Below are 72,089 nucleotides of genomic sequence, written 5' to 3' on the forward strand. Positions count from 1 at the left end.
TGTGTGTATCTGTGTGTATCTGTGTCTCTGTGTGTATCTGTGTCTCTGTGTGTGTCTCTGTGTCTCTCTGTGTGTGTCTCTGTGTCTCTCTGTGTGTGTCTCTGTGTCTCTCTGTGTGTGTATCTGTGTCTCTCTGTGTGTGTCTCTGTGTCTCTTGTGTGTGTCTCTGTGTCTCTGTGTGTGTATCTGTGTCTCTCTGTGTGTGTCTCTGTGTCTCTGTGTGTGTATCTGTGTCTCTCTGTGTGTGTCTCTGTGTCTCTGTGTGTGTCTCTGTGTCTCTCTGTGTGTGTCTCGGTGTCTCTCTGTGTGTGTCTCTGTGTCTCTCTGTGTGTATCTGTGTCTCTCTGCGTGTGTCTCTGTGTCTCTCTGTGTGTGTATCTGTGTCTCTCTGTGTGTGTCTCTGTGTCTCTGTGTGTGTATCTGTGTCTCTCTGCGTGTGTCTCTGTGTCTCTCTGTGTGTGTGTCTGTGTCTCTGTGTGTGTATGTGTCTCTCTGTGTGTGTATCTGTGTCTCTCTCTGTGTGTCTGTAGGAGGGTCCTCATCCGTTCCTGCCCTGGTCCTCCGTTTTCTTCGTGCTGAGTGAGGACATCACATGCAGGGTTCCTCTAACTACCCCCAACTACCACTAACTACCACACTAACTACCACACTAACTACCACTAACTACCACTAACTACCACACTAACTACCACTAACTACCACTAACTACCACTAACTACCACACTAACTACCACACTAACTACCACACTAACTACCACTAACTACCACACTAACTACCACACTAACTACCACACTAACTACCACACTAACTACACACACTAACTACCACACTAACTACCACACTAACTACCACTAACTACCACACTAACTACCACACTAACTACCACACTAACTACCACACTAACTACCACTAACTACCACTAACTACCACACTAACTACCACTAACTACCACACTAACTACCACTAACTACCACACTAACTACCACACTAACTACCACTAACTACACTAACTACCACACTAACTACCACACTAACTACCACACTAACTACCACACTAACTACCACACTAACTACCACTAACTACCACACTAACTACCACACTAACTACCACACTAACTACCACTAACTACCACACTAACTACCACACTAACTACCACTAACTACCACTAACTACCACACTAACTACCATCACTAACTACCACTAACTACCACACTAACTACCACACTAACTACCACTAACTACCACTAACTACCACACTAACTACCACTAACTACCACACTAACTACCACACTAACTACCACTAACTACCACACTAACTACCACTAACTACCACTAACTACCAACACTAACTACCACACTAACTACCACTAACTACCACACTAACTACCACACTAACTACCACACTAACTACCACACTAACTACCACTAACTTACCACACTAACTACCACTAACTACCACTAACTACCACACTAACTACCACACTAACTACCACACTAACTACCACACTAACTACCACACTAACTACCACTAACTACCACACTAACTACCACTAACTACCACACTAACTACCACTAACTACCACTAACTACCACACTAACTACCACTAACTACCACACTAACTACCACACTAACTACCACTCACTACCACACTAACTACCACACTAACTACCACACTAACTACCACACTAACTACCACACTAACTACCACACTAACTACCACACTAACTAGCACACTAACTACCACACTAACTACCACACTAACTACCACTAACTAACTACACACTAACTACCACACTAACTACCACTAACTACCCCCAACTACCACACTAACTACCACACTAACTACCACACCAACTACCACACTAACTACCACACTAACTACCACACTAACTACCACACTAACTACCACTAACTACCACTAACTACCACTAACTACCACACTAACCTACCACTAACTACCACACTAACTACCACACTAACTACCACACTAACTACCACACTAACTACCACTAACTACCACTAACTACCACTAACCTACCACACTAACTACCACTAACTACCACACCAACTACCACACTAACTACCACACTAACTACCACACTAACTACCACACTAACTACCACTAACTACCACTAACTACCACTAACTACCACACTAACTACCACTAACTACCACACTAACTACCACACTAACTACCACACTAACTACCACACTAACTACCACACTAACTACCACTAACTACCACTAACTACCCACACTAACTACCACACTAACTACCACACTAACTACCACACTAACTACCACTAACTACCACACTAACTACCACACTAACTACCACACTAACTACACACTAACTACCACTAACTACCACTAACTACCACTAACTACCACACTAACTACCACTAACTACCACACTAACTACCACACTAACTACCACACTAACTACCACACTAACTACCACTAACTACCACACTAACTACCACACTAACTACCACACTAACTACCACACTAACTACCACTAACTACCACACTAACTACCACACTAACTACCACACCAACTACCACACTAACTACCACACTAACTACCACACTAACTACCACACTAACTACCACTAACTACCACTAACTACCACTAACTACCACACTAACTACCACTAACTACCACACTAACTACCACACTAACTACCACACTAACTACCACACTAACTACCACACTAACTACCACTAACTACCACTAACTACCACACTAACTACCACACTAACTACCACACTAACTACCACACTAACTACCACTAACTACCACACTAACTACCACACTAACTACCACACTAACTACCACACTAACTACCACTAACTACCACACTAACTACCACACTAACTACCACTAACTACCACACTAACTACCACTAACTACCACACTAACTACCACTAACTACCACTAACTACCACACTAACTACCACTAACTACCACTAACTACCACACTAACTACCACTAACTACCACTAACTACCACACTAACTACACTAACTACCACTAACTACCACACTAACTACCACTAACTACCACTAACTACCACACTAACTACCACACTAACTACCACTCTAACTACCACACTAACTACCACACTAACTACCACTAACTACCACACTAACTACCACACTAACTACCACACTAACTACCACACTAACTACCACTAACTACCACACTAACTACCACACTAACTACCACACTAACTACCACTAACTACCACTAACTACCACACTAACTACCACCTAACTACCACTAACTACCACACTAACTACCACTAACTACCACTAACTACCACACTAACTACCACACTAACTACCACACTAACTACACACTAACTACCACTAACTACACACTAACTACCACACTAACTACCACACTAACTACCACTAACTACCACTAACTACCACACTAACTACCACTAACTACCACACTAACTACCACACTAACTACCACTAACTACCACACTAACTACCACACTAACTACCACACTAACTACCACTAACTACCACACTAACTACCACTAACTACCACACTAACTACCACTAACTACCACACTAACTACCACTAACTACCACACTAACTACCACTAACTACCACACTAACTACCACACTAACTACCACTAACTACCACACTAACTACCACACTAACTACCACACTAACTACCACTAACTACCACACTAACTACCACACTAACTACCACTAACTACCACACTAACTACCACTAACTACCACACTAACTACCACTAACTACCACTAACTACCACACTAACTACCACACTAACTACCACTAACTACCACACTAACTACCACTAACTACCACTAACTACCACACTAACTACCACACTAACTACCACACTAACTACCACTAACTACCACTAACTACCACACTAACTACCACACTAACTACCACACTAACTACCACACTAACTACCACTAACTACCACTAACTACCACACTAACTACCACACTAACTACCACACTAACTACCACACTAACTACCACTAACTACCACACTAACTACCACACTAACTACCACACTAACTACCACTAACTACCCACTAACTACCACACTAACTACCACTAACTACCACTAACTACCACACTAACTACCACACTAACTACCACACTAACTACACACTAACTACCACTGACTACCACTAACTACCACTAACTACCCCTAACTACCACACTAACTACCACACTAACTACCACACTAACTACCACACTCACTACCACACTAACTACCACTAACTACCACACTAACTACCACACTAACTACCACTAACTACCACTAACTACCACACTAACTACCACACTAACTACCACACTAACTACCACACTAACTACCACTAACTACCACTAACTACCACACTAACTACCACTAACTACCACACTAACTACCACACTAACTACCACTAACTACCACACTAACTACCACACTAACTACCACACTAACTACCACTAACTACCACACTAACTACACTAACTACCACTAACTACCACACTAACTACCACACTAACTACCACTAACTACCACACTAACTACCACTAACTACCACACTAACTACCACTAACTACCACACTAACTACCACACTAACTACCACACTAACTACCACACTAACTACCACACTAACTACCACACTAACTACCACACTAACTACACACTAACTACCACACTAACTACCACACTAACTACCACTAACTACCACACTAACTACCACTAACTACCACACTAACTACCACACTAACTACCACACTAACTACCACACTAACTACCACACTAACTACCACACTAACTACCACACTAACTACCACACTAACTACCACACTAACTACCACAACTAACTACCACACTAACTACCACACTAACTACCACTAACTACCACACTAACTACCACACTAACTACACAACTACCACTAACTACCACTAACTACCACACTAACTACCACACTAACTACCACACTAACTACCACACTAACTACCACTACTCCACACTACTACACTACTACACTAACTACCACACTAACTACCACTAACTACCACACTAACTACCACACTAACTACCCACTAACTACCACACTAACTACCACTAACTACCACACTAACTACCACACTAACTACCACTAACTACCACACTAACTACCACACTAACTACCACTAACTACCACTACACTAACTACCACACTAACTACCACACTAACTACCACACTAACTACCACACTAACTACCACTAACTACCACACTAACTACCACACTAACTACCACTAACTACCACACTAACTACCACACTAACTACCACACTAACTACCACTAACTACCACTAACTACCCACTAACTACCACTAACTACCCACTAACTACCACTAACTACCACACTAACTACCACACTAACTACCACACTAACTACCACTAACTACCCACTAACTACCACTAACTACCACACTAACTACCACACTAACTACCACAACTACCACTAACTACCACACTAACTACCACTAACTACCACTAACTACCACTAACTACCACACTAACTACCACACTAACTACCACCTAACTACCACACTAACTACCACACTAACTACCACACTAACTACCACTAACTACCACACTAACTACCACTAACTACCACACTAACTACCACACTAACTACCACACTAACTACCACACTAACTACCACTAACTACCACACTAACTACCACTAACTACCACTAACTACCACACTAACTACCACACTAACTACCACACTAACTACCACTAACTACCACACTAACTACCACACTAACTACCACTAACTACCACACTAACTACCACACTAACTACCACACTAACTACCACTAACTACCACACTAACTACCACACTAACTACCACACTAACTACCACACTAACTACCACTAACTACCACACTAACTACCACTAACTACCACTAACTACCACACTAACTACCACACTAACTACCACACTAACTACCACTAACTACCCACTAACTACCACACTAACTACCACACTAACTACCACACTAACTACCACTAACTACCACTAACTACCACACTAACTACCACACTAACTACCACACTAACTACCACACTAACTACCACTAACTACCACACTAACTACCACTAACTACCACTAACTACCACACTAACTACCACTAACTACCACACTAACTACCACTAACTACCACTAACTACCACACTAACTACCACACTAACTACCACACTAACTACCACTAACTACCACTAACTACCACACTAACTACCACACTAACTACCACACTAACTACCACACTAACTACCACACTAACTACCACTAACTACCACACTAACTACCACACTAACTACCACACTAACTACCACACTAACTACCACACTAACTACCACACTAACTACCACACTAACTACCACTAACTACCCACTAACTACCACACTAACTACCACACTAACTACCACACTAACTACCACACTAACTACCACACTAACTACCACTAACTACCACTAACTACCACACTAACTACCACACTAACTACCACACTAACTACCACACTAACTACCACACTAACTACCACTAACTACCACTAACTACCACACTAACTACCACACTAACTACCACACTAACTACCACACTAACTACCACACTAACTACCACACTAACTACCACACTAACTACCACACTAACTACCACACTAACTACCACACTAACTACCACACTAACTACCACACTAACTACCACTAACTACCACACTAACTACCACTAACTACCACACTAACTACCACTAACTACCACACTAACTACCACACTAACTACCACACTAACTACCACACTAACTACCACACTAACTACCACTAACTACCACTAACTACCACACTAACTACCACTAACTACCACACTAACTACCACACTAACTACCACACTAACTACCACTAACTACCACTAACTACCACACTAACTACCACTAACTACCACACTAACTACCACACTAACTACCACACTAACTACCACTAACTACCACTAACTACCACACTAACTACCACTAACTACCACTAACTACCACACTAACTACCACACTAACTACCACACTAACTACCACTAACTACCACTAACTACCACACTAACTACCACTAACTACCACTAACTACCACACTAACTACCACACTAACTACCACTAACTACCACTAACTACCACTAACTACCACACTAACTACCACACTAACTACCACACTAACTACCACTAACTACCACTAACTACCACACTAACTACCACTAACTACCACACTAACTACCACACTAACTACCACACTAACTACCACACTAACTACCACACTAACTACCACTAACTACCACTAACTACCACACTAACTACCACTAACTACCACTAACTACCACACTAACTACCACACTAACTACCACACTAACTACCACTAACTACCACACTAACTACCACACTAACTACCACACTAACTACCACTAACTACCACTAACTACCACACTAACTACCACTAACTACCACACTAACTACCACTAACTACCACTAACTACCACACTAACTACCACTAACTACCACACTAACTACCACACTAACTACCACACTAACTACCACTAACTACCACTAACTACCACACTAACTACCACACTAACTACCACTAACTACCACTAACTACCACACTAACTACCACTAACTACCACACTAACTACCACTAACTACCACTAACTACCACACTAACTACCACACTAACTACCACTAACTACCACTAACTACCACACTAACTACCACACTAACTACCACTAACTACCACTAACTACCACACTAACTACCACACTAACTACCACTAACTACCACTAACTACCACTAACTACCACACTAACTACCACACTAACTACCACACTAACTACCACACTAACTACCACTAACTACCACACTAACTACCACACTAACTACCACTAACTACCACTAACTACCACACTAACTACCACTAACTACCACTAACTACCACTAACTACCACACTAACTACCACACTAACTACCACACTAACTACCACTAACTACCACACTAACTACCACTAACTACCACTAACTACCACACTAACTACCACTAACTACCACTAACTACCACACTAACTACCACACTAACTACCACACTAACTACACACTAACTACCACTAACTACCACACTAACTACCACACTAACTACCACTAACTACCACTAACTACCACACTAACTACCACACTAACTACCACACTAACTAACACTAACTACCACTAACTACCACACTAACTACCACACTAACTACCACACTAACTACCACACTAACTACCACACTAACTACCACACTAACTACCACACTAACTACCACACTAACTACCACACTAACTACCACACTAACTACCACACTAACTACCACTAACTACCACTAACTACCACACTAACTACCACTAACTACCACTAACTACCACACTAACTACCACACTAACTACCACACTAACTACCACTAACTACCACACTAACTACCACACTAACTACCACACTAACTACCACTAACTACCACACTAACTACCACACTAACTACCACACTAACTACCACTAACTACCACACTAACTACCACACTAACTACCACACTAACTACCACACTAACTACCACTAACTACCACTAACTACCACACTAACTACCCCTAACTACCACACTAACTACCACTAACTACCACTAACTACCACACTAACTACCACTAACTACCACACTAACTACCACTAACTACCACTAACTACCACACTAACTACCACACTAACTACCACTAACTACCACTAACTACCACTAACTACCACTAACTACCACACTAACTACCACTAACTACCACACTAACTACCACACTAACTACCACTAACTACCACTAACTACCACACTAACTACCACACTAACTACCACTAACTACCACACTAACTACCACACTAACTACCACACTAACTACCACACTAACTACCACACTAACTACCACACTAACTACCACACTAACTACCACTAACTACCACACTAACTACCACTAACTACCACACTAACTACCACTAACTACCACTAACTACCACACTAACTACCACACTAACTACCACACTAACTACCACACTAACTACCACACTAACTACCACACTAACTACCACTAACTACCACACTAACTACCACTAACTACCACACTAACTACCACTAACTACCACTAACTACCACACTAACTACCACTAACTACCACACTAACTACCACTAACTACCACTAACTACCACACTAACTACCACACTAACTACCACTAACTACCACACTAACTACCACACTAACTACCACACTAACTACCACACTAACTACCACACTAACTACCACACTAACTACCACACTAACTACCACTAACTACCACACTAACTACCACTAACTACCACACTAACTACCACACTAACTACCACTAACTACCACACTAACTACCACACTAACTACCACACTAACTACCACTAACTACCACTAACTACCACACTAACTACCACTAACTACCACACTAACTACCACACTAACTACCACACTAACTACCACACTAACTACCACACTAACTACCACTAACTACCACACTAACTACCACACTAACTACCACACTAACTACCACACTAACTACCACTAACTACCACTAACTACCACTAACTACCACACTAACTACCACACTAACTACCACACTAACTACCACACTAACTACCACTAACTACCACACTAACTACCACACTAACTACCACACTAACTACCACTAACTACCACACTAACTACCACACTAACTACCACACTAACTACCACACTAACTACCACACTAACTACCACACTAACTACCACACTAACTACCACACTAACTACCCCCAACTACCACACTAACTACCACACTAACTACCACTAACTACCACACTAACTACCACTAACTACCACACTAACTACCACTAACTACCACACTAACTACCACACTAACTACCACACTAACTACCACACTAACTACCACACTAACTACCACACTAACTACCACTAACTACCACACTAACTACCACACTAACTACCACACTAACTACCACTAACTACCACACTAACTACCACACTAACTACCACACTAACTACCCCCAACTACCACACTAACTACCACACTAACTACCACACTAACTACCACACTAACTACCACACTAACTACCACACTAACTACCACTAACTACCACACTAACTACCACACTAACTACCACTAACTACCACACTAACTACCACACTAACTACCCCCAACTACCACACTAACTACCACACTAACTACCACACTAACTACCACACTAACTACCACACTAACTACCACACTAACTACCACTAACTACCACACTAACTACCACACTAACTACCACTAACTACCACACTAACTACCACACTAACTACCACACTAACTACCCCCAACTACCACAATAACTACCACTAACTAGTACCACTAACTACCACCTGTTAATGTTCGACCTGGTGACGGTGGTGATGATGGTGGTGGTGATGATGGTGGTGATGGTAGTGGTTGATGGTGATGATGGTGGTGGTGGTGGTGATGGTGGTGGTGATGATGGTGGTGATGGTGGTGGTGATGGTGGTGATGGTGGTGGTGATGGTGGTGGTGATGATGGTGGTGATGATGGTGATGGTGGTGGGGATGGTGATGATGGTGGTGATGATGGTGATGGTGGTGGGGATGGTGATGGTGGTGGTGATGGTGATGGTGGTGATGGTGGTGATGGTGGTGGTGATGGTGGTGGTGGTGGGGATGGTGATGGTGGTGGTGATGGTGGTGGTGATGGTGGTGATGGTGGTGATGGTGGTGGTGATGGTGGTGGTGATGGTGATAGTGGTGATGGTGATAGTGGTGATGGTGGTGATGATGGTGGTGGTGATGGTGATGATGGTGGTGGTGGTGGTGATGGTGGTGATGATGGTGATGATGATGGTGGTGGTGATGGTGATAGTGGTGATGGTGATAGTGGTGATGGTGGTGATGATGGTGGTGGTGATGGTGATGATGGTGGTGGTGGTGGTGATGGTGGTGATGATGGTGATGATGGTGATGGTGGTGGTGGTGATGGTGGTGATGGTGATGATGATGGTGGTGGTGATGGTGATGATGGTGGTGGTGGTGGTGATGGTGGTGATGATGGTGATGATGATGGTGGTGGTAGTGATGGTGGTGATGGTGGTGATGGTGGTGGTGATGGTGGTGGTGATGGTGATGGTGGTGATGGTGGTGATGCTGATGATGATGGTGGTGATGGTGGTGGTGATGGTGGTGATGCTGATGGTGATGATGATGGTGGTGATGGTGGTGATGCTGATGGTGATGATGATGGTGGTGATGGTGATGTTGATGGTGATGATGATGATGATGGTGATGATGATGGTGATGCTGATGGTGATGATGATGGTGGTGATGGTGGTGATGCTGATGGTGATGATGATGGTGGTGATGGTGGTGATGGTGATGGTGGTGATGGTGATGATGATGATGATGGTGGTGGTGGTGGTGATGGTGATGATGGTGGTGGTGGTGGTGATGATGATGATGGTGATGATGATGGTGGTGGTGGTGGTAATGATGGTAATTATGGTGATGGTGGTGATGGTGATGATGATGGTGGTGGTGATGGTGATGATGGTGGTGGTGGTGATGGTGGTGATGATGGTGATGATGGTGATGATGATGGTGATGATGATGGTGGTGGTAATGATGGTGATGATGGTGGTGATGGTGATGATGGTGGTGATGCTGATGGTGATGATGATGGTGGTGATGATGGTGGTGGTGATGGTGGTGATGGTGGTGATGATGGTGGTGATGGTGATGGTGGTGGTGGTGGTGATGGTGGTGGTGATGGTGGTGGTGGTGGTGATGATGGTGGTGATGATGGTGATGGTGGTGGGGATGGTGATGGTGGTGGTGATGGTGGTGATGGTGGCGGTGATGGTGGTGGTGATGGTGATGGTGGTGGTGGTGATGGTGGTGATGGTGGTGATGATGGTGGTGATGGTGATGGTGGTGATGATGATGGTGTTGATGGTGATGATGGTGGTGGTGATGGTGGTGATGGTGGTGATGGTGGTGATGATGGTGGTGATGGTGATGGTGGTGATGGTGATGGTGGTGATGATGGTGGTGATGGTGATGGTGGTGATGATGGTGGTGATGATGATGATGGTGATGGTGGTGATGGTGATGGTGATGATGGTGGTGGTGTAGTTTACGTTGTAGAGGCGACACTGAAACTTGTTGGACTGGGACCGCTGGACTACTTCTCGTCTGGATGGAACGTGTGGGTACCACATCACCATCACCACCATCACCACCATCACCACCATCACCACCATCACCTACATCACCTACATCACCTTCACCACCATCACCTACATCACCTACATCACCATCACCACCATCACCACCATCACCACCATCACTACCACCACCATCACCCACATCACCAACATCACCACCATCAACACCATCACCACCATCACCCACATCACCATCACCACCAACATCACCATCACCAACATCACCATCACCACCACCACCAACATCACCATCACCACCACCACCATCACCACCATCATCAACATCATCATGACAAACATCACCATCAACATCACCAACATCACCATTACCATCATCAACATCACCAACGTCACCATTACCATCATCAACATCAACATTACCATCAACATCACCATCACCATCATCACCATCAACATCACCATCCTCTTCACCATCAACATCACCAACATCACCATCACCACCATCACCAACATCACCATCACAAACATCACCATCAACATCACCAACATCATCACCATCACTACCATCATAACTACCATCATCACTACCACCATCACCACCATTACCACCATCACAACCACCATCATCACCATCACCACCACCATCATCATTACCACCACTACCATCACCACTACCATCATGACCACCATCAACACCACCACTAACACCACTACCATCACCACCATCAACATCACCACCATCATCAACACCACCACCAACACCACTACCATCACCAACACCACTACCATCACCACTATCAACATCACCACCAACACCATCACCATCACCACCCCAGATTCGACCTGGTGACGGTGGTGATGATGGTGGTGATGGTGATGATGGTGGTGATGGTAGTGGTTGATGGTGATGATGGTAGTGGTGGTGATGATGATGGTGGTGGTGATAGTGATGGTGGTGGTGGTGGTGGTGATGATGGTGGTGGTGGTGATGATGGTGGTGATGGTGATGATGGTGGTGATGGTAGTGGTTGATGGTGGTGATGGTGGTGATGGTGATGTTGTTGATGGTGGTGATGGTGGTGATGGTGGTGATGATGGTGATGATGATGGTGGTGATGGTGGTGATGATGATGGTGATGTTGTTGATGTTGATAGTGATGGTGATCTTGTTGATGGTGGTGATGGTGGTGATGTTGATGGTGGTGATGGTGGTGGTGATGATGGTGATGATGATGGTGGTGATGGTGGTGATGATGTTGTTGATGGTGGTGATGGTGGTGATGTTGATGGTGGTGATGGTAATGTTGATGATGTCACCCCAGGTTTGACTTGGTGGCGGTGGTGATGGCTGTTGCCGGCCTGCTGGTGGTGTCCGTGAGTGTCGATTCCAACATCAACATCAACAACATCAACATCGTCGTGCTTAGACCTCCCAGATTCCTACGGTACTCAACATCAACAACATCAACAACATCAACATCATCATCAACAACATCAACAACATTAACAACATCATCAACATCAACAACATCAACATCGTCGTGCTCAGACCTCCCAGATTCCTACGGTACTCAACATCAACATCAACAACATCAACAACATCATCAACAACATCATCAACAACATCAACAACATCATCATCAACATTAACATTAACAACATTAACAACAACATCATCATCAACAACATCAACAACATTAACAACATCAACAACATTAACAACATCAACATCATCAACATCAACAACATCATCATCATCAACATCAACAACAACATCATCAACATTAACATCAACAACATCAACAACATCAACAACATCATCATCATCAACATCATCAACAACATCAACATCATCATAAACATCATCACCATCATCAACATCATCATCAACATCATCAACAGACCCTGCAGGTGCCAGGTTAGGTGCACGAGGTGGTGATGGTGGTGATAATGGTGGTGATCGTGGTGGTGATGATGGTGGTGATGATGGTGATGATGGTGGTGATGATGGTGGTGATGGTGGTGGTGCCAAGCTAGGTGCACGAGGTGGTGGTGCCAGGCTAGGTGCGCGTGATGGTAGTAGTGGTGGTGCCAGGCTAGGTGCACGAGGTGTGTGTCTCTGCCCCAGGCTCTTCAACGTGCAGGGCCGCTACCGTGATGTCCTCAGCACCCTCAGAGAACTCCTGCCCAGGATGGCCAGGTGAGGCTGGTGCCAGGCTAGGTGCACGTGGTGGTGGTGAGGCTGGTGCCAGGCTAGGTGCACGTGGTGGTGGTGAGGCTGGTGCCAGGCTAGGTGCACGTGGTGGTGGTGAGGCTGGTGCCAGGCTAGGTGCACGTGGTGGTGGTGGTGGTGGTGGTGGTGATGGTGAGGGTGGTGGTGGTGATGATGGTGGTGGTGGTGGTGATGGTGGTGGTGATGGTGGTGATGGTGGTGGTGGTGAGGCTGGTGCCAGGCTAGGTGCACGTGGTGGTGGTGAGGCTGGTGCCAGGCTAGGTGCACGTGGTGGTGGTGAGGCTGGTGCCAGGCTAGGTGCACGTGGTGGTGGTGAGGCTGGTGCCAGGCTAGGTGCACGTGGTGATGGTGAGGCTGGTGCCAGGCTAGGTGCACGTGGTGGTGGTGAGGCTGGTGCCAGGCTAGGTGCACGTGGTGGTGGTGAGGCTGGTGCCAGGCTAGGTGCACGTGGTGGTGGTGGTGGTGGTGATGGTGAGGGTGGTAGTGGTGATGATGGTGGTGGTGGTGATGGTGGTGATGGTGATGATGGTGGTGGTGGTGGTGGTGATGGTGGTGGTCGTGGTGATGGTGGTGATGGTGGTGGTGGTGAGGCTGGTGCCAGGCTAGGTGCACGTGGTGGTGGTGAGGCTGGTGACAGGCTAGGTGCACGTGGTGGTGGTGGTGATGGTGGTGATGATGTTGATGATGTTGATGATGATGATGTTGTTGATAATGTTGATAATGTTGATGATGATGATGTTGATGATGTTGATGTTGATGATGTTGTTGATAATGTTGATGATGATGATGTTGATGTTGTTGATAATGTTGATGATGTTGATGATGTTGATGATGTTGATGTTGATGCCCCATCAGTTTCGCCATCACCGCCTTGGTGTTCCACTTTGCCTTCGCCATCGTCGCCATGGAGATCTTCGCTGGAGTCCTCCACCCCAACTGCTGCAAGTAGGGACATCTCCATCCTATAGATCCCCTATAGATCCCCTATACATCCCCTATAGATCCTCTATAGATCCTCTATACATCCCCTATAGATCCCCTATACATCCCCTATAGATCCCCTATACATCCCCTACAGATCCCCTATAGATCCCCTATACATCCCCTATAGATCCCCTATAGATCCCCTATACATCCCCTATAGATCCCCTATAGATCCCCTATACATCCCCTATACATCCCCTATACATCCCCTATAGATCCCCTATAGATCCCCTATAGATCCCTTATAGATCCCCTATAGATCCCCTATAGATCCCCTATACATCCCCTACAGATCCCCTATACATCCCTTATACATCCCCTATACATCCCCTATAGATCCCCTATACATCCCCTATAAATCCCCTATACATCCCGTATATATCCCCTATAAATCCCCTATAGATCTCCTATAGATCCCCTATAGATCCCCTACACATCCCCTATAGATCCCCTATACATCCCCTATACATCCCCTATACATCCCCTATAGATCCCCTATAGATCCCCTACAGATCCCCAATAGATCCCCTATACATCCCCTATAGATCCCCTATAGATCCCCTATACATCGCCTATACATCCCCTATAGATCCCCTATAGATCCCCTATAGATCCCCTATAGATCCCCTATACATCCCCTATACATCCCTTATACATCCCCTATAGATCCCCTATAGATCCCCTATACATCCCCTATAGATCCCCTATACATCCCCTATAATCCCCTACACATCCCCTACACATCCCCTATAATCCCCTACACATCCCCTACACATCCCCTATAGATCCCCTATACATCCCCTACAGATCCCCTATACATCCCCTATACATCTCCATCTCTCTAGATCTCGCTAGCTAACAGCACTTGCCCCTGCAGCCCTGCTGGAGGCTACCTGGGGGACCTTTGTCTGTGCCTCGCAGTGCCAGTGAGGTGACGTCATTCTATCACGTGGTGTTGGGAGTGAATGGGACCGTGGTGGAAGATGGCCGCTACCACCTCAACAACTTCAACAACCTCGCAAACACCATGGGTACACTCACTACTACTAACTAACTACTACTAACTAACTACTAACTACTCACTACTACCACCTCAACAACTTCAACAACCTCGCAAACACCATGGGTACACTCACTACTACTAACTAACTACTACTAACTAACTACTAACTACTCACTACTACCACCTCAACAACTTCAACAACCTCGCAAACACCATGGGTACACTCACTACTAACTACTACTAACTACTAACTAACTAACTACTACCACCTCAACAACTTCAACAACCTCGCAAACACCATGGGTACACTCACTACTAACTACTACTAACTACTAACTAACTAACTACTACCACCTCAACAACTTCAACAACCTCGCAAACACCATGGGTACACACTCACTACTAACTAACTACCAACTACTAACTACTACCACCTCAACAACTTCAACAACCTCGCAAACACCATGGGTACACTCACTACTCACTACTAACTACTACTAACTAACTACTACTACCTCAACAACTTCAACAACCTCGCAAACACCATGGGTACACTCACACTACTCACTACTAACTAACTACTAACTAACTAACTACTACCACCTCAACAACTTCAACAACCTCGCAAACACCATGGGTACACTCACTACTACTAACTACTACTAACTAACTACTACCACCTCAACAACTTCAACAACCTCGCAAACACCATGGGTACACTCACACTACTCACTACTAACTAACTACTAACTAACTAACTACTACCACCTCAACAACTTCAACAACTTCGCAAACACCATGGGTACACTCACACTACTCACTACTAACTAACTACTAACTAACTAACTACTACCACCTCAACAACTTCAACAACCTCGCAAACACCATGGGTACACTCACTACTAACTACTACTAACTAACTACTACCACCTCAACAACTTCAACAACCTCGCAAACACCATGGGTACACTCACTACTAACTAACTAACTACTACTAACTAACTACTCACTACTACCACCTCAACAACTTCAACAACCTCGCAAACACCATGGGTACACACACACTACTCACTACTAACTACTACTAACTAACTAATACTACTAACACTACTACTACACTACTACTACTACCACTACCACCACTACCACCACTACTACTACCACTACTACTACTACCACTACTACTACACTACTACTACTACACTACTACTACTACACTACTACTACTACACTACTACTACTACCACTACTACTACTACCACTACTACTACTACCACTACTACTACACTACTATTACACTACTACTACTACACTACTACTACTACACTACTACTACTACACTACTACTACTACCACTACTACTACTACTACTACCACTACTACTACTATTACACTACTACTACTACACTACTACTACTACACTACTACTACTACATTACCACCACTACCACCACTACTACCACTACTACTACTACTACTACACTACTACTACACTACTACTACTACACTACTACTACCACTACTACTACACTACTACTACTACCACTACTACTACTACCACTACCACCACTACCACCACTACTACTACCACTACTACTACTACACTACTACCACTACTACTACTACCACTACTACTACTACCACTACTACTACACTACTATTACACTACTACTACCACTAATACTACTACCACTACTACCACTACTACTACTACACTACTACTACCACTACTACTACTACCACTACTACTACCACTATACTACTACTACACTACTACTACTACACTACTACTACCACTACTACTACTACCACTACTACTACACTACTACTACTACCACTACTACTACTACCACTACTACTACCACTATACTACTACTACACTACTACTACTACACTACTACTACCACTACTACTACTACACTACTACTACCACTACTACTACTACCACTACTACTACCACTATACTACTACTACACTACTACTACTACACTACTACTACACTACTACTACTACCACTACTACTACTACCACTACTACTACCACTATACTACTACTACACTACTACTACTACACTACTACTACCACTACTACTACTACACTACTACTACCACTACTACTACTACCACTACTACTACCACTATACTACTACTACACTACTACTACTACACTACTACTACACTACTACTACTACCACTACTACTACTACCACTACTACTACCACTATACTACTACTACACTACTACTACTACACTACTACTACCACTACTACTACTACACTACTACTACCACTACTACTACTACCACTACTACTACCACTATACTACTACTACACTACTACTACTACACTACTACTACCACTACTACTACTACACTACTACTACCACTACTACTACTACCACTACTACCACTACCACCACTACTACTTCACTACTACACTACTACTACTACTCACTACTACTACACTACTACTACACTACTACTACTACACTACTACTACTACCACTACTACTACCACTACTATCACTACTACTACCACTACTACTCACTACTACTACTCACTACTACTCACTACTACTACTCACTACTACTACTACACTACTACTACTACACTACTACTACTACTCACTACTACTCACTACTACTACACTACTACTACTACACTACTACTACCACTACACTACTACTACACTACTACTACTACACTACTACTACTACACTACTACCACTACTACTACACTACTACTACTACACTACTACTACTACCACTACTACTACACTACTACTACTACCACTACTACTACTCACTACTACTACCACTACACTACTACTACTACTCACTACTACTACACTACCACTACTACTACTACACTACTACTACTACTACACTACTACTACTACACTACTACTACTACCACTACTACTACCACTACTACCACTACTACTACCACTACTACTACTACACTACTACTACTACTACTACCACTACTACTACTACTACTACACTACTACTACTACTACACTACCACTACTACCACTACTACTACTACTACTACCACTACTACTACCACTACTACTACTACACTACTACTACTACTACACTACTACTACCACTACTACTACTACTACTACACTACTACTACACTACTACTACTACTACACTACTACACTACCACTACTACTACTACCACTACTACTACCACTACACTACTACTACTACTACCACTACTACTACTACACTACTACTACTACACTACTACTACTACCACTACTACTACCACTACTACCACTACTACTACTACCACTACCACCACTACTACTTCACTACTACACTACTACCACTACTACTACACTACTACTACTACACTACCACTACTACTACTACACTACTACTACTACTACACTACTACTACTACACTACTACTACTACCACTACTACTACCACTACTACCACTACTACTACTACTACTACCACTACTACTACTACTACCACTACTACTACCACTACTACCACTACTACTACTACTACCACTACTACTACCACTACTATCACTACTACTACCACTACTACTCACTACTACTACTCACTACTACTCACTACTACTACCACTACTACTCACTACTACTACTACTCACTACTACTCACTACTACTACACTACTACTACTACACTACTACTACCACTACTACTACACTACTACTACACTACCACTACTACTACACTACTACTACACTACTACTACTACTACACTACTACTACACTACTACTACCACTACACTACTACTACTACCACTACTACTACTACCACTACTATTACACTACTATTACACTACTACTACACTACTACTACACTACCACTACTACTACACTACTACTACTACACTACTACCACTACTACTACTCACTACTACTAATAACTACTGCTAACACTACCACTACTAACACTACTACTGCTAATGGTGCTGGCGCTGATGGTGATGTTGCTGATGTTGATTATGCTGATGATGATGCTAATTATGATGCTACTGATGCTGATGATGTTTATGATGATGATGCTGATGATGATGGTGCTGATGATGATGTTGATGATGATGCTGATGTTGATGATGATGATACTGATTATGATGCTGATGATGATGATACTGATGATGTTGATGATGATACTGATTATGATGCTGCTGTTGATGATACTGATGATGTTGATGATGATGATGCTGATGATGATGCTGATGATGATGTTGATGATGATGCTGATGATGTTGATGATGATACTGCTTATGATGCTGCTGTTGATGATACTGATGATGCTGATGATGATGATGCTGATGATGTTGATGATGATGCTGATGATGCTGATGATGATACTGATTATGATGCTGCTGTTGATGATGCTGATGATGATGATGCTGATGATGTTGATGATGATGCTGATGATGCTGATAATGATACTGATTATGATGCTGCTGTTGATGATACTGATGATGCTGATGATGCTGATGATGATGTTTTTCAGTGACGCTCTTTGCGCTGACGGTGATAAACAACTGGTACATTACCATGGTAACCACCATCACCATCACTACCATCACTACCATCGTCGTCACTACCATCATCACCATCACTACCATCATCACCATCACTACCATCACTACCATCACCATCACCACCATCGTCTTCACTACCATCATCATCACTACCATCACCACCATCGTCGTCACTACCATCATCACCATCACTACCATCATCACCATCACTACCATCACTACCATCACTACCATCACCACCATCGTCATCACTACCATCATCACCATCACTACCATCATCATCATTGCTAACTAATCCCCCGTGTCTCCCCGTGTCTCTCTCCCCGTGTCTCTCCCCCTGTGTCTGTCTCCCCGTGTCTGTCTCCCCGTGTCTCTCTCCCCGTGTCTCTCTCCCCGTGTCTCTCTCCCCGTGTCTCTCTCCCCGTGTCTCCCCGTGTCTCTCTCCCCGTGTCTCTCTCCCTCCGTGTCTCTCCCCCCGTGTCTCTCTCCCCCCGTGTCTCTCCCCCCGTGTCTCTCTCCCCCCGTGTCTCTCCCCCCGTGTCTCTCCCCCCGTGTCTCTCTCCCCCCGTGTCTCTCTCCCCCCGTGTCTCTCTCCCCGTGTCTGTCTCCGCGTGTCTCAGGAGGGAGTGGTGTCAGAGACAGGTGCCTGGAGCCGCGCCTACTTCATGATATTCTACCTCGTCAACATGGTGATCAGTACGCCCAGTGTGGACACACCACGTGTCTCTACCCCGTGTCTCTACCCCCGTGTCTCTCCCCCGTGTCTCAGCATATCTCCCCCGTGTCTCTCCCCCGTATCTCTCCCCCGTGTCTCTACCCCCGTGTCTCCCCGTGTCTCAGCATATCTCCCCCGTGTCTCTCCCCCGTATCTCTCCCCCGTGTCTCTACCCCCGTGTCTCCCCGTGTCTCAGCATATCTCCCCCGTGTCTCTCCCCCGTGTCTCTCCCCCGTGTCTCTCCCCCGTGTCTCTCCCCCGTGTCTCTCCCCCGTGTCTCTCCCCCGTGTCTCTCCCCCGTGTCTCTCCCCCGTGTCTCTCCCCCGTGTCTCTCCCCCGTGTCTCTCCCCCGTGTCTCTCCCCCGTGTCTCTCCCCCGTGTCCCCCGCAGGTTGTCCTCACCATCACCGTCGCCTGCATTCTGGACGCCTTCCTCTTTCGCATGAACTACACCCACCTAGACCCAACAGGCAGCGGTGGGCACACACACACAGACACACACACATAGACACACACACACACAGTGACACACACACAGACACACACACACAGACACACACACACAGTGACACACACACAGACACAGAGACACACACACACACAGACACACACAGACACACACACACGGACACACACACACAGACACACCCCACCTCCCCCCACCTCTCCCCCCACCCCTCCTCCCACCCCTCCCCCCACCCCTCCCCCCACCCCTCCCCCCACCCCTCCCCCCACCCCTCCCCCCACCTCTCCCCCCACCTCTCCCCCCACATCTCCTCACATCTCCCCACCTCTCCCCCCACTTCTCCCCCCACCTCTCCCCCCACCCCTCCCCCCACCTCTCCCCCCACCTCTCCCCCCACCTCTCCCCCCACCTCTCCCCCCACATCTCCTCACATCTCCCCACCTCTCCCCCCACTTCTCCCCCCACCTCTCCCCCCACCCCTCCCCCCACCTCTCCCCCCACCTCTCCCCCCACCTCTCCCCCCACCTCTCCTCACATCTCCCCACCTCTCCCCCCACCTCTCCCCCCACTTCTCCCCCCACTTCTCCCCCCACCTCTCCCCCCACCTCTCCCCCCACATCTCCTCACATCTCCCCACCTCTCCCCCCACCTCTCCCCCCACCTCTCCCCCCACTTCTCCCCCACCTCTCCCCCCACCCCTCCCCCCACCTCTCCCCCCACCTCTCCCCCCACCCCTCCCCCCACCTCTCCCCCCACCTCTCCCCCCACCTCTCCCCCCACTTCTCCCCCCACCTCTCCCCCCACCTATCCCCCCACTTCTCCCCCCACCTCTCCCCCCACATCTCCCCCCCACCTCTCCCCCCACATCTCCTCACATCTCCCCACCTCTCTCCCCACCTCTCCCCCCACCCCTCCCCCCACCTCTCCCCCCACCTCTCCCCCCACCTTTCCCCCCACCTCTCCCCCCACCTCTCCCCCCACCTCTCCCCCACTTCTCCCCCCACCTCTCCCCCCACATCTCCCCCCACCTCTCCCCCCACCTCTCCCCCCACCCCTCCCCCCACCTCTCCCTCCACCTCTCCCCCCACCTCTCCCCCCACCTCTCCCCCCACATCTCCTCACATCTCCCCACCTCTCCCCCCACTTCTCCCCCCACCTCTCCCCCCACCCCTCCCCCCACCTCTCCCCCCACCTCTCCCCCCACCTCTCCCCCCACCTCTCCCCCCACATCTCCTCACATCTCCCCACCTCTCCCCCCACTTCTCCCCCCACCTCTCCCCCCAACCCTCCCCCCACCTCTCCCCCCACCTCTCCCCCCACCTCTCCCCCCACCTCTCCCCCCACCTCTCCCCCCACATCTCCTCACATCTCCCCACTTCTCCCCCCACCTCTCCCCCCACCTCTCCCCCCACATCTCCTCACATCTCCCCACCTCTCCCCCCACCTCTCCCCCCACCTCTCCCCCCACATCTCCTCACATCTCCCCACCTCTCCCCCCACCTCTCCCCCCACCTCTCCCCCCACCTCTCCCCCCACATCTCCTCACATCTCCCCACCTCTCCCCCCACCTCTCCCCCCACCTCTCCCGCCACCTCTCCCCCCACCTCTCCCCCCACCCCTCCCCCCACCTCTCCCCCCACCGTCACTCCACAGAGGAGGCTGGCATCGTGGAGGAGGTGATTGTTTCCCAGCAGGAGCTGCAGTGTCTCCGCGTGTCTCCGCGTGTCTCCGTGTCTCCGCGTGTTTCCGTGTCTCCTCCCGGCTGTCCGCAGCGGAGGTTCGTCAAGATACGGCAAGCCTTCAGGCGTGACGAGGTGAGTCCTCCTTCAGCAGCAGCAGCAGCAGCATTAGTAGCATCATCAGCAGCAGCAGCAGCATTAGTATCATCATCATTAGTAGCATCATCATCATTAGCATCATCATCATTAGTAGCATCATCATCATTAGCATCATCATCATTAGTAGCATCATCATCATTAGCAGCATCATCAGCAGCATCATTAGCGGAATCAGTAGCAGCATCATCACCATTAGAATCATCAGCAGCATCATCATTAGAATCATCATCATCATCATCAGCAGCAGCAGCATCATCAGCAGCAGTATCATCGGCAGCATCATTAGCAGAATCAATAGCAGCATCATAATCATTCAAATCATCAGCATCATCATTAGCAGATTCAGTAGAAGCAGCATTAGTAGCTCCATGAAGTTGTAAATAGTGATGGTGGTGATGGTGGTGATGGTGGTGATAATGATGGTGATGATGGTGGTGATGATGATGATGGTGGTGGTGGTGATGATGGTGATGATGATTGATGATGATGGTGATGATGATGATGATGGTGGTGATGATGATGATGTTGGTGGTGGTGGTGATGATGGTGATGATGTTGATGGTGGTGGTGATGATGATGGTGGGGATGATGGTGGGGATGATGGTGGTGATGATGATGATGGTGGTGATGATGATGATGGTGGTGGTGATGATGATGATGATGGTGTTGATGATGTTGATGATGATGATGATAATGATGGTGATGTTGATGGTGATGATAATGATGATGATAATGATGATGGTGTTGATGACATCACAGAACATCGTGTGGTTCCAAGGCCACCGGAGGAGGACTAAGATGGACCTCTGTGTCAAAATATTCCAGCAGCAGATTACAGTAAGAGAGGCACAGACAACATCATCATCAACATCATCATCATCACCATCAACATTATCACCATCATCATCAACATCATCATTAACATCACCATCATCATCAACATCATCATTAACATCATCATCATCATCAACATCACCACCACCACCATCACCACCACCACCATCACCACCATCACCACCACCACCATCACCACCATCACCATCACCACCATCACCTCTCATCTCCTCTTCCCCAGGAGTGGTTCCGAGAGGCAGACCGCCAAGAACTCGACCTGATGTCAACTCCATGGCAACAGTCTCAGCGGAGTGGTGATGGTGGTGGTGGTGGTGGCGGTGGTGGTGGTGGTGATGGTGGTGGTGATGGTGGTGATGGTGGTAGTGATGGTGGTGATCGGACCTCATGGAATCACCCCCGCTCCAACACAGTCACATGACCTCCCCCTGGTCCCCCATTCTCCCCTCTCCCATCACGCCGTGTCCCACCAACCCCTCGTCAATAAATTTTGCTCGCCGCCCGTGATCAAGAGGGTGCTGGTGGTGGTGGTGGTGTGCTGTGCTGTGCTGTGTTGTTCACCCTCCACCACACGACACAACGCCCTGGGCTCTAACGCGTAATGGGTCTCTGTGTTGTGACTCTCTGTGGGTGTCTCTGTGGGTGTCTCTGTGGGTGTCTCTGTGTGTCTCTGTGTCTCTCTGTGGGTGTCTCTGTGTCTCTCTGTGGGTGTCTCTGTGGGTCTCTGTGGGTCTCTGTGTGTCTCTGTGGGTCTCTGTGGGTGTCTCTGTGGGTCTCTGTGGGTCTCTGTGGGTGTCCCTGTGGGTCTCTGTGGGTCTCTGTGGGTCTCTGTGGGTGTCTCTGTGGGTGTCTCTGTGTGTCTCTGTGTCTCTCTGTGGGTGTCTCTGTGGGTCTCTGTGGGTGTCTCTGGGTCTCTGTGGGTGTCTCTGTGGGTCTCTGTGGGTCTCTGTGGGTGTCTCTGTGGGTGTCTCTGTGGTTCTCTGTGGGTGTCTCTGTGTTGTGGGTCTCTGTGGGTCTCTGTGGGTCTCTGTGTGTCTCTGTGGGTCTCTGTGGGTCTCTGTGGGTCTCTATGGGTGTCTCTATGGGTCTCTATGGGTGTCTTTGTGGGTCTCTATGGGTGTCTCTATGGGTCTATGGGTGTCTCTATGGGTCTCTGTGGGTGTTTCTATGGGTCTCTGTAGGTCTCTGTGGGTCTCTGTGGGTGTTTCTATGGGTCTCTGTGGGTGTTTCTATGGGTCTCTGTAGGTCTCTGTGGGTCTCTGTGGGTGTCTCTATGGGTCTCTGTGGGTGTCTCTATGGGTCTCTGTGGATCTCTATGGGTGTCTTTATGGGTTTATGTGTGCATCTATGGGTCTTTGTGGGTGTCTCTATGGGTCTATGTGTGTATCTATGGGTCTCTGAGCGTCTCTATGGGTCTCTGTGTTGTTGGTGTCTGTGGGTCTCTATGGGTCTATGGTTGTCTCTGAGTTTCTGTGTTCTGGGTCTCTGTGGGTCTCTATGTGTCTATCGGTGTCTCTATGGGTCTCTGGGCTACGGGAGGTAATGACAGGGGGGGAGTCAGCCTGCAGTACGATTGGACTGGTGGCCGAAGGAAGTAATGACAGGGGAGTTATTTGTGTGTCTGAAGGGACTGGTGGCTACGGGAGGTAATGACAGGGGAGTCAGCCTGCAGTGTGAGTGGACTAGTGGCTACGGGAGGTAATGACAGGGGAGTCAGTTGTGAGTGTGAAGGGACTAGTGGCCACGGGAGGTAATGGCAGGGGAGTCAGTTGTGAGTGTGAAGGGACTGGTGGCCATGGGAGGTAATGACAGGGGAGTCAGTTGTGAGTGTGAAGGGACTAGTGGCCACGGGAGGTAACGACAGGGGAGTCAGCCTGCAGTACGATTGGACTGGTGGCCACAGGAGGTAATGACAGGGGAGTCAGCCTGCAGTGTGAGTGGACTAGTGGCCACGGGAGGTAATGGCAGGGGAGTCAGTTGTGAGTGTGAAGGGACTAGTGGCCACGGGAGGTAATGACAGGGGAGTCAGTTGTGAGTGTGAAGGGACTAGTGGCTACGGGAGGTAATGACAGGGGAGTCAGTTGTGAGTGTGAAGGGACTGGTGGCTATGGTAGGTAATGACAGGGGAGTCAGTTGTGAGTGTGAAGGGACTAGTGGCCACGGGAGGTAATGACAGGGGAGTCAGTTGTGAGTGTGAAGGGACTAGTGGCCACGGGAGGTAATGACAGGGGAGTCAGTTGTGAGTGCGAAGGGACCGGTGGCTTCGGGAATGATCGAGAAGGGAGCGTGGCCAGGTGACGTAAGAGGACGGTGGAGTCTGCTGATGGTGGTGGTGATGGTGGTGATGGTGGTGGTGGTGATAGTGGTGGTGATGGTGGTGGTGGTGATGGTGGTGGTGATGGTGGTGGTGGTGATGGTGGTGGTGATGGTGGTGATGGTGGTGGTGGTGGTGGTGATGGTGGTGGTGGTGATGGTGGTGGTGGTGATGGTGATGGTGGTGATAGTGATAGTGGTGATAGTGATAGTGGTGGTGATGGTGGTGGTGGTGATGGTGGTGGTGATGATGGTGGTGGTGATGGTGGTGGTGATGGTGGTGATGGTGGTGGTGATAATGGTGGTGATGGTGGTGGTGATGGTAGTGGTGGTGGTGGTGATGATGGTGGTGGTGGTGATGCTAGTGGTGGTGGTGGTGATGATGGTGGTGGTGGTGGTGGTGTAGGTGGTGGTGGTGGTGATGGTGGTGGTGGTGATGATGGTGGTGATGGTGGTGGTGATGGTGGTGGTGATGGTGGTGATGGTGGTGGTGGTGATGGTGGCGGTGGTGATGGTGGTGGTGGTGATGGTGGTGATGGTGGTGGTGATGGTGGTGGTGATGGTGGTGATGATGGTGGTGGTGATGGTGGTGGTGATGATGGTGGTGGTGATGGTGGTGGTGATGGTGGTGGTGATGATGGTGGTGGTGATGATGGTGATGGTGGTGGTGATGGTGGTGGTGATGATGGTGGTGGTGATGGTGGTGGTGATGATGGTGATGGTGGTGGTGAGCGTCCGGAGCTAGTGAGAAGGTTTGGCAATGGGTGCGTGGCCTCCGGCCCAAGATGATAAGGGGGAGATGCACGGGAGAGGCTGAGCCATTGCAGCGGGGGCCTCCGCCTGTTCGAGTGTCTCTACAATAAAGAAACCATCTAAAGACAAATGTGTCAAGTCGTCATTGCCACATAGACTAACATTGCCACGTAGACTCACATTGCCACATAGACTAACATTGCCCCATAGACTAACACTGCCCCATAGACTAACATTGCCATAGACTAACATTGCCCATAGACTAACATTGCCCATATACTAACATTGCCATAGACTAACATTGCCCATAGACTAACATTGCCATAGACTTAACACTGCCCTCCATCCCCCACTAATCCACCGGAACACCCACCCTCGACCTCCATCCTTCTAGCCCCTCCCCTTCCCGCCCCGCCTCCTAACCCCGCACCCCCCCCCCTAACCCCGCCCACCTCCATCAACTTCCGGCGGGACATCCCCGCTTATAAATAGCCCCCTCCCCCCATCCCCCTCCTTCTCTTCCGGTTCAGCGGATCAAGACGCAATGGTGAGCTTGACACGCGCCATCAACGCAATCCCCGCGCGGGCGTCGCGCGAAATCCGTCGGCATCGGGGCTCCCCTCGCGCCATCGGTGGCCGCCCGCGATGTCGCCTCGCTCGGGGGGATGTGGCGGCCTCGGCTGGGGCCTTGGCGTCTTTGTCGGCACGGCGAGGCGACGTCGTTTTTGGTTGGGAGTGCGTCCGTGCCTTGGGCGGTGGATAAGGCCGAAGCCTCTATGTGGGTAACGCCGCTTTGGATCAAAATTGTGTTGACGGGATGACTCAAAAGGTGGTGGTGGTGGGGTGGGGAGTTGTTTTTTTAGCGGCGCGGGTTTATGCATCGCTTAGTGTTGTGTTCGTAAACGCAATTAAATGCACTAAATGATAAATATCTAAAACTACGTTAGCTTGCAGCAAATCCGCTGCGGGTCAACTTTTAACACGTCGACGATTTGAGGCAAATCGGGAATTTTTTTTTCGTCAGATTTAATTAAAACGCTTCGCTGTTTTGCTGCTCACGACTTTAAAACACGTGCTAATAAACATGAACAAATTATGATTAAACTTTAGCGCTACATTTACTCTTACACGGAGTCTCACACGTGCCAGCCCCCCCCCCCCCCTGCAGGCCTATCGGGCTCTGCCGGCCGAGGCGCGCCCTCATCAGTAGAGCCGCTAGGAAAGCGCCGTGGTCTCGCTCGCGGCCCAGTCGTGATAATCTCTGAGTCTTTGTGGGTCTCTGGGTCTCTATGGGTCTGGGTGTCTGTGGGTCTCTGTGGGTGTCTGTGGGTCTGGGTGTCTGTGGGTCTCTGTGGGTCTGGGTGTCTGTGGGTCTCTGGGTGTCTGTGGGTCTGGTTGTCTGTGGGTCACTGTGGGTCTGGGTGTCTGTGGGTTTCTGGGTGTCTGAGTCTCTGGGTCTGATCCTCTGTGGGTCTCTATGGGTCTGATCGTCTGTGGGTGTCTATGGGTCAGATCGTCTGTGGGTGTCTGGGTCTGATCGTCTGTGGGTCTCTGGGTCTGGTCCTCTGTGGGTCTCTATGGGTCTGATCCTCTCTGGGTGTCTGTGGGTCTGGGTCTTTATGGGTCTGGGTGGGTGTCTGTGGGTCTGAGTCTTTATGGGTCTGAGTTTCTGTTGATCTGTGTGTGTTTAACTTCTTTCGCACCGTACGGTAGCCAACCTTGCTAATCTGTGGGTCTCTATGGGTGTCTGTGGGTCTCTATGGGTGCGTGTGGGTCTCTATGGGTGTGTGTGGGTCTCTATGGGTGTGTGTGGGTCTCTATGGGTGTGTGTGGGTCTCTATGGGTGTGTGTGGGTCTCTATGGGTGTGTGTGGGTCTCTATGGGTGTGTGTGGGTCTCTATGGGTGTGTGTGGGTCTCTATGGGTGTCTGTGTGTCTCTATGGGTGTCTGTGGGTCTCTATGGGTGTCTGTGGGTCTCTATGGGTGTGTGTTGTGGTGGTCTTCGTACCGTGCGTAGCCAACCGCGCTAATCGGAGGTGCGGGGGAAATTACAACAAACTAAACACCAGAAATCCGTTGTAAAGAAATGCGTTATCGAGAGTGGCTGCTCGCAAACAACACGTTTCTGTGTTGTGTGGAACACGTGGAGGCCTATGGGGCTCTTGTGTGGTGAGTCTATGGATCTCTGTGTTGTGAGTCTGTAGGTCTCTGTGTGGTGAGTCTGTGGGTCTCTGTGTGGTGAGTCTGTGGGTCTCTGTGTGGTGTGTCTGTGGGTCTCTGTGTGGTGAGTCTGTGGGTCTCTGTGTGGTGAGTCTGTGGGTCTCTGTGTGGTGAGTCTGTGGGTCTCTGTGTGGTGAGTCTGTGGGTCTCTGTGTGGTGAGTCTGTGGGTCTCTGTGTGGTGAGTCTATGAGTCTCTGTGATTAGTCTCTGTGAATCTATGGGCCTCTAATTGGTCTCTGGTGAGTCTGAGTACTCTTTGTTTTTTTCAGTAAAGTCACGGTATAAAATAAGAAATATTTTTAAAAACGTAATGTTTTTAATGTTTACCTACCGAAAGAACCAAAGAGTTGATTCCTGCAATCACAAAAGCTTCAAATCTAGATTGAGTCTGAGTCTCTGAGTCTCTGTTGAGTTTGCGAGTCTTTGGTGTGAGTCTCAGGGTCTCTCTGTGATTGGTCTATGTGATTCTCTGGGTCTCTGAGTCTTTGGCTCTCTGTCTGGTGAGTCTTAGTGTGTCTGTGTGGTGAGTCTGGGTCTCTGTGATGAGTCTCTGTGAGTCTATGGGTCTCTGTGATTAGTCTTTGTGAGTCTATGGTTCTGTGTGATTGGTCTCTGGTGAGTCTACGGGTGTCTGTGTGGTGAGTCTGGGTCTCTGTGAGTCTGGGTCTCTGGGTGTCCGTATCGTGAGTCTTGAGTCTGTGTGAGCCAACGTCTCTGTGTGTCCGAGTCCATCTCTCCCTCCGTCTCTAACCACCCACCCCCTGCTCCCCCCACCTCTGCTTCCACCCACCCCCTACTCCCCCCCCACTCCTCCCTCCCTTGCCCCCCACCCCCTACTCTCCCCCCTCCCTCCCTCGCCCCCCACCCCCTGCCCCCCCCCCCCAGTCTCACCGCAAGTTCTCGGCCCCCCGGCACGGTTCGCTGGGCTTCCTGCCGCGCAAGCGCTCGCGGCGCCACCGGGGCAAGGTGAAGAGCTTCCCGCGTGACGCCGGGGCCGGCGTGCCGGTGCACCTCACCGCCTTCATGGGCTACAAGGCCGGCATGACACACGTCGTGCGGGAGGTCGACCGGCCAGGATCCAGTGAGTGCTGCCAACGCACCGCCGCACTCGCCGCCTGTGTCTCGAGTTCACACACACTCACCGCCTGTATCTCACACTCGCCGCCTGTGTCTCACACTCACCGCCTGTGTCTCACACCGCCCATGTCTCTAGCTCACACACTCACTGCCTGTGTCTCACACCGCCTGTGTCTCTAGCTCACACACTCACCGCCTGTGTCTCACACTCGCCGCCTGTGTCTCACACCCACACACTCACCGTCTGTGTCTCGAGCTCACACACACTCACCGCCTGTGTCTCACACCGCCTGTGTCTCTAGCTAACACACTCGCCGCCTGTGTCACACACTCGCCGCCTGTGTCTCACACTCGCCGCCTGTGTGTCAGACCGCCCATGTCTCTAGCTCTCACACTCACCGCCTGTGTCTCACGCCGCCTGTGTCTCACACTCACCGCCTGTGTCTCTAGCTCACACACTCGCCGCCTGTGTCTCGCACTCGCCGCCTGTGTCTCACACCGCCCATGTCTCTAGCTCACACACTCACCGCCTGTGTCTCACACCGCCTGTGTCTCACACTCGTCGCCTGTGTCTCTAGCTCACACACTCACCGCCTGTGTCTCACACTCACACACACTCGTCGCCTGTGTCTCGAGCTCACACACACTCACCGCCTGTGTCTCACACTCACACACACTCGCCGTCTGTCTCGAGCTCACACACTCGCCGCCTGTGTCTCACGCTCACCGCCTGTGTCTCGCACTCACGTGTCTCTAGCTCACACGCTCACCGCCTGTGTCTCACACTCACGTGTCTCTAGCTCACACGCTCGCCGCCTGTGTCTCACACTCACGTGTCTCTAGTTCACACACCGCCTGTGTCTCTAGCTCACACACTCACCGCCTGTGTCTCACACTCACGTGTCTCTAGCTCACACACCGCCTGTGTCTCTAGCTCACACGCTCACCGCCTGTGTCTCACACCGCCTGTCTCTAGCTCTCACACTCGCCGCCTGTGTCTCACACCGCCCATGTCTCTAGCTCACACACTCACCGCCTGTGTCTCACACCGCCTGTGTCTCACACTCGCCGCCTGTGTCTCTAGCTCACACACTCACCGCCTGTGTCTCACACCGCCTGTGTCTCACACTCGCCGCCTGTGTCTCACACTCACACACACTCGCCGCCTGTGTCTCGAGCTCACACACTCACCGCCTGTGTCTCTAGCTCACACGCTCGCCGCCTGTGTCTCACACTCACGTGTCTCTAGTTCACACACCGCCTGTGTCTCTAGCTCACACACTCACCGCCTGTGTCTCACACTCACGTGTCTCTAGCTCACACACCGCCTGTGTCTCTAGCTCACACGCTCACCGCCTGTGTCTCACACTCACGTGTCTCTAGCTCACACACCGCCTGTGTCTCTAGCTCACACGCTCACCGCCTGTGTCTCACACCGCCTGTCTCTAGCTCTCACACTCGCCGCCTGTGTCTCACACCGCCCATGTCTCTAGCTCACACACTCACCGCCTGTGTCTCACACCGCCTGTGTCTCACACTCGCCGCCTGTGTCTCTAGCTCACACACTCACCGCCTGTGTCTCACACTCACACACACTCGCCGCCTGTGTCTCGAGCTCACACACTCACCGCCTGTGTCTCTAGCTCACACACTCACCGCCTGTGTCTCACACTCACGTGTCTCTAGCTCACACGCTCACCGCCTGTGTCTCTAGCTCACGTGTCTCTAGCTCACACGCTCACCGCCTGTGTCTCACACTCACGTGTCTCTAGCTCACACGCTCACCGCCTGTGTCTCACACTCACGTGTCTCTAGCTCACACGCTCACCGCCTGTGTCTCACACTCACGTGTCTCTAGCTCACACGCTCACCGCCTGTGTCTCACACTCACGTGTCTCTAGCTCACACGCTCACCGCCTGTGTCTCTAGCTCACACGCTCGCCGCCTGTGTCTCACGCGCACCGCCTGTGTCTCACGCGCACCGCCTGTGTCTCACGCTCGCCCTACGTCTCTCTCGCCCCATGTCTCTCTCACCTCGTCGCCCCACAGAGATGAACAAGAAGGAGGTGGTGGAGGCGGTGACGGTGGTGGAGGCTCCCCCCGTGGTGGTGGTGGGTGTTGTCGGCTACGTGACCTCACCGCGTGGACTCCGCTCCCTCAAGACGGTGTTCGCGGAGCACCTGAGCGACGAGTGCAAGCGGCGCTTCTACAAGAACTGGTGAGGAGGTGGTGGTGGTGGTGGTGGTGGAGGTGGTGGGGGTGGAGGAGGTGGTGGGGATGGTGGTGGTAGGGATGAAGGTGGGTGGAGGTGGTGGGGATGGAGGTGGTGGGGATGGAGGTGGTGGGGATGGAGGTGGTGGTGGTGGAGGTGGTGGGGGTGGTGGAGGAGGTGGTGGGGATGGTGGTGGTAGGGATGAAGGTGGTGGAGGTGGTGGGGATGGAGGTGGTGGGGATGGAGGTGGTGGGGATGGAGGTGGTGGTGGTGGAGGTGGTGGGGGTGGTGGAGGAGGTGGTGGGGATGGAGGTGGTGGGGATGGAGGTGGTGGGGATGGAGGTGGTGGTGGTGGAGGTGGGGATGGAGGTGGTGGGGATGGAGGTGGTGGTGGTGGAGGTGGTGGGGATGGAGGTGGTGGGGATGGAGATGGTCGGGATGGAGATGGTCGGGATGGAGGTGGTGGTGGGGATGGAGAGGTGGTGGTGGGGATGGAAGAGGTGGTGGGGATGGAAGAGGTGGTGGGGATGGTGGTGGTGGTGGTGGAGGAGGTGATGGAGATGGGAGGAGGGGGTGGCGGAGGGGGTACAAGAGTAAGAAGGTGTGTGTACGTGTGTGTGTGTACGTGTGTGTGTGTGTACGTGTGTGTACGTGTGTGTGTGTACGTGTGTGTGTGTGTACGTGTGTGTGTGTACGTGTGTGTGTGTGTACGTGTGTGTGTGTGTACGTGTGTGTACGTGTGTGTGTGTACGTGTGTGTGTGTGTACGTGTGTGTGTACGTGTGTGTGTGTACGTGTGTGTGTGTACGTGTGTGTGTGTACGTGTGTGTACGTGTGTGCGTGTGTGCGTGTGTACGTGTGTGTGCGTGTGTACGTGTGTGTGCGTGTGTGTGTGCGTGTGTACGTGTGTGTGTGTGTACGTGTGTGTGTGTGTACCTGTGTGTGTGTGCTATCTCACGGTGTGTAACTGTCCGTGTGTCAATCTCCGCTTGTGCAGGTACAAGTGCAAGAAGAAGGCCTTCACCAAGGCGTGTCGCAAGTGGCAGGATGAGGATGGCAAGAAACAGCTGGACAAGGACTTTGAGTGCATGATCAAATACTGCCAAGTCATCCGTGTCATCGTGCACACACAGGTTACTCGCTCGCACGGGGAGATCACACCCGACACTTTCTAGACTCGCACAGGTCACTGACTCACAGGTCACTCGCTGCTGCGCTGGGTCTCGGTGATGAAAACATGGAATGGGCTCCCCTGTTGGGGCCCCGAGCTCTCAGTGGGGAATCAGTTCCATGCTGCCTTCCTTCTGAGGGGCCCGCTCGCTCACCCAGCCACTCACTCGCTCCCTCAGCCACTCGCTCGCTCCCTCAGCCAGCCACTCACTTGCTCACCCAGCCGCTCACTCGCTCCCTCACTCAGCCACTCACTTGCTCACTCAGCCACTCGCTTACCCAGCCACTCCCTCACTCAGCCATTCGCTCGCTCACCCAGCCACTCACTCACCCAGCCACTCACTCGCTCCCTCACTCAGCCACTCATTTGCTCACCCAGCCACTCACTTACCCAGCCACTCGCTCACTCAGCCATTGGCTCGCTCACCCAGCCACTCGCTCACTCAGCCACTCGCTCACTCAGCCATTCGCTCGCTCACCCAGCCACTCACTCCCTCACTCAGCCGCTCACCCACCCTGCCGCTCGCTCACAGCCACTCACTTACCCAGCCACTCACTTACCCAGCCACTCGCTCACCCAGCCACTCGCTCACCCAGCCACTCGCTCACCCAGCCACTCGCTCACCCAGCCACTCGCTCACCCAGCCACTCGCTCACCCAGCCACTCGCTCACCCAGCCACTCGCTCACCCAGCCACTCGCTCACCCAGCCACTCGCTCACCCAGCCACTCGCTCACCCAGCCACTCGCTCACCCAGCCACTCGCTCACCCAGCCACTCACTCACCCTGCCGCTCACTCGCTCCCTCACTCAGCCACTCACTCACCCAGCCACTCACTCGCTCCCTCACCCAGCCACTTGCTCACTCAGCCACTCGCTCGCTCACCCAGCCACTCACTCACCCAGCCACTCGCTCACTCAGCCACTCGCTCGCTCCCTCACCCAGCCGCTCGCTCACTCAGCCATTCACTCACCCAGCCACTCGCTCACCCAGCTGCTCACTCCCTCACCCAGCCACTCCCTCACCCAGCCGCTCACACAGCCATTCACTCACCCAGCCACTCGCTCACCCAGCCACTCGCTCACCCAGCTGCTCACTCCCTCACCCAGCCACTCCCTCACCCAGCCGCTCACACAGCCATTCACTCACCCAGCCACTCGCTCACCCAGCCACTCGCTCACCCAGCTGCTCACTCCCTCACCCAGCCACTCCCTCACCCAGCCGCTCACACAGCCATTCACTCACCCAGCCACTCGCTCACCCAGCCGCTCACTCCCTTACCCAGCCACTCACTCGCCCAGCTGCTCACTCAACCAGCCACTCCCTCACCCAGCCGCTCACACAGCCACTCACACACCCCCCGTGACCCCCCCCCCCTCCCCGTGATCGGCGCAGATGAAGCTGCTGCCCCTGCGTCAGAAGCGTGCGCACCTCATGGAGGTGCAGCTCAACGGGGGCTCCGTGCGCGACAAGGTGGAGTGGGCTCGCACGCACCTCGAGCAGAAGGTGGCCGTGAACAGCGTCTTCGCCCAGGACGAGATGATCGACGTCATTGGGGTCACCAAGGGGCACGGGTTCAAGGGTGAGCCTGGGGTCAGGGTGGGGTGGTGAGGTGGTGAGGGAGGGGTGGTGAGGGAGGGGTGGTGAGGGAGGGGTGAGGGATAACGGGGGTGAGTAGAGGTGAGCTGGGGGGGGGGTGAGCGTCTTTGCCCAGGACGAGATGATCGACGTCATTGGGGTCACCAAGGGGCACGGGTTCAAGGGTGAGCCTGGGGTGAGGGTGGGGTGGTGAGGGAGGGGTGAGGGATGCGGGGGTGAGTGGGGGGGGTGAGCGTCTTCGCCCAGGACGAGATGATCGACGTCATTGGGGTAAACCAAGGGACACGGGTTCAAGGGTGAGCCTGGGGTGAGGGTGGGGTGGTGAGGTGGTGAGGGAGGGGTGGTGAGGGAGGGGTGAGGGATAACGGGGGTGAGTAGAGGTGAGCTGGGGGGGGGGTGAGCGTCTTTGCCCAGGACGAGATGATCGACGTCATTGGGGTCATCAAGGGGCACGGGTTCAAGGGTGAGCCTGGGGTGAGGGTGGTGAGGAGGGAGGGGTGGTGAGGGAGGGGTGGTGAGGGAGGGGTGGTGAGGGATAACGGGGGTGAGTAGAGGTGAGCTGGGGGGGGGGGGGGGGCGAGCGTCTTCGTCCAGGACGACATGATCGGGGTCACCAAGGGGCACGGGTTCAAGGGTGAGCCTGGGGTGAGGGTGGGGTGGTGAGGAGGGGTGAGGGATGCGGGGGGTGAGATGTCTGTCTTTCTCTGAGCGTCTGTCTCCCCCCTTTCTCCTCCCACCCCGTGCCCCCCCCCTCCACCCCCCCCCGTGCCCCCTCCCTCGCCCCCTCCACCCCCCCCCCCCCGTGCCCCCCTCCCCCCCAGGCGTGACGTCACGCTGGCACACCAAGAAGCTGCCCCGCAAGACCCACAAGGGCCTCCGCAAGGTGGCCTGCATCGGGGCCTGGCACCCGGCCCGCGTGGCCTTCAGCGTGCCACGTGCGGGCCAGAAGGGCTACCACCATCGCACGGAGACCAACAAGAAGGTGGGGGGAGAGTGGGGGGTGGAGAGTGGGGGGTGGAGAGAGAGTGTGTGTGGTGGTAGGGGTAGAGAGAGAGAGAGAGTGGTGATGGGGGGGGAGAGAGAGAGTGTGGTGGTGGGGGGAGAGAGAGAGTGGGGGGGGAGAGAGAGAGTGTGGTGGTGGGGGTAGAGAGAGAGAGAGAGTGTGGTGGTGGGAGAGAGAGGGTGGTGGTGGAGGTAGAGAGAGAGAGAGTGTGGTGGTGGGGGTAGAGAGAGAGAGTGGGGAGAGAGAGTGTGGTGGTGGTGGGGAGAGAGAGTGTGTGGTGGTGGTGGGGGGAGAGAGAGAGAGTGTGTGGTGGTGGTGGTGGGGGGAGAGAGAGAGAGAGAGAGTGTGTGGTGGTGGTGGTGGGGGGAGAGAGAGAGAGTGTGTGGTGGTGGGGGGAGAGAGAGAGAGTGTGTGGTGGTGGGGGTAGAGAGAGAGAGAGTGGGGAAAGAGAGTGTGGTGGTGGTGGGGAGAGAGAGTGTGTGGTGGTGGTGGTGGGGGGAGAGAGAGAGAGAGTGTGGTGGTGGGGGTAGAGAGAGAGAGTGGGGAGAGAGAGTGTGGTGGTGGTGGGGAGAGAGAGTGTGTGGTGGTGGTGGTGGTGGGGGGAGAGAGAGAGAGAGTGTGGTGGTGGGGGTAGAGAGAGTGGGGAAAGAGAGTGTGGTGGTGGTGGGGAGAGAGAGTGTGTGGTGGTGGTGGTGGGGGGAGAGAGAGAGAGAGTGTGGTGGTGGGGGTAGAGAGAGAGAGTGGGGAGAGAGAGTGTGGTGGTGGTGGTGGGGAGAGAGTGTGTGGTGGTGGTGGGGGGAGAGAGAGAGAGTGTGTGGTGGTGGTGGTGGGGGGAGAGAGAGAGAGAGTGTGTGGTGGTGGGGGGAGAGAGAGAGAGTGTGTGGTGGTGGGGGTAGAGAGAGAGAGTGGGGAAAGAGAGTGTGGTGGTGGTGGGGAGAGAGAGTGTGTGGTGGTGGTGGTGGGGGGAGAGAGAGAGAGTGTGGTGGTGGGGGTAGAGAGAGAGAGTGGGGAGAGAGAGTGTGGTGGTGGTGGGGAGAGAGAGAGTGTGTGGTGGTGGTGGTGGGGGGAGAGAGAGAGAGTGTGTGGTGGTGGTGGGGGGAGAGAGAGAGAGTGTGTGGTGGTGGTGGTGGGGGGAGAGAGAGAGAGAGTGTGTGGTGGTGGGGGGAGAGAGAGAGAGTGTGTGGTGGTGGTGGGGAAAGAGAGAGTGTGTGGTGGTGGTGGGGGGAGAGAGAGAGAGTGTGTGGTGGTGGTGGTGGGGGGAGAGAGAGAGAGAGTGTGTGGTGGTGGGGGGAGAGAGAGAGAGTGTGTGGTGGTGGTGGGGAAAGAGAGAGTGTGTGGTGGTGGTGGGGGGAGAGAGAGAGAGAGAGTGTGGTGGTGGTGGTGGGGGGAGAGAGAGAGAGAGTGTGTGGTGGTGGGGGGAGAGAGAGAGAGAGTGTGGTGGTGGTGGGGAAAGAGAGAGTGTGTGGTGGTGGTGGGGGTAGAGAGAGAGAGAGTGTGTGGTGGTGGTGGGGGGAGAGAGTGTGTGGTGGTGGTGGGGGGGAGAGAGAGTGTGTGGTGGTGGTGGGGGGGAGAGAGAGTGTGTGGTGGTGGTGGGGGGGAGAGAGAGTGTGTGGTGGTGGTGGGGGGGAGAGAGAGTGTGGTGGTGGTGGGGGGGAGAGAGAGTGTGGTGGTGGTGGGGTAGAGAGAGAGAGAGTGTGGTGGTGGGGGGTAGAGGGAGAGAGAGAGAGAGTGGTGGTGGTGGGGGGGAGAGAGAGAGTGTGGTGGTGGTGGGGGGGAGAGAGAGTGTGTGGTTATTTAATTTTACTTTCATTAATTTCAATGTTTTACCTACGTGACTTTACCGAAAAAAACCTAAGAATATGAATCCTTCCAGTCACGAAAGCTTCAAATCTAGAAGAGTGTGTGGTGGTGGTGGGGAGAGAGACTCCAATGCCAAGTCGTGTCGTCTCCCCCGTGTAGATCTACCGCATTGGCGAGGGCATTCACGTGAAGGACGGCCGCGTGATCATGAACAACGCCTCCACGGAGCACGACATCACCAACAAAAGCATCACGCCCATGGTGACATAGCCCACGCTGTACACTACACCATACACTACACCATACACTACACCATACACTACACCATACACTACACCATACACTACACCATACACTACACCATACACTACACCATACACTACACCATACACTACACCATACACTACACCATACACTACACCATACACTACACCATACACTACACCATACACTACACCATACACTACACCATACACTACACCATACACTACACCATACACTACACCATACACTACACCATACACTACACCATACACTACACCATACACTACACCATACACTACACCATACACTACACCATACACTACACCATACACTACACCATACACTACACCATACACTACACCATACACTACACCATACACTACACCATACACTACACCATACACTACACTATACACTACACTATACACTACACTACACCATACACTACACCATACACTACACCATACACTACACCATACACTACACCATACACTACACCATACACTACACCATACACTACACCATACACTACACCATACACTACACCATACACTACACCATACACTACACTATACACTACACTACACCATACACTACACCATACACTACACCATACACTACACCATACACTACACCATACACTACACCATACACTACACCATACACTACACCATACACTACACCATACACTACACCATACACTACACTATACACTACTATAATCTACACTATACACTACAGCATACACTACACCATACACTACACTATACACTACACTACCGTACTCTACACTATACACTACACTATACTACACTATACACTACACTATACCATACACTACACCATACACTACACCATACACTACACCATACACTACACCATACACTACACCATACACTACACCATACACTACACTATACACTACTATAATCTACACTATACACTACACCATACACTACACCATACACTACACTATACACTACACTACCGTACTCTACACTATACACTACACTATACTACACTATACACTACACTACAAACTACACTATACACTACACTATACACTACACCATACACTACTCTACCATACATTACACACTACACTATACACTACACTATACACTACCATACACTACACTATACACGACACGCTACACTATACACTACACTACATACACCACTACCATACACTACACTACACACTACACTATACACTACACTATACACTACACCATATACTACACTATACACTACCATACTCTACACTACTCTACCATACACTACACTATACACTACTCTACCATACACTATACACTACACCACTATACACGCTACACTACACAGCGCTGTGTGAGTGGGACGTGATGATTGTATATCACGTGTTAGACTCTGAATCCCTGTGATGTCACCTCTACCTCTGATCCCACTCGCACGCAGACAAACACACGCACACACAGACACACACGCAGACAAACACACGCACAGACACACACACGGACACACACATGCAGACACTCGGACACAGACACACACATGCAGACACACGCAGACACTCGGACACACAATGCTGACATCTGTACCTTGTCTCCGTCTCTACCACCCCACCGTGTATCTTTCTCTCCCCCCCCCACCGTGTATCTTTCTCTCCCCCCGTGTCTGTCTCTCCCCCCGCCGTGTCTCTCCCCCCTATGTCTCTTCCCCCCCCCCCCCTCGTGTCTCGCTGTGTCCTCCCGTGTCTATCTCCCCCCCCCCCCCCCCGGTGTGTCTCCCTCTGTCCCCCTGTGTCTCTCTTCCCCCCCCCCCGTGTATCTCTCTCTGTCCCCCCGTGTCTCTCTCCCCCCCCCCCCGTGTGTCTCTCTGTCCCCCCGTGTCTCTCTCCCCCCGTGTGTCTCTCTCTGCCCCCCCGTGTCTCTCCCAGGGCGGCTTCCCGCACTACGGCGAGGTGAAGAATGATTTCGTGCTGCTCAAGGGCTGCGTCGTGGGCACCAAGAAGAGAGTCCTGACGCTGCGCAAGGTGAGGCACACGCAGAGACACGCGGAGACAGAGACACGCGGAGACAGAGACACGCGGAGACAGAGACACGCGGAGACAGAGACACGCGGAGACAGAGACACGCGGAGACAGAGACACGCGGAGACAGAGACACGCGGAGACAGAGACACACGCGGAGACAGAGACACACGCGGAGACAGAGACACACGCGGAGACAGAGACGCACGCGGAGACAGAGACGCACGCAGAGACGGAGACACACGCAGAGAGACGCGGAGGCACACGCAGAGACACGCGCAGACACGCGCAGAGACACGCGCAGAGACGCACGGAGACACACGCAGAGACGCAGAGAAATGGAGGCACACGCAGTGACACACGCGGAAACACAGACACGCAAAGACACACTCGAAGACGCAGAGACACGCAGAGACACGCAGAGACACGCGGAGACACGCGGAGACACGCGGAGACACGCGGAGACACGCGGAGACACGCGGAGACGCAGAGAGACACGGAGACAGACTCGGAGACACTGAGACAAGATCCCCCGTATAGCCTTAACAGGTGCTTGCTGTTAGTGAGCACCTGAGTCGACCTAGGGGAGGCCCAGGACCGTTTCAGATAATCGTCGCTGGTTGTGTTGGCCCTGAACGGGAATCGAACTCGGCTCGCCGGATTCGTAGCGCTAACCGCTACACCCACCGCTCCCCCTTACGCAGAGAGAGACACACGGAGATACACTGTACACTACTATACACGCTACACTGTACACGCTACACTACACAGCGCTGTGCGAGTGGGACGTGATGATTGTATATCACGTGTTAGACTCTGAATCCCTGTGATGTCACCTCTACCTCTGATCCCACTCGCACGCAGACACACGTACGCAGACAAACACACGCACGCAGACAAACACACGCACGCAGACGCACTCGGACTTCGACACACACGGGAGACACACAGTCGGACAGGGAGACACTCTGAGAGAGACAGAGGGGGGGGAGACCCCTTCGCTGACCCCCCTTGACCCCCTCCCCGACCCACCACAGAGCCTGTCGGTGCAGACGAGCCGGCGCTCGCTGGAGAGGGTGGACCTCAAGTTCATCGACACCACTTCCAAGTTCGGCCACGGACGATTCCAGACGGCCGCTGAGAAGCGCGCTTTCATGGTAAGCGGCTCCACCAAATTAACCGCGACACCACCGGGGCGTGTCACCGTCACTCCTGACGCAGTAGTACACAAGACCGGCTTGTTCGTGGCAATGTGACTGGTGGTATCAGAAGGTGTTCATCACCGTGTCTCTCTCCTCTCTCGCCATGCAGGGTCCACTCAAGAAGGAGTTGGTGAAGGAGGAGGTGGTGGCCTGAGTGGGGGGGGGACCCCTCCCCCACACTTCCCCCACCTCTCTGTGGGACCACAAAACTGGGACCCAAGCCTCAGCAGCACCCCCAAAACTCCCCTTTTAAATAAACAACCTGGCCACGAATGCACTTGTCTCTGTGGTGGGTGGGGTGTGTGGGTGAAGTGGTGGGTGGGTGAGGTGTGTGGGTGAGGTGGTGTGTGGGTGGGGGAGGTGGTGGGTGGGTGAGGTGGTGTGTGGGTAAAGTGGTGGGTGGGGGAGGTGGTGTGTGGGTAAAGTGGTGGGTGGGGGAGGTGGTGGGTGAGGTGGTGGGTGGGTGAGGTGTGTGGGTGAAGTGGTGGGTGGGTGAGTGAGGTGTGTGGGTGAAGTGGTGGGTGGGTGAGGTGTGTGGGTGAAGTGGTGGGTGGTGTGGTAGGTGGGTGAGGTGGTGTGTGGATGAGTGAGGTGGTGGGTGAGTGAAGTGGTGTGGGTGAGGTAGTGGATGTGAGTGAGTTAGGTGGTGAGTGTAGGTGAGTGGTTTAGTCCACTCTGCTGTAGCACCACCACCCTCTAGCTGGTAGACAGAGCCAGGGATACGACTCCTACCCAGATGGAACAGATGGAGATTAGTCCACTCTGTGGAAGTACCACAAACTATTTTGCCAGGTGAGGCCCCGCTGTGCTGTGTAGCTCATGGTTTAGAAGCGACGACCCAGTGGCTATCAAACGATAGCAGGTCAACAAAGCGGCTTGTATCATCATCGTCATCATCTCTTGTGATGAACTTGTGGCGTCGATTCACAGACTCCAAATATGCAGCAGGATCGAACCCACGACCTCCTGTATATCAGGCGAGGTAGTCAACATATCAGGGTCCGGGATCGAGCCCACGACCTCCTGTAGACCAGGCGAGGTAGTCAGCATCTCAGGCTCGGGATCGAACTCGCGACCTCCTGTACACCAGGCGAGGTAGTCAACATCTCATCAGGGTCTGGGATCGAACCCACAACCTGGAGACCCGGCGAGGTAGTCAACATCTCATCAGTGTCCCGGATCGAACCCACGACCTTCTGTAGACCAGGCGAGGTAGTCAACATCTCATCAGGGTCTGGGATCGAACCCACGACCTGTAGACCAGGCGAGGTAGTCAACATCTCATCAGGGTCCGGGATCGAACCCACGACCTCCTATAGACCAGGCGAGGTAGTCAACATCTCATCAGGGTCCGGGATCGAACCCACGACCTCCTATAGACCAGGCGAGGTAGTCAACATCTCATCAGGGTCGGGATTGAACCTAGGACTCCTGTAGACCAGGCGAGGTAGTTAACATCTCAACAGGGTCTGGTATTGAATCCACGACCTCCTGTAGACCAGGCGAGGGAATTAACATCTCCCTAGCTACCGTGGCGATGATGACGAGAAAGAGACGCAGACTCCAAATATACAGCAAGCGTCGTCAGGGTCGGGATTGAACCCGCGACCTCCTGTAGACCAGGCGAGGTCGTTAGCATCTCTCTAGCCACCGTGATGATGATGAGAACCAGACATACAGACTCCAAATACACAGCAGCAGGCATGGCCAGGGTAGGGATCGAACCCACGACCTGTAGACCAGGCGAGGGAGTTAACAAATCACCACACCTCACATGGGGATCAAAACACCTTCGTCTTTATTCAGAGCTCTGTTCCTCTACTCACACCTCCCTCTCCTCCACCTTATCTATCTCCACCACCATCTACTCCACCACCTCGTCCATCTCCACCACCTCCACCACCCACTCCACCAATTCCTCCACCACCACCTACTCCACCACCTCCACCTCATCCATCACCACCACCTACTCCTCCACCCACCCCACCAACTCCACTACCACCCACTCCACCAACTCCACCAATTCACCACCACCTACACCTCCACCTCATCCATCACCACCACCTACTCCACCTCATCCATCTCCACCACCACCTACTCCACCAGCCACTCCACCACCACTACCTCCACCACCACCATCTCCCCCTCCACCACCACCACCTACTCCACCACCTCATCCATCTCCACTACCACCTACTCCACCAACTCCACCACCTCCACCACCACCTCCACCACCTCTTCCACCTACACCACCACCATCTCCTCCTACACCACCACCTACTCCATCACAACTACCTCCACCATCTCCACTTCGTACACCACCTCCACTTCCCCCACTTCCACCACCACCTCCCCCACCACCTCCACCACCACCTTCCCCACCACCTCATCCATCTCCACTACCACCTACTCCACCAATTCCTCCACCTCCACCATCTCCTTCACCACCTCTTACACCTCCTACACCACCACCTCCACCATCTCCTACACCACCACCACTACCTCCTCCACCACCACCTACTCCATCACAACTACCTCCTCCACTTCCTACACCTCCACCTCCCCCACTTCCACCACCTCGTCCACCACCACCACCTCCCCCACCTCCTCCATCACCACCATCTCCCCCACCTTCACCACCTCCCCCACCTCATCCACCTCCTCCACCACCACCTCATCCACCTCCTCCACCACCACCACCTCATCCTCCTCCTCGACCACCACCTCCTCCCAATCTCCCTCCTCTCTCCCCTTGATGGGTGGAAGGGCGGCCAGGCGAGCGGCAGGCTTGTGACAGTACCAGGCCTCGGAGACGCGGGCCGGGAATTTGGCCTCTCCCTGTGAGAGACGCAGACATGGACACGACAGACAGACACGGACATAAATAGACGGCGAGAGACATATACGTATGTAGATACAACTATATATAGACACAGAGACAGACATATATATATACAGAGCGAGACATCAACACATGTAGACACAGATAGACACGAATATATATACAGAGACACATATACACAGAGAGACAGAGACACACAAACATATTTAGACAGATACGTACAGACACAGACGGAAAGACAGACATTTATAGACACAGACATTTTAGACGGAGAGACACAGACATAGAGACAAATACAAATATAGACATATATAGACATAGAGACACATATATATAGACCTATATAGACACGGAGCAATAGAGAGACAAAGACAAACATACGTATATAGACACAGACAGACATATATAGACAGAGTGACACGTAGACAAAGACATATAGACACAAGAGAGACGTAGAGACAGACACACAGAGACACAGAGAGACATAGACACAGATGCACACTGAGGGCATCGCAATATCTGTCTCCCTGTCTCTCTGTCTGCTATACCTCAGTCTGTCTCTCTGTCTCCCTGTCTCCGTGCCTGTCTCCCTGTCTCTGTCTCCCTGTCTCCCTGTCCCCTGTACCTCTCTCTTCTCTTGAATGGTGGAAAGGCGAGTGGCAGGCCTGTGATAGCACCCTGCCCCGGCAGAGACACCGACTCTGCGCTCCCTGAGTCCCTGTGTCCCAGTCTCTCTGTCTCTGTCTCCCTGCGAAGGGACAGACGAGCACACGGACACGGGATGCCTCTGCGTGTCTCCGTGTGTCTCCACGTGTGTGTCTTCGTGTATCTGTGTATCTCCGTATGTGTGTCTCTGTGTGTGTGTCTGTGTGTGTGTCTCTGTGTGTTTGTGTGTCTCTGTGTGTGTCTGTGTGTGTCTCTGTGTGTGTGTCTGTGTGTGTATCTCTGTGTCTGTGTGTCTCTGCATGAGCATGGTGGTGGTGAGCGTGGTGGTGGTGAGCGTGGTGGTGGTGGTGAGCGTGGTGGTGGCGGTGAGCGTGGTGGTGAGCGTGGTGGAGGTGGTGGTGGCGGTGAGCGTGGCGGTGAGCGTGGTGGTGGCGGTGAGCGTGGTGTTGGTGAGCGTGGTGGAGGTGGTGGTGAGCGTGATGGTGGTGGTGAGCGTGGTGGAGGTGGTGGTGGTGGTGAGCGTGATGGTGGTGGTGAGCGTGATGGTGGTGGTGAGCGTGATGGTGGTGGTGAGCGTGATGGTGGTGGTGGCGGTGAGCGTGGTGGTGGTGAGCGTGGTGGAGGTGGTGGTGGTGAGCGTGATGGTGGTGGTGAGCGTGGTGGTGGTGAGTCTCACCTGCGTGCTGGCGCCACTGGTGGTGAGCATGGTGGTGAGGTAAATGCCCCACAGCTTCTGGACCTGGGTCCGCGCGCCCCTCGGGATGGATTTAAGGATCCGTCTCATCCTCACCACGTCGCGGTGAGCGACACTACGGCTCGACTGCGCTCACCACACAGACAGAGACAAAGGTCCCCCAGGTAGCCTCTGTCAGCACTATAGGGGCAAGTGCTGTTAGCTCGCGAATAGCAGCAGCAGCAGCAGCAGTGTCTATGTACTACACACCACACACAGACAGAATATGGTGAATCTGTATAAATTGAGGACGTGAATCTGTATAAGTTGAGGATTGTGAATCTGTATAAATTGAGGATTGTGAATCTGTATAAATTGAGGATTGTGAATCTGTATAAATTGATGGCGAATCTGTATAAATTGAGGATTGTGAATCTGTATAAATTGAGGATTGTGAATCTGTATAAATTGAGGATTGTGAATCTGTATAAATTGAGGATTGTGAATCTGTATAAATTGAGGATTGCGAATCTGTATAAATTGAGGACGGCGAATCTGTATAAATTGAGGATTGTGAATCTGTATAAATTGAGGATTGTGAATCTGTATAAATTGAGGATTGTGAATCTGTATAAATTGAGGATTGTGAATCTGTATAAATTGAGGATTGCGAATCTGTATAAATTGAGGACGGCGAATCTGTATAAATTGAGGATTGTGAATCTGTATAAATTGAGGATTGTGAATCTGTATAAATTGAGGATTGTGAATCTGTATAAATTGAGGATTGTGAATCTGTATAAATTGAGGATTGTGATTCTGTATAAATTGAGGATGGCGAATCTGTATAAATTGAGGATTGTGAATCTGTATAAATTGAGGATTGTGAATCTGTATAAATTGAGGATTGTGATTCTGTATAAATTGAGGACGTGAATCTGTATAAGTTGAGGATTGTGAATCTGTATAAATTGAGGATTGTGAATCTGTATAAATTGAGGATTGTGAATCTGTATAAATTGAGGATGGCGAATCTGTATAAATTGAGGATTGTGAATCTGTATAAATTGAGGATTGTGAATCTATAAATTGAGGATTGTGAATCTATAAATTGAGGATTGTGAATCTATAAATTGAGGATTGCGAATCTGTATAAATTGAGGATTGTGAATCTGTATAAATTGAGGATTGTGAATCTGTATAAATTGAGGATTGTGAATCTATAAATTGAGGATTGTGAATCTATAAATTGAGGATTGCGAATCTGTATAAATTGAGGATTGTGAATCTGTATAAATTGAGGATTGTGAATCTGTATAAATTGAGGATTGTGAATCTGTATAAATTGAGGACGGTGAATCTGTATAAATTGAGGATTGTGAATTTGTATAACCTCAGACTTTCCATTACCTGAGGCTTGCTAGATCTGCTCGACTCTTGACACAGGGCGTTCCTTCGGCCTAGACGGGGCCTTCCATAGCAGTAGCAACTCTGGCCCCAGCGACCGGAAGATTTGCATGCACCTTCCTGGGACTTCAGTGCCCCACACTTGGACTTTAATGTACCACAATGGGACTTCAATGTACCACACTGGGACTTTAATGTACCACAATGAGACTTCAATGTACCACACTGGGACTTTAATGTACCACACTGGGACTTCAATGTCCCACAATGGGACGTCAGCGGCCGACACTGAGACTTCAGTGATCCACACTGAGACTTCAGCGGTCCACACTGGGACTTCAGTGCACCACACTGGGACTTCAGTGCACCACACTGGAACTTCAGTGCACCACACTGGGACTTCTGCGCACCACACTGGGACTTCAGCGGTCCACACTGGGACTTCACCGGCCCACACTGGAACTTCAGCGGCCCACACTGGGACTTCAGTGTACCACACTGGGACTTCAGTGTACCACACTGGAACTTCAACAGCCCACACTGGGACTTCAGTGATCCACACTGAGACTTCAGCGCACCGCACTGGGGCTTCAGCGCACCACACTGGGACTTCAGCGGCCCACACTGGGACTTCAGCGGCCCACACTGGGACTTCAGTGATCCACACTGAGACTTCAGTGATCCACACTGAGACTTCAGCGCACCACACTTGGAGTTCAGCGGCCCACACTGGGATTGCAGTGGCCCACACTGGGACTGCGGTGATCCACACTGGCAATTCAGCGCACCACACTGAGACTTAAGCGGCCCACACTGGGACTTCAATGTACCACACTGGGATTTCAGTGATCCACACTGAGACTTCAGCGGCCCACACTGGGACTTCAATGTACCACACTGGGACTTCAGTGATCCACACTGAGACTTCAGCGCACCACACTTGGAGTTCAGCGGCCCACACTGGGATTGCAGTGGCCCACACTGAGACTGCGGTGATCCACACTGGGACTGCAGTGCACCACACTGAGACTTCAGTGATCCACACTGGGACTGCGGTGACCCACACTGAGAATTCAGTGATCCACACTGGGACTGCAGTGATCCACACTGGGACTTCGGTGATGCACACTGGGACTGCGGTGATCCACACTGGGACTGCGGTGATCCACACTGAGACTTCAGTGATCCACACTGAGACTGCGGTGCACCACACTGGGACTTCAGTGATCCACACTGGGACTGCGGTGATCCATCCTCGGCCTTCCCTACGCCACTCCTCATGGCATCCTCCACCTCGCCATGGCGCGGCAAATTACTCTCTCCACGGCCACCGTCATCGTCGCCGCCATCATGGTGGTAGTGGTGATGGTGGTAGTGGAGGTGGCTGTATTTAGGACGCAGGTGGTCAAGGTCGTTGAGGTGCCGGTAGCCGTGGCGGTGGCGGCTACAGTGGACCTGGTCGTGGTCGTCGTCATGGTCACGGTTGAGCTGGTGGTGGTTGTCATGGTAACGGGGATGGTGGTTGTCACGGTGGTGGAGGTGGTTGCTCCCCGGGTGAGGATGTTGGTCTGGGTGATGTCGTTGATGGTCGCAAGCATCATCATCACCACCATCACCATCCTCCGAGGGGTCTCCTGTGGGGTCACAAAAAATGTCACGATGATGGTGAATGTATAGGTGAGTGAATTAATGGATGGGTGAGTGAATGAATAGGTGGGCGAGTGAATTAATGCGTGACTGAGTGGGTGGGTAGCTGGGTGAATGGGTGGCTCGGTGGGTGGGTTTGTGGGTAAGTGGGTGAGTGAGTAGGTGGGTTTGTGGATAAGTGGGTGGGTGCGTAAGTAGGTGGGTGGGTGGGTGGGTGACTTAATGAGGTGGGTGAGTGAATGAGTGGATGCGTGAATGAATGGGTGCGTTAGTGAGTGGCTGGGTGAATGGGTGGCTTGGTGATTGGGTTTGTGGGTAAGTGGGTGGGTGAGTGAATGAGTGGCTGGGTGAGTGGGTGGGTGACTGAATGAGGTGGGTGAGTGAATGAGGGGGTGGGTGAGTAATGAATCGACTCGCGTGCGTGATGCCTAGGACCTTTTACCTTCATGGAAAGTCAAGTTGATGCCATGTTGGGTGAGGTACACGCCATGCTGGGTGAGGTAGACACCATGCTGGGTGAGGTGGACGCCATGCTGGGTGAGGTGGACGCCATGCTGGGTGAGGTCACCTTTGGTAAGGTCACCTGACATTTCGCCATCTTGGGTAGGGTCACCTGGCAATTCGCCATCTTGGGTAGGGTCACCTGACAATTCGCCATCTTGGGTAGGGTTACCTGGCAATTCGCCATCTTGGGAAGGGGCGTCTGACAATTCACTATCTTGGATAGAGTCACATGACAATTTGCCTAATTGGGTAGGGCCACATGACAATTCGCCATCTTGGGTAGGGTCATCTGACAATTCGCCATCTTGGGTAGAGTCACCTGACAATTCGCCATGTTGGGTGGTGCCACGTGACAATTCGCCATGTTGGGTGGGGATAACCTTCCGGAAGACATCTTTGTCATGGTCACCCGTGGACTCCCCATCTTCGTTAAAGTCGTTCGTGGGTTGGCCAACTTGACCAGGGTCATCGGACGAATCGCCATCTTGGGTAGGGTTATCAGACAATTCGCCATCTTGGGTAAGGTCACTTGACCGTTCGCCATCTTGGGTAACGTCACTTGACCATTCGCCATCTTCGGTAAGTTCACTTGACCATGCGCCATCTCCGGTGAGGTCACTTGACCATTCGCTTTTTGCGTTAAAATAAATCGACGGTTCACTGTCTTGGTCGAGGTCACTTGATTCGGCATCTTGGGTAGGGCCAACCGCGGACCCGCCATCTTGGGTAGGGCCAACCGTGGAACCATCATCTTGGGTAGGGCCACCAATGGTCCCACCATCTTGGGTAGGGCCAACTGTCGGCCTTCCATCTTGGGTAGGGCCAAGAGTGGACCCGCCATCTTGGGTAGAGCCAAGAGTGGACCCGCCATCTTGGGTATGGGCAACCGTGGGCCCACCATCTTGGGTAGGGCCAACCGTGGACCCGCCATCTTGGGTAAGGGCAACCGGGGGCCCACCATTTTGGGTAGGGACACCAGAGCCTGGAACTTCCATCGCACAATGCACCCCCCTAGTTGGCCGAGGGAAGGAACAGAAGCTTGGTCACGTGATCAAATCACCATTTACTTGCGTCGTAATTTGACGAGCCATTAAATTGTGATGCCAAATTTTTATTTCATGGGATTTTAATTTCGACGTACAATGTCTCATCAGCAGCTGAGCCAGGCCCTGCTTGAGCCCGACTCTGCTGCTGATGAGACACTGAATACACTGGTCAACACACTTTTTTCTGGCATAAGGTATTCCAACGGTTTTAAGGTAATTTTGGGGTGCTGATTCCAAATCTGGCATCAGTTTTTGTCTATCATATCAGGTTTTTGAAATATCAAATATTGCATTTTCAATAAAAACTGCAGAAGAAAAATATTAAATAAATGTAGATATCTACATAAAATGATATTATACACACACTATCCTAAAAATACAGCACCACATTTTAACACTAAAGCAGTCACTGACTCGCAACAACTTACAATCATAAGTGATAGAGTTAATTTCGGGTAAAATCAATGAAAATGGGGTATGCCGATAGCATAAAAATCAGCACCCTGAAATTAGTCTAAAACAGCTGCAAAAGTCTAGGCCAGAATTTATGTTTTTGACCAGTAATATCGATCCCAGACCGGAGTGTTGCCTTGACTGAACCAATGGTTCAATCAAAGCCTGATGTCAGCTCCATATACTCCAGTACCACGTCAGTCCATCTCTTCTCTGACAAGCGCCACTCACCCACCGGCCCACCCATCCACTCATCCACCCACCACTCACCCACTCACCATATAACCACCCATTCAACCATCCACCTACCTACTTACCCACCCACCCAACCACTCACTCACCCACCCACCCACTTACTACAGACCCACTCAACCACCCACTCACCGACCCATCCACTCACCAACTCACTCATCACAGACCCACACAACCACCGACCTACCCACCCATCCACTCACCAACTCACTCACCACAGACCCACACAACCACCCACTCACCCATCCACCCACCAACTCAATCATCCACTCACCTACCCACTCACCCACCCACTCACCACCACCCTCACCACCACCCCCCTCACCACCACCCCCCTCACCAACATCTCCCTCAGAACCACCACCCTCACCACCACCCCCCTCACCACCACCCCCTCACCACCACCCCCCTCACCACCATCCCCCTCACCACCACCCCCCTCACCACCACCCCCTCACCACCACCACCACCTCCACCCACCACCACCACCACCCCCCTCACCACCACCACCACCCCCCTCACCACCACCACCTCTCACCACCACCCCCCTCACCACCCCCTCACCACCACCACCCCCCTCACCACCACCACCCCCCTCACCACCACCACCACCCCCCTCACCACCACCAGCACCCCCCTCACCACCACCCCTCTCACCACCACCCTCCTCATCACCACCACCACCCCCCTCACCACCACCCCCCTCACCACCACCCCTCTCACCACCACCCCCCTCACCACCACCACCACCCCGCTCACCACCACCACCACCCCCCTCACCACCACCCCTCTCACCACCACGACCCTCACCACCCCTCACCACCCCCCCCCTCACCACCACCCCCCTAACCACCACCCCTCTCACCACCACCCCCCCTCACCACCACCACCACCCCCCTCACCACCACGACCCTCACCACCCCTCACCACCCCCCCCCCTCACCACCACCCCCCTCACCACCCCCACCACCACCATCACCACCACCACCATCATCACCATCACCACCCCCACCACCACCACCATCACCAGCACCATCATCAACATCACCACCATCACCACCACCACCATCATCACCACCTCCCTCACCACCACCCTCACCACCCCCCTCACCTCGAAAAGCTCCCACAGGCGAACGGAGAAATTTGAATTAGCAACGGCTCTCGTGACGTCACCGGCCAACGGCCACCCCTCAGGTGACCGTTAGAAAGGGCGGGAAACCCCGGGAACCCCCCCTCCGCACCTCAGGTGACCGTTAGAAAGGGCGGGAAAACTCCACCCCCCCCCCTCTCCCTCCATCCCCGCACCTCAGGTGACCGTTAGAAAGGGCGGGAAACCCCCTCTCCCTCCACCGCCCCCCCCCCCACCTCAGGTGACCGTTAGAAAGGGCGGGAAAACTCCCCCCCCTCTCCCTCCACCCCCCCCCACCTCAGGTGACCGTTAGAAAGGGCGGGAAAACTCCACCCCCCCCCTCTCCCTCCATCCCCGCACCTCAGGTGACCGTTAGAAAGGGCGGGAAACCCCCTCTCCCTCCACCGCCCCCCCCCACCTCAGGTGACCGTTAGAAAGGGCGGGAAAACTCCCCCCCCTCTCCCTCCACCCCCCCCCACCTCAGGTGACCGTTAGAAAGGGCGGGAAAACTCCCCCTCCCTACACCGCCCCCCCCTTCCACCTCAGGTGACCGTTAGAAAGGGCGGGAAAACTCCTCTCCCTCCACCAGTCTATTGGTCACAGAGACCCACAGACTCACAACATAGAGACCCATAGACTCACCACACAGAGACCCATAGACTCACCACACAGAAGCTCAGACTCACCACACAGAGACCTACAGACTCACAACAGACCCACCACATAGAGACCCACAGACCCACCACATAGAGACCCATAGACTCACCATATAGAGACCCACAGACTCACCACACAGAGACCCACAGACTCACCATATAGAGACCCACAGACTCATCACACAGAGACCCACAGACTCACCACACAGAGACCCATAGACTCACCACACAGAGACCTACAGACTCACAACAGACCCACCACATAGAGACCCATAGACTCACCACACAGAGACCTATAGACTCACCACACAGACCCATAGACTCATCACACAGAGACCCACAGACTCACCACACAGAGACCTACAGACTCACAACAGACCCACCACATAGAGACCCATAGACTCACCACACAGAGACCCATAGACTCACCACACAGAAGCTCAGACTCACCACACAGAGACCTACAGACTCACAACAGACCCACCAAATAGAGACCCATAGACTCACCACACAGAGACCCACACTCACCACACAGAGACCCATAGACTCACCACACAGAAGCTCAGACTCACCATATAGAGACCCACAAACTCACCACACAGAGACCCACAGACTCACCACACAGAGGCCCACAGATTCACCACATAGAGACCCACAGACTCATAACATAGAGACCCATAGACTCACCACACAAAGACCCATAGACTCACTACACAGAAGCTCAGACTCACCATATAGAGACCCACATACTCATCACACAGAGACCCACAGAATCATCACACAGATACCCATAGACTCACCACACAGAGACCCACAGACTCACCACACAGAGACCCACAGACTCACCACACAGAGACCCATAGACTCACCACACAGAGACCCATAGACTCACCACACAGAGACCCACAGACTCACCACACAGAGACCCACAGACTCACCACACAGAGACCCATAGACTCACCACACAGAGACCCATAGACTCACCACACAGAGACCCACAGACTCACCACACAGAGACCCACAGACTCACCACACAGAGACCCATAGACTCACCACACAGAGACCCATAGACTCACCACACAGAGACCCATAGACTCACCACACAGAGACCCACAGACTCACCACACAGAGACCCATAGACTCACCACACAGAGACCCATAGACTCACCACACAGAAGCTCAGACTCACCACACAGAGACCTACAGACTCACAACAGACCCACCACATAGAGACCCACAGACCCACCACATAGAGACCCATAGACTCACCACATAGAGACCCATAGACTCATCACACAGAAGCTCAGACTCACCATATAGAGACCCACAGACTCATCACACAGAGACCCACAGACTCACCACACAGAGACCTACAGACTCACAACAGACCCACCACATAGAGACCCATAGACTCACCACACAGAGACCCATAGACTCACCACACAGAAGCTCAGACTCACCACACAGAGACCTACAGACTCACAACAGACCCACCAAATAGAGACCCATAGACTCACCACACAGAGACCCACACTCACCACACAGAGACCCATAGACTCACCACACAGAAGCTCAGACTCACCATATAGAGACCCACAAACTCACCACACAGAGACCCACAGACTCACCACACAGAGACCCACAGATTCACCACATAGAGACCCACAGACTCATAACATAGAGACCCATAGACTCACCATACAAAGACCCATAGACTCACTACACAGAAGCTCAGACTCACCATATAGAGACCCACATACTCATCACACAGAGACCCACAGAATCATCACACAGATACCCATAGACTCACCACACAGAGACCCACAGACTCACCACACAGAGACCCACAGACTCACCACACAGAGACCCATAGACTCACCACAAAGAGACCCATAGACTCACCACACAGAGACCCACAGACTCACCACACAGAGACCCACAGACTCACCACACAGAGACCCATAGACTCACCACACAGAGACCCATAGACTCACCACACAGAGACCCACAGACTCACCACACAGAGACCCACAGACTCACCACACAGAGACCCATAGACTCACCACACAGAGACCCATAGACTCACCACACAGAGACCCACAGACTCACCACACAGAGACCCACAGACTCACCACACAGAGACCCATAGACTCACCACACAGAGACCCACAGACTCACCACACAGAGACCCATAGACTCACCACACAGAGACCCATAGACTCACCACACAGAGACCCATAGACTCACCACACAGAGACCCACAGACTCACCAACTCAGAATGAACCCAGCCTGCAGGTGCAATGTGTCTTTATTCATCAGCCAACACGGTTAAGATAATCGAAACGAATTATCTCCCCACATCCACACAATATCTCACCTATACATCTCCCCCTCCCACACACAATATCTTACCTATACATCTCCCCACATCCACACACAATCTCACCTATACATCTCCTCCTCCCACACACACAATATCTCAACTACAAATACAAAAATCCCCCTGTGGCACACACAGAGGGGGTGGGTGGCTACCACCACCACGCCCGGCCACTCACTCACCCACCTAACCACTCTCTTCTCTAACAACAACCACCATCATCACCACCTTTTAGTGTCTTTGTGGAGATAATATAAAATATGAACGTATAAAATGTAAATTTTTAGACATAGGCGGGGCTGTAGCGTTAAACTTTCTTGTTACTTTTGCTGCTGCTGTTAAAGTATCACCAGGAACGCGGATGGAAATTCCACGTTACTTGTTTAAATGCTCTACCATTATTTTTACGCGAGGAGAATAATGTTACTCACCACCACTACTTACCAACACTACTCACCAGCCCTCACCACCACCCCTCACCGCCACCCCCCTCACCACCACCACCCCACTCACCACCACCACTCACCACCACCCCTCACCACCCCCCCTCGCCACCACCCCCCTCACCCCGCTCACCACCACCACCACGCCCCCTCACCCTCACCACCACCCTCACCACCACCACCCTCACCACCACCCCCCTCACCACCACCCCCCTCACCACCACCACCCTCACCACCACCCCCCTCACCACCACCACCCTCACCACCACCCTCACCACCACCCACCACCCCTCACCACCACCACCCTCACCACCCCCTCACCACCACCCCCCTCACCACCACCACCTCCCTCACCCCCCTCACCACCCTCACCACCACCCTCACCACCACCCTTACCACCCCCCTCACCACCCCCCTCACCACAACCCCCCTCACCACCACCCCCCTCACCACCACCCCCTCACCCCTTCAACCACCACCTCCCTCACACCCCTCACCACCCCCCTCACCACCACCACCCTCACCACCCCCCTCACCACCACCACCCCCCTCACCACCACCACCCTCACCACCACCACCCTCACCACCACCACCACCCTCACCACCACCCCCCACACCACCACCCTCACCACCAACCCCCTCACCCCCTTCAACCACCACCTCCCTCACACCCCTTACCACCCCCCTCACCACCACCACCCTCACCACGCCCCTCACCACCACCACCACCACCCTCACCACCCCCCTCACCACCACCCTCACCACCCCCCTCACCACCCCCCTCACCACCTCCCTCACACCCCCCTCACCACCATCCCCCTCACCACCCCCCCCTCACCACCACCCTCTCACCACCACCCCCCTCACCCTCACCACCCCCTTCACCATCTCCCTCACCACCCCCCCTCACCACCACCCTCACCACCCCCCTCACCTCGGAAAGCTCCCACAGGCGAACGGAGAAATTTGAATTAGCAACGGCTCTCTCAGGTGACCGTTAGAAAGGGCGGGAAACCCCCCCCCCCGCACCTCAGGTGACCGTTAGAAAGGGCGGGAAAACTTCCCCCCCCCCCGCACCTCAGGTGACCGTTAAAAAGGGCGGGAATCACCCTCTCCCCCCACGTGAGGTGACCGTTAAAAATGGGCGGCAACCCCCCCCCCTCTCCCTCCATCGCCCCCCCCCATCTCAAGTGACCGTTAGAAAGGGCGGGAAACCCCCCTCCCTCCACCCCCCCCCCCCACGTGAGGTGACCGTTAGAAAGCGCGGGAACCCCCCCCTCTTCATCGCCCCCCCCCACCTCAGGTGACCGTTAGAAAGGGCGGGAACCCCCCCTCTCCCTCTATCGCCCCCCCCCCACCTCAAGTGACCGTTAGAAAGGGCGGGAAACCCCTCTCCCTCCACCCCCCCCCCCCGAGGTGACAGTTAGAAAGGGCGGGAAACCCCCCCCTCTCCCTCCATCGCCCCCCCCCCACCTCAGGTGACCGTTAGAAAGGGCGGGAACCCCCCCCCCTCTCCCTCCATCGCCCCCCCCCCATCTCAAGTGACCGTTAGAAAGGGCGGGAAACCCCCCTTCCTCCACCGCCCCCCCCCATGTGAGGTGACCGTTAGAAAGCGCGGGAACCCCCCCTCTCCCTTCATCGCCCCCCCCACCTCAGGTGACCGTTACAAAGGGCGGGAAACCCCCCCCCTCCCTCCTCCCCCCCCCCCCCCAGATGACAGTTAGAAAGAGCGGGAAACCCCCCCCTCTCCCTCCATCGCCCCCCCCCCACCTCAGGTGACCGTTAGAAAGGGCGGGACCCCCCCCCCTCTCCCTCCATCGCCCCCCCCCATCTCAAGTGACCGTTAGAAAGGGCGGGAAACCCCCCTCCCTCCACCCCCCCCCCCCATGTGAGGTGACCGTTTAGAAAGCGCGGGAACCCCCCCCTCTCTCTTCATCGCCCCCCCCTTCAGGTGACCGTTTACAAAGGGTGGGAAACCCCCCCCTCTCCCTCCATCGCCCCCCCCCCCACGTGAGGTGACCGTTAGAAAGGGGCGGGAAACCCGCCTCCCCTCCACCCCCCCCCCCCCCGAGGTGACCGTTTAGAAAGGGCGGGAACCCCCCCCCCCCTTTCCCTCCACCACCCCCCCTCCCACCTCAGGTGACCGTTAGAAAGGGCGGGAAACCCCCCCTCTCCCTCCATCGCCCCCCCCCACCCCCCCACGTGAGGTGACCGTTAGAAAGGGCGGGAAACCCCCCTCCCTCCACCCCCCCCCCCCAGGTGACCGTTAGAAAGGGCGGGAAAACTCCCCCCCCCTCTCTCCACCACCCCCCATAGACTCGCCACACAGAGACACAGAGACTCACAACAGACTCACCACATAAAGACCCATAGACTCACCACATAGAGACCCATAGACCCACAGACTCACCACACAGACTCGCCACAGAGACCCACAGACTCGCCAACTCAGAATGAACCCAACCTGCAGGTGCAATGCGTCTTTATTCATCAGCCAACACGGTTAAGATCATCGAAACAAATTCTCCCCACACACACACACAATATCTCACCTATACACCCTCCCCCTCCCACAATATCTCACCTATACATCTCCCCACATCCACACAATATCTCACCTATACATCTCCCCACACACACACAATATCTCAACTACAAAAATCCCCCGTGTAGCCTGTAACAGACTGTAAGGGCAAGTGCTGTTAGCTAGCGAGTATCAAGCGCCTATGAAGGCGGACCGGGCACTGTGGCACACACAGAGGGGGTGGGTGGCCAGTACCACGCCCGGCCGCCTTTGTCTCTCCCCCAGTGCTAGCGATGTTCACGACGCACCACCCGTGCCCATTTGAGGCTGTGTAGACCTAGAGGAGACCCAGAACCGGTTCAGATAATCGCCATCACTGAGTGGTGGTGGCTGAGAGCGGGAATCCAACTCAGGTCTATGCTGGATTCGTAGGAGTTAACCCGCTACACTACCAATCCCCCCCCCCACACACACCCTGCCCACACACACACCTGCCCACACACACACCTGCCCACACACACCTGCCCACACACACACCCCTACCCACACACACAATCTGCTCACACACACACACACAATCTGCTCACACACACACCTGCCCACACATACACCTGCCCACACACAAACACACCTGCCGACACACTTGCCCACACACACACCTACCCACACACCTGCCGACACACACTTGCCTACCCACACACCTGCCCACACACAGACATACCTACACACACACACCTGCCCACACACACACACATCTGGCCACACAAATCTGCCCACAGAAACAATATCCCCGGATCTTATCTCTCAATCCTCACTGTCACCATCACCACCACCACTAACAACAACCGCCATCCGCCACTAAGCGACGGGGACGTCGCCACGGCGCCCCGTGCCAGGCTAGGTGCACGTCGAGACCACGTGAAGTGTCGAACGTCCACCGGCAGTAGGTCAAGGTTGCTGACCCAGCTAGGCGCTGCAGGTCGACCGACCGGGATGACCGCTGGTACGAGACTCGCTGCGCTTTAGGCCGCCCCGGCGCTCCGCTCGTTGTTGTGAGCCGTCGCCCCTCCGCCCTCCGTCGTTGTTGCTGGAGGGCGGCTGCCTACAACTGCTCAGCGGCGTCCATCACGAACCTCCTTCTCCTCCAACACAGAGGCCGATGTTGACACCGCTGGTACCGGTCATCGCCAAGTCCACTCAACTCCACCATCACCACCACCTCCATCATCTACACCATCACCACCATCATCACCACCATCACCTCCTCCATCACCACCATCACCACCATCAATCTACACCATCACCTCCATCATCGACAACATCACCACCCTCCATCTACACCATCACCTCCTCCACCACCACCACCACCTCCCATCATCTACACCACCACCTCCATCATCTACACCACCACCACCCTCCGCCATCTACACCACCACCTCCTCCACCATCTACACCATCTACACCACCACCACCACCTCCACCACCATCACCACCACCACCACCACCTCCACCGCTCTCTCTACTCCTTGAACTTCCACTCGCGCCTGCACATGGGGCAGTGCTGCTGCAGCTGCTGCGAGTTGAGCCACTTGAGGGATGCAGTGCATGTGGAAGGCGTGCGAGCACTGCCCCCCACACCAGCGGGCAGTCGTCTCCGGGCAGCTTGCCTACACACGGGGGGGGGGGGGGGGGGCAGCAGGCGGGGCAGCAAGGGGGGGGGAGCAAGAGGTCAATGATGAGGGTCGGGGGAAAGGGAGAGACTGTGGGTCTCTGTGTGATGAGTCTATGGGTCTCTGTGGGCCTCTGTGGGTCTCTGTGTCTCTTGTCTGTCTCTGTGGGTCTCTCTGTCTCTGTGTCTTTGTGTGTCGAGTCTGTGGGTCTCTGTGTGGTGAGTCTCTGTGTCTTTGTGTGTCGAGTCTATGGGTCTGTGTGGTGAGTCAATGGGTCTCTGTGTGGTGAGTCTATGAGTCTCTGTGTGGCGAGTCTGTGGGTCTCTGCGCGATGAGTCTATGGGTCTCTGTGCGTCTCTATGTGTCTCTGTGGGTCTTTGTGTGTCTCGGTGTGTCTCGATGTGTCTCTGTGTGGTGAGATAGAGAGACAAACAGAGAGAGAGAGACAGAGATAGCCAGAGAGAGAGACAGAGAGAGACAGACAGATATAGCCAGAGAGACAGACAGAGAGACAGAAAGAGACAGACAGAGATAGCCAGAGAGACAGACAGACAGAGAGAGAGACAGACAGAGACACAGAGAGAGAGACACACACAGAGACACAGAGAGACACAGGGTATGGTGGAGGCTGGCTGTGTTTTGTATTTCCACTGCCGCCGAGAGGAAGGCCTCAGACCACGGCCTTGCCTAGAACCGCTGCCGGCATCGCCTCCCTCGAGGCCGGCAGCCGAGTTCCAGGCGAGGGCCCCCCTGGGGGTGCTCACCACCACCTCACCACCACCACCTCACCACCACCTCATTACCACCACCTCACCACCACCACCTCACCACCACCACCTCACCACCTCCACTCACACTCAGCGCAGCAGCCGTTGAAGGGCATCTTGCACCACCACCACCACCACCTCACCATCACCACCTCACCACCACCACCTCACCACCTCCACTCACACTCAGCGCAGCAGCCGTTGAAGGGCATCCTGCAGATGCCGCAGTTGTCGTCGTTGGCGACCCACGTCCACGTGGCTACCGCGGTCCACTTCCTCACCTGCACGCGCATCCTCCAGCACGCGCACACAACGGCAATGGGGGAAGGCAGTCGGGGGAGGAGGGGGTGGAGCTAAGGGGTAGGGGGTGGAGCTAAGGGGGTAGGGAGTGGGGCTAAGGGATAGGGGTGGGGCTAAGGGGTAGGGGTGGGGCTAGGGGGTAGGGGAGGAGGTAGGGGGTGGAGCTAGGGGGGTAGGGGTGGGGCTAGGGGGTAGGGGTGGAGCTAGGGGGTAGGGGTGGGGCTAGGAGTAGGGGGTGGGGCTAAGGGGGTTAGGGGTGGAGCTAGGGGGTGGGGCTAGGGGGGTAGGGGGGGTGGAGCTAGGGGGTAGGGGTGGGGCTAAGGGGGTGGAGCTAGGGGGTAGGGGAGGGGGTAGGGGGTGGAGCTAGGGGGTAGGAGGTGTGGTTAGGGGGTAGGGGGTGGAGCTAGGGGGGTAGGGGTGGGGGTAGGAGGTGCAGCTAGGGGGTAGGAGGTGGAGCTAAGGGGGTAGGGGTGGAGCTAGGGGGTAGGGGTGGGGCTAAGGGGGTAGGGGGTGGAACTAGGGGGGTAGGGGGTGGGGGTAGGAGTAGGGGTGGGGTTAGGGTAGGGGTGGGTTTAGGGGATAGGGGGTGGAGCTAGGAGGGTAGGGGTGGGGTTAGGGGGGTAGGGGGTGGAGCTAGGGGGTAGGGGGTGGAGCTAGGGGGTAGGGGAGGGGTTAGGAGGGTAGGGGTTAGGCTAGGGGGGTAGGGGGTGGAGTTAGGGGGGTAGGGGGTGGAGCTAGGGGGTAGAGGTGGGCTAAGGGGGTTAGGGGTGGAGCTAGGAGGTAGGGGTGGGCTAAGGGGGTAGGGGGTGGAGCTAGGGGGTAGGTGGTGGGGCTAGGGGGTAGGGGGTGGAGCTAAGGGGATAGGGGTGGAGCTAGAGGGTGGAGCTAGGGGGTAGGGGTGGGGTTAAGGGGTAGGGGGTGGAGCTAGGGGGTAGGGGAGGGGTTAGGAGGGTAGGGGGTGGAGCTAGGGGGTAGGGGACGGGGGTAGGGGTGGAGCTAGGAGGGTAGGGGGTGGGGCTAGGGTGTAGGAGGTGGAGCTAGGGGTAGGGGGTGGAGCTAGGGGGTAGGGTAGGGGGTGGGGGTAGGGGTGAGCTAAGGGGTAGGGGTGGGGGTAGGGGTAGGGGGTGGGGCTAGGGGGTAGGGGTGGGGCTAAGGGGTAGGGGTGGAGCTAGGGGGGTAGGGGTGGGGCTAAGGGGGTAGGAGGGGGAGCTAGGGGGTGGGGGTAGGGGTGGGGCTAGGGGGGTAGGGGTGGGGCTATGGGGATGGGGCTAGGGGGGTAGGGGGTCGGGTAGGGGGTAGGGGTGGAGGTAGGAGGTAGGGGTGGAGCTAGGGGGGGTAGGGGTGGAGTTAGGGGGGTAGGGGGTGGAGCTAGGGGGTAGGGGTGGAGCTCGGGGGGTAGGGGTGGAACTAGGGGGGGTAGGGGTGGAGTTAGGGGGGTAGGGGGTGGAACTAGGGGGGTAGGGGGTGGAGCTCGGGGGTAGGGGGTGGGGCTAAGGGAGTAGGAGGTGGGGCTAAGGGGGTAGGAGGTGGAGCTAGGGGTAGGGGTGGAGCTAGGGGGTAGGGGTGGAGCTAGGGGTAGGGGTGGAGCTAAGGGGGTTAGGGGTGGGGCTAAGGGGGGTAGGAGGTGGAGCTAGGGGGTAGGGGTGGAGCTAGGGGAGTAGGTGTGGAGCTAGGGGGTAGGGGTGGAGCTAGGGGGTAGGGGTGGATCTAGGGGAGTAGGTGTGGAGCTAGGGGGTAGGAGGTGGAACTAGGGGGGTAGGGGTGGAGCTAGGGAGTAGGGGGTGGAGCTAGGGGGGGTAGGGGGTGGAGCTAGGGGGTAGGGGTGGATCTAGGGGAGTAGGTGTGGAGCTAGGGGGTAGGAGGTGGAACGCTAGGGGGGTAAGGGGTGGAGTTAGGGGGTTAGGAGGTAGAGCTAGGGGCGTAGAGGGGTGGGTTGGTGGGGGGGGTCGCCACCCTTTTTAAAATAATTGTCCAGCCACCAACGAGGAGGGGCGGGCGTGCGTGATGACGTAGAAGGAGGGGCAAAGCGTGCGTGATGACGTCACTTGCCCGACGCACCGAGCGTCGTATTCAGACGGACGCGCGATGTCCGTTGCTTTGCGTGATGACGTCACCACGCAATCGTTTGTCTGGCGTGATGACGTCACTTGCATTACGTTCCTCAGCGCCGTGTCCAGACTTGCGGCGATGTCTCCTCCAGCTATGGCGTTTGCTTTACGTGATGACGTCACCACGCACGCGTTTGCCCCTTTGCGTGATGACGTGTCGCATTACGTTACTCAGCGTCGTGCGGTGACGTCTACTCCCGCGAGGGCGATTGCCTTACGCGATGACGTCACCACGCACGCGTTTTGTCTTGCGTGATGACGTCACACGCATTACAGTACACAGCGTCGCGTGCCCAGACCGTGCGGTGACGTCTAACCCCAGCGGCGGCTGGACATTACGTGATGACGTCACCACGCACGCGTTTCACCTCTTTGCGTGATGACGCCACGCGCATTACGCACCCGCCGTTGACGAGAGACGGCGGCTCGCGCTTTGCGTGATGACGTCACCACGCACGGGGCGGGGCTCTCGCTTCGCGGGTTTCTCCCCCCATCCGCTCTATGAAATACAAACTCCCTCCACCCCTATACCCATCCGGTGTATTAAATACAATCGCGCGCCACGTGACGCCCCGCCAGCCAATCGGCGCGACTCTTCACTGCCTCCCTCACTCGACACCGCTGTAGGGGAAAGTAAAAAAAAAATCTTAGTTTTTATTAAAAATCTAAATAGTTGTGATGTCGGCAGAAATTCAAGAGAGGAGGGCGGTCGAGGCGGCCGAAGTCGACGAGGACATCGACGACGAGGACGACCTCGACGAGGACGAGGTGAGCCCGAGGTTTCCCTCGCCTAGGCCGCACTCGGGACCACGGTCTTGCCTAGTTCACCCTGCGGGCTTCGGGTGCTCGATTCCCCGCGCCGGAGGCCTTGCGATGGGCCCCCCTCACCCACTCTCCCCAAAATCGTTGGCATTGGTTGTTGGTGGGGGCGGTGTGAGAGATCGATGTTTATTCACCGTCCAGCAATGGAGAGACCACGGCGGTGATGATGATGATGACACTGAGAGAGACGGAGGGTTGCCACGTGGGTTTAGAGGACACACGCAGGGTCGAGGAGACATTACCACGTTGTTGTCCATCCAGCAGTAGAGAGACCACGGCGGTGATGATGACACAGAGACGGTGTCTATGTACCTCAGTGTCACTTTCTCTATGTATCCCTGTGTATCTGTGTGTCTCTATGTGTCTCTATGTATCCCTGTGTATCTGTGTGTCTCTATGTATCTCTATGTGTCTCTATGTATCCCTGTATCCCTGTGTGTCTCTATGTATCCCTGTGTGTCTGTGTGTCTCTATGTATCTCTATGTGTCTCTATGTATCCCTGTGTGTCTCTATGTATCCCTGTGTGTCTGTGTGTCTCTATGTATCCCTGTGTGTCTCTATGTATCTCTATGTGTCTTTATGTACCTATGTGTCTCTATGTATCCCTGTGTATCTCTATGTATCCCTGTGTGTCTGTGTGTCTCTATGTATCCCTGTGTATCTGTGTGTCTCTATGTATCTCTATGTGTCTCTATGTATCCCTGTGTGTCTGTGTGTCTCTATGTATCTCTATGTGTCTCTATGTATCCCTGTGTGTCTCTATGTATTTCTATGTGTCTTTATGTACCTATGTGTCTCTATGTATCCCTGTGTGTCTGTGTGTCTCTATGTATCCCTGTGTATCTGTGTGTCTCTATGTATCTCTATGTGTCTCTATGTATCCCTGTGTGTCTCTATGTATCTCTATGTGTCTCTATGTATCCCTGTGTGTCTGTGTGTCTCTATGTATCTCTATGTGTCTCCATGTACCTATGTGTCTCTGTATCCCTGTGTGTCTGTGTGTCTCTATGTATCTCTATGTGTCTGTGTGTCTCTGTTTCCCTGTGTGTCTGTGTGTCTCTATGTATCCCTGTGTATCTATGTACCTAAGTGTCTCTATGTATCCCTGTGTATTTGTGTGTCCCTGTGTATCTCTGTGTATCTATGTACCTCTGGTGTCTCTATGTATCCCTGTGTCTCTATGAATCTCTACGTCTCTACCTTTGTGTCTCTACGTATCCCTGCATATATCTGTCTCTCTCTATGTACCTCAGTATCTCTATGTATCCCTCTGTCTATGTGTCTCATGAGTCTCTATGTGTCTCTATCCCAGTATATATGTGTATCTCGATAAGTCTCTATATCTCTATGTATCCCTGTGTTCCTCTGTGTCTCTATGCATCTCTGTTTTTACGTATCTCTGTCTGTGTATCTTTGTCTCTGTGCGTGTCTCTCTCTGTGTGTCTCTGTCTATCTAGATGGAGGAGTCTGTGTGTATGTCTGTGTGTCTCTGTGTGTGTTTCTCTCTGTGTGTCTGTCTATCTGCGTGTTTCTATCTAATTGGAGTCTCTGTGGGGGAGAGTGTGTGTGTATCTCTGTGTGTTTATTTGTGTGTGTCCATCTGCAAAAAAATATTGGAGGAGGATGTCACCCCCTGTGAGTGGCTGGCTGAGGTGCCATCCATTGAGGAAGTACTGAAGGCGATCCGGAGTCTGAGACCAGGAAAGGCACCGGGCAGAGATGATCTCCCAAGCGAAATGCTAAGGGAGGGGGTGGCGTTTGTGCGCAGACTGCCCTACATGACATAACAACAGTCTGGGCCATTGGACGGGTTCCGCAGGATTGGAAGGATGCCCTTGTGGGGTCCCCCTCTTTAAGAAGGGGGACCGCACAGACTGTAACAACTACAGGGGCATCTCACTTCTCAGTGTGCCAGGAAAGGTCCTGATAATTGTTTTTTTTTACCCTTATATCTGGCAACAAAACTGACACCTTTTTTAAAAGGAGTCATGTTTGCATAGACCACAATACCTGCAGTCATAATGCAAAAAAAACAACTATAATAATGTATGCACTGTCCTTGAAGTTTATTGGTCCACACCCGAGACAGCTTTCCTTAGAGCCTAGTCTCACATGGTGTTGGACCAGATGACGCCAAAAGGCGCACAACTCAAAGACAATGCACCATCAGAGTATGAGAGCTTGGGGTAAGCATTTACACCATTGGAACCTCAATTTTAGGAAAGGTACTGGCAAGGATTATTCAACATCGCCTTGCCAGGCACGCTGAGGAGAGGCTTGCAGAGCCCCAATGCGCTTTCAGGAAAGGGCGGTCCTGCACAGATGCCATATTTTCTGTCCGTCTGCTACAGCAGAGGTGTAAGGAATTCCAACAAGACTTACATCTCTGCTTTATTGACCTGGTCAAGGCCTATGATACCATCAGTAGGCCTGGGCTCGGGGTTGTTCTTCGTGCTTTCGGAGTCCCTGACCCTCTGCTCACACTCATTAAGGACCTTCATGATGGTGAGCGGGCCCGGGTAAAACTACGTGGCCGGGAGTCAGAGCCATTCCTTGTACACCTTGGGGTGTACAGGGAATGGCTCCTAGGTTTAACCAGGCTGGATTGTGTGAGGAGCTCACAAATCCTCGAAAGATCTGGGCAAAGTCCCATTGGTGAGCTCCTCCGGCAGGCATGGCTGCGTTGGCTGGATCATGTAACCCGCATGCCCAGCCACCGCATACCTAAACAGCTTTTGTTCGGCCGGATCGAGGGGGCTAAAAGGGCGTGGCGCGGGCTAGAAAAGAGATGGAGTGATGTGGTACAGGAGGACGTGGAGCTGAGTGGACTTGCCGATGACTGGTACCAGCGGTGTCAAGATCGGCGTCTGTGGAGGAGGCTTGTGAATGACGCTACTGGGCAGTTTGAGGCAGTCGCCCTCCAACAACAACGGAGGGCGGAGGAGCGATGCTCACAACAACGAGTGGAGCGCCGGGTGGCTAAAGCACAGCAAGTTGGCACAGTTGGGGGCACAGGTGGTGCATCAGCCAGTCATCTAGGTCATCTCGGTCATCTCGGTCAGTCGACCCGTGGCACCTGCTTGGTCTGCCCCGTGACCTCCTGCCAGCGGGCGTTCGACACTTCACGTGGTAGCCTCAAGGTGCACTTGGCCTGGCACAAGCGTCTTGGTGACGTCACCGCCACTTAGTGGTGAATGGCGGTTGTTGTTGTGTCTATCTCTGTGTGTGTCTATCTCTGTGTGTGTAGATGGAGGAGTCCCTGTGGGAGAGGCTGTGTGTCTATCTGTGTGTGTGTCTATCTGTGTGTGTGTCTCTGTGTGTGTGTGTGTCTATCTGTGTGTGTGTATCTGTGTGTGTCTATGTGTGTCTGTGTGTAGATGGAGGAGTCCCTGTGGGAGAGGCTGTGCGCTCTCTCTGAGATGTTCCCACCCCGCCTCCTCTCCTCCCTCTCCTCCGCTCAGCGCAGCGCCTCCAGCGCCACGGCCAGCCTCTACACGTGAGTGGTAGTGACGGTGGTGGTGGTGGTGGTGACGGTGGTGGTGACGGTGGTGGTGGTGGTGATGATGATGATGGTGGTGACAGTGGTGGTGACGGTGATGGCGGTGGTGATGATGATGGTGGTGGTGGTGACAGTGGTGGTGACAGTGGTGGCGATGGTGGTGATGGTGATGGTGGTGGTGATGATGGTGGTGGTGATGATGATGGTGGTTTAGGTGGTGGTGATGGTGGTGATGGTGGTGGTGGCGATGGTGGTGGTGGTGGTGACGACGGTGGTGGTGGTGGTGGTGATGGCGGTGGTGGTAACGGTGGTGGTGACAGTGGTGGTGGTTGTGGTGACGGTGGTGACGGTGGTGACGGTGGTGACGACGGTGGTGGTGGCGGTGGTGGTGGTGGCGGTGGTGGTGGTGGTGGTTGTAATGGTGGTGGTGGCGGTTGTGGTGGTGGTTGTAGTAGTAGTAGTGGTGGTGGTAGTTGTGGTGGTTGTAATGGTTGTGGTGGTGGTTGTGGTGGTTGTGGTGGTTGTGTGCAGGTTGGGCCGCTCCCTGCTGTGGGTCTCCACCACCTCCTTCATGATCCTCATCCTCCCCGTGGTCTTTGAGACGGAGAAGCTGCAGCTGGAGCAGCAGCAGCTGCAGCAGCAGAGACAGGTGACACAATCAGCAGCAGTAGCAGCAGCAGCAGTAGCAGCAGCGGCAGTAGTAGTAGCGGTAGTAGTGGCAGCAGTAGTAGCAGCAGCAGCATCAGCAGTAGCAGCAGTAGCAGCATCAGCAGCAGCATCATCAGTAGCAGCATCAGCAGTAGCAGCATATGCAGTAGCAGCATCATCAGTAGCAGCATCATCAGTAGCAGCATCAGCAGTAGCAGCATCATCAGTAGCAGCATCAGCAGTAGCAGCATCATCAGTAGCAGCATCAGTAGCAGCATCAGCAGTAGCAGCATATGCAGTAGCAGCATCATCAGTAGCAGCATCAGCAGTAGCAGCATCATCAGTAGCAGTATCAGCAGTAGCAACAACATCATCAGCAGCATCAGTAGCAGCATCATCAGTAGCAGCATCAGCAGTAGCAGCATCATCAGTAGCAGTATCAGCAGTAGCAGCATCAGCAGTAGCAGCATCAGCAGTAGCAGCATCATCAGTAGCAGTATCAGCAGTAGCAGCATCAGCAGTAGCAGCAGTAGCAGCGTCATCAGCAGCAGCATCATCAGTAGCAACATCATCAGCAGCATCATCAGTCGCAGCATCATCAGTCGCAGCATCAGAAGAATCATCATCGGCGGTAGGATCAATCATCATAATCACAATAAGCAGGATCAATCACCATCATCGGAAGTAAACTCATCATCATCAGCGGTATCAGCAGCAGAAGTAGCAGCAGTAGCATCATCAGCAGTTGCATCATCATCAGTAGTAGTATGATGTCTGTCTCTATAATAATGTCTCTCTCCCTGTCTCTCTCTCTTTCTCTGTGTCTCCCTCTGTTTATCTATGTGTGTCCCTCTGTCTCTCTCTGTCTCTCTCTGTGTGTCTCTCTCTCTGTTTCTCTGTCTCTCTGTGTCTCTCTGTATCTCTGTGTGTGTGTCTCTCTCTCTCTGTGTCTCTCTGCGTCTCTATTTCTGTGTGTGTCTCTCTCTGTCTCTGTGTGTGTCTCTCTCTCTGTGTGTCTCTGTGTGTGTCTCTCTCTCTCTCTGTGTCTCTGTGTCTCTCTCTTTGTCTGTAGATTTTGCTGGGACCAAGTGCAGGAGTCTCGGGAGGAATACTGCCTCCTCCTAAAACATAGACACACACACAGACACACACACAGACACACAGACAGACACACAGACACACACACAGACACACAAACAGACACACACACAGACACACACACACAGACACACACAGACACACACGCACACAGACACGCACACAGACACAGACACACACACAGACACACACGCACACAGACACACACGCACACAGACACACACACAGACACACACGCACACAGACACACACACACACACACAGACACACAGACATACACACAGACACACAGACACACACAGACACACACACAGACACACACACATACAGACACACACGCACACAGACACACACACGCACACAGACAAACACACAGACACACAGACAGACACACACAGAAAGAGAGAGAGACACGCACACTCGCTGTGTCGCCGCTGGACTATGGCTCACTGTTTTTTTGTGAATTAAACCAAACGGACTGTGAGCAGCAGAGACGCCCCTCCCTCTGTGTGGGTGTCACTACGAGGAGTGGTGGGTGAGTGGGTGAGTGGGTGGGTGGGTGGGTGAGTGGGTGGGTGAGTGGGTGGGTGGGTGAGTGGGTGAGTGGGTGGGTGGGTGGGTGAGTGGGTGGGTGGGTGGGTGAGTGGGTGGGTGGGTGAGTGGGTGGGTGGGTGAGTGGGTGGGTGGGTGAGTGGGTGAGTGGGTGGGTGAGTGGGTGAGTGGGTGGGTGAGTGGGTGAGTGGGTGGGTGAGTGGGTGAGTGGGTGGGTGAGTGGGTGAGTGGGTGGGTGAGTGGGTGGGTGGGTGGGTGGGTGGGTGGGTGAGTGGGTGGGTGGGTGGGTGAGTGGGTGGGTGGGTGGGTGAGTGGGTGGGTGGGTGGGTGGGTGGGTGGGTGGGTGAGTGGGTGGGTGGGTGGGTGAGTGAGTGAGTGGGTGGGTGAGTGGGTGGGTGAGTGGGTGGGTGAGTGGGTGGGTGGGTGAGTGGGTGAGTGGGTGGGTGGGTGAGTGGGTGGGTGAGTGGGTGGGTGGGTGAGTGGGTGGGTGGGTGAGTGGGTGGGTGGGTGAGTGGGTGGGTGGGTGAGTGGGTGGGTGGGTGGGTAGGTGAGTGGGTGGGTGAGTGGGTGGGTGGGTGAGTGGGTGGGTGAGTGGGTGGGTGGGTGGGTGGGTGGGTGAGTGGGTGGGTGAGTGGGTGAGTGGGTGGGTGGGTGGGTGGGTGGGTGGGTGGGTGAGTGGGTGAGTGGGTGAGTGGGTGGGTGGGTGGGTGGGTGGGTGGGTGAGTGGGTGGGTGGGTGGGTGAGTGGGTGGGTGGGTGGGTGGGTGGGTGAGTGGGTGGGTGGGTGGGTGGGTGAGTGGGTGGGTGGGTGAGTGGGTGGGTGGGTGGGTGGGTGGGTGGGTGAGTGGGTGGGTGGGTGAGTGGGTGGGTGGGTGGGTGAGTGGGTGGGTGGGTGAGTGGGTGAGTGGGTGGGTGGGTGAGTGGGTGAGTGGGTGGGTGGGTGAGTGGGTGAGTGGGTGGGTGAGTGGGTGAGTGGGTGGGTGAGTGGGTGAGTGGGTGGGTGAGTGGGTGGGTGGGTGGGTGAGTAAGTGAGTGAGTGGGTGGGTGGGTGAGTGGGTGGGTGGGTGAGTGGGTGGGTGTCACTACGAGGAGTGGTGGGTGGGTGGGTGAGTGGGTGGGTGGGTGAGTGGGTGGGTGGGTGGGTGAGTGGGTGGGTGAGTGGGTGGGTGGGTGAGTGGGTGGGTGGGTGGGTGAGTGGGTGGGTGGGTGGGTGAGTGGGTGGGTGGGTGAGTGGGTGGGTGGGTGGGTGAGTGGGTGGGTGGGTGGGTGGGTGAGTGGGTGGGTGGGTGGGTGGGTGAGTGGGTGGGTGGGTGGGTGAGTGGGTGGGTGTCACTACGAGGAGTGGTGGGTGGGTGGGTGAGTGGGTGGGTGGGTGAGTGGGTGGGTGGGTGGGTGAGTGG

The 72,089-nt window shown here is 53.0% G+C and overlaps 4 protein-coding genes, 1 long non-coding RNA gene and 1 other non-coding gene across 8 annotated transcripts; 4 read left to right on the plus strand and 2 right to left on the minus strand.

Moving 5' to 3' along the window:
* The first annotated feature begins 523 nt into the window (after positions 1-523).
* Positions 524-25,649, plus strand: LOC144954040 (two pore channel protein 1-like). Of its 3 annotated transcripts, none has more exons than XR_013641011.1 (12): positions 524-579; positions 12,295-12,367; positions 13,670-13,792; positions 14,476-14,547; positions 15,436-15,525; positions 16,486-16,595; positions 21,078-21,124; positions 21,729-21,797; positions 22,214-22,298; positions 23,983-24,102; positions 24,886-24,963; positions 25,202-25,237. XR_013641011.1 is itself a non-coding variant. In XM_078884623.1 (12 exons), the coding sequence occupies exons 3-12, from the start codon at positions 13,692-13,694 to the stop codon at positions 25,397-25,399; spliced, it is 1,011 nt and encodes a 336-aa protein (XP_078740749.1). In that variant the 5' UTR covers positions 524-579; positions 12,295-12,367; positions 13,670-13,691; the 3' UTR covers positions 25,400-25,648. The 3 variants fall into 3 exon arrangements, 2 of the variants coding, with proteins under 2 accessions (XP_078740749.1, XP_078740750.1); XM_078884623.1 differs by having other exon boundaries at positions 23,942-24,102; positions 25,202-25,648; XM_078884624.1 differs by lacking the exon at positions 12,295-12,367 and having other exon boundaries at positions 544-579; positions 23,942-24,102; positions 25,202-25,649.
* A 2,892-nt stretch (positions 25,650-28,541) lies between these two features.
* On the plus strand, positions 28,542-42,875 carry LOC144954038 (large ribosomal subunit protein uL3-like). The gene is made up of 10 exons (XM_078884621.1): positions 28,542-28,591; positions 31,151-31,346; positions 33,392-33,560; positions 34,551-34,686; positions 36,119-36,305; positions 37,144-37,304; positions 39,285-39,386; positions 41,308-41,403; positions 42,438-42,557; positions 42,712-42,875. Exons 1-10 carry the CDS (start codon positions 28,589-28,591, stop codon positions 42,754-42,756), a joined length of 1,215 nt encoding a protein of 404 aa, XP_078740747.1. The 5' UTR covers positions 28,542-28,588; the 3' UTR covers positions 42,757-42,875.
* LOC144954041 (small nucleolar RNA U83B) lies at positions 34,772-34,868 on the plus strand. Its single transcript, XR_013641012.1, has one exon. It is a non-coding gene; the product is annotated as a small nucleolar RNA U83B (small nucleolar RNA).
* Positions 42,876-59,168: 16,293 nt separating the features above from the next.
* Positions 59,169-60,604, minus strand: LOC144954037 (uncharacterized). The gene is made up of 2 exons (XR_013641010.1): positions 59,927-60,604; positions 59,169-59,896 (listed from the first exon to the last, which is right to left on the minus strand). It is a non-coding gene; the product is annotated as an uncharacterized LOC144954037 (long non-coding RNA).
* Positions 60,605-60,711: 107 nt separating this feature from the next.
* Positions 60,712-61,994, minus strand: ANAPC11 (anaphase promoting complex subunit 11). The gene is given in 4 exon segments (XM_078884620.1): positions 60,712-60,819; positions 60,821-60,856; positions 60,858-60,892; positions 61,847-61,994. Coding segments are annotated over 4 exon segments (255 nt in total). The 5' UTR covers positions 61,956-61,994; the 3' UTR covers positions 60,712-60,744.
* Positions 61,995-64,627: 2,633 nt separating this feature from the next.
* TOMM22 (translocase of outer mitochondrial membrane 22) lies at positions 64,628-70,657 on the plus strand. Its single transcript, XM_078884622.1, has 4 exons — positions 64,628-64,838; positions 68,271-68,389; positions 68,924-69,041; positions 70,113-70,657. The coding sequence occupies exons 1-4, from the start codon at positions 64,749-64,751 to the stop codon at positions 70,170-70,172; spliced, it is 387 nt and encodes a 128-aa protein (XP_078740748.1). The 5' UTR covers positions 64,628-64,748; the 3' UTR covers positions 70,173-70,657.
* The last annotated feature ends 1,432 nt before the right edge of the window (positions 70,658-72,089 follow it).

This window comes from Lampetra fluviatilis, unplaced genomic scaffold (genome assembly GCF_964198595.1).
Source record: "Lampetra fluviatilis unplaced genomic scaffold, kcLamFluv1.1 SCAFFOLD_513, whole genome shotgun sequence".
NCBI classification, from domain to species: Eukaryota; Metazoa; Chordata; class Hyperoartia; order Petromyzontiformes; family Petromyzontidae; genus Lampetra; species Lampetra fluviatilis.

Coding starts and splice junctions, on each gene's coding strand:
- LOC144954040 (XM_078884623.1), top strand. CDS start 13,692: ATGGCTGTTGCCGGCCTGCTGGTGGTGTCCGTGAGTGTCGATTCCAAC. Junction 24,103..24,885: donor AAGCCTTCAGGCGTGACGAG/GTGAGTCCTCCT, acceptor ATGACATCACAG/AACATCGTGTGGTTCCAAGG. Junction 24,964..25,201: donor TATTCCAGCAGCAGATTACA/GTAAGAGAGGCA, acceptor CCTCTTCCCCAG/GAGTGGTTCCGAGAGGCAGA.
- LOC144954038 (XM_078884621.1), top strand. Junction 31,347..33,391: donor GGTCGACCGGCCAGGATCCA/GTGAGTGCTGCC, acceptor GTCGCCCCACAG/AGATGAACAAGAAGGAGGTG. Junction 34,687..36,118: donor GTGTCATCGTGCACACACAG/GTTACTCGCTCG, acceptor TGATCGGCGCAG/ATGAAGCTGCTGCCCCTGCG.
- TOMM22 (XM_078884622.1), top strand. CDS start 64,749: ATGTCGGCAGAAATTCAAGAGAGGAGGGCGGTCGAGGCGGCCGAAGTC. Junction 64,839..68,270: donor ACGACCTCGACGAGGACGAG/GTGAGCCCGAGG, acceptor GTCTGTGTGTAG/ATGGAGGAGTCCCTGTGGGA. Junction 69,042..70,112: donor AGCTGCAGCAGCAGAGACAG/GTGACACAATCA, acceptor CTTTGTCTGTAG/ATTTTGCTGGGACCAAGTGC.